This window comes from Quercus lobata, chromosome 12, assembly GCF_001633185.2.
Source record: "Quercus lobata isolate SW786 chromosome 12, ValleyOak3.0 Primary Assembly, whole genome shotgun sequence".
Classification (NCBI taxonomy): domain Eukaryota; kingdom Viridiplantae; phylum Streptophyta; class Magnoliopsida; order Fagales; family Fagaceae; genus Quercus; species Quercus lobata.
This window is the reverse complement of record NC_044915.1, coordinates 39230283-39302371: the sequence shown is the minus strand read 5'-3', so window position 1 is coordinate 39302371 and position 72089 is coordinate 39230283. Positions and strand designations below refer to the sequence as shown.

The window sequence follows — 72089 nt, the reverse complement described above, 5'->3', positions numbered from 1 at the left end:
TGAGCTTAGACTTATCTCTTGTTGTAATGATAATTATACTTCCTGGTTGAAAATTACCACGCCTAATGGCCAGTTTATCCAATTGGTCCCGGTGATCCACATCATCAAGAACAACAAGAACCTTTTTACGCCATGCTTTACTTTTTATAATCGAAGTTCCTTCATCATCAACTTTTATTTTTCTATTGTAATTTACATGGACACTAGAGAGAATCTGCTCTTGTAAGTTAATTAGACCATTTGGTTGCTTAGAATTTTCGCTTACATTTTTGAGAAAGCAACTTGCTTCTAATTTTCTTCGTAGTTGGTTATAGATAGCTTTGGCAATTGTTGTTTTGCCAATGCCACTCATCCCCCAAATCCCAACCATGCAAACATCACTTGAACCACTGCTTAACTTCTTAATGAGTTCCTGCAGCCGAGACTCAATCCCAACTGGATAGGGTGCAACCATAAGGTGTGCCGACTCATTTAGTTTGCAGAAAATGTCTTCAATAATTTTCTCTATAAATTTTGACTCAAAACTGCAAGTTAATCCACAATAAAATTAGAAGTCGGTGATAGTTTAATAAATTGAAACCAACCATGAAAAACAGATTGAAATACCAAATTTCTATTTGAATATGTCATTGGCTCCTTGTATTTTCGGATAATGAATAGACTACTTACTAAAATTCAAAATCAATTGTGTTTACAAGAAGTTTGTGCAAATTAAAGAAGTGTTTGGCGTGCCGGTGTGAAATAACGTTTTCCAAATTGTGGTTCCATTTTTGTTTTTGTAATTGGAAGATCCAGTGCTACAGTCCTACATCTATATACGTTGGAGCAAGAACAGGAATTACCGATGTTCAACATTTTGCAAGTCCACGCCAGACAAGTTGGCAGCCTCAGTCAAAGCAGCCCTCCATCTCGCCACCTTGCCTTTCTCAAAGCGCTCCTCATGACTGGCAAACGTTATCTCCAAACTCCCCTTCTGATTTCGCACGTCCGACGGATCCACATCATAGAAAACAGGCAGCACCATTTGCTGCAAGCTCTGTTTGCATTCCATGATCTTCACTAGCTCTTCGAGACACCATCTCGAAGCAGCGTAGTTTCTCGAGAACACTATAATAGCAATCCTGGAAGACTCGATCGCCTTCTCAAGCTCGGTCCAGATAGCTTCTCCTCTCTCGATATCTCTGTTATCTCTAAAATTGTGAATCCCACTCCGGTCTAGAGCAGCAAAGAGGTGGTCGGTAAAGCTAAGGCGGGTATCTTTGCCATAGAAACTCACAAAGACTTCGTAGCTCCAAGTTTGATTGGATGAGGATGAAGAACAACAGGTTTCTTGGGCCATGATGAATGAAAGCAGAGCAAATTGACAAAAATCAGTGCACCATGTTTGGTGGGATATATAATACTTGTATAGCCTATAGACTTGGAGGATGATATATATAATACTTGTATAGCCTATTGGTGTATGATATGTAATATTGAGGGGTGTTTCTGGTGCGGTTTAGGTAAAACTATAATAGCATTATACTTCAATTTTGTGGTAACATATGCACAGCGGTATATAAGACTGGTTTGCACGGTATGAAACCAATATATTTTTTAAATTTTGGGTTTTTTCTACCCAGTTCAAAATTGATTTTTTCATTTATTTTGGGCCAAATTTTAAACTATTGAGTTAATTTTTCTTTATTTTGGGTTGCTTTCCTAATCAACACTTGTTAGGGTTATTAATTTTTTTTTTTTGAAAACTAGAGTTACTAAACTATTAATAATATATTTAATATTAAAATAAATAAATATATTAATATATAGAGAGGATGCAGTGCAGAGCAGTTTGTGTAGTTTTTTTGTTATAAAATCGCAAACTACACTACACTATGCAGAGCGATGTATTGTTACTTGTGGTGTGGTGTGGTGCAGTTATGCTATTTTGCAGGTGATTTTGGTGAGATTTTTGCAATTTTGTACGATTTGGTGAACACCCCTACATATGTGTGTGTGTGTGTGTGTGATTGCAGGAAAAATTATATAATATTTCAATGTATGCAGTGCATTGTTACTTCGGTGCAGTGTAGTGCAATTATGCCATTTTGCAGGTGATTTTGGTGAGATTTTTGCAGTTTTGTACGATTTGGTGAACACCCCTATATATGTTTTTGTGTGTGCGCGCGCGCACGTGGGTTCCACAAGTATATAGGAATATATATGTGTGTGTGCGTGTGATTTTGTGTATTTTAAACAACAATTTTAGGTGTTTAAACAACATTACATATTTTTTTACACATTTTTTTATCTACACATATTTTTAAAAAATACAAACAATATTACAACAATAATATTTTCAAAGAGACCCATATATTTCAGTGTATATCTTTTTGAGAGCATGTGGGTTCCACGAGTATATAGGAACCACCTGCTATGAAAGAAGATGACATATTGATTAAGATGGGGCATTTGTAATAAGGGTTCAAATTGAAAGTTGAAAAAGTAATTTTCAATTCCAACTATTAAATAAAAAAAAGTTTAAAAATTAAAGTTTAAAAATAAAAAATAAAATAAAATTTGTGAAAAAAAGTGGGTGAATTGTATTAAGGGCACCTACTCTCAATCCGATGAGATATACACCTCAAAGACAGAATACCATCTCGGAAAGTGGAGAGGAGAGAGGTAATGAAGTGAATAGCTGTCAACGCGTCTGCTTTCCTTTCTTTTGTCGGGTCTCAAAGTTTTTTTATCCGTTTCATATTCTGACCGTTGAATCAGAACAAGTGACAGTAGCCTGTACCGAATCCACCTAATTATACTTTGAACTAGCTTAGTTAGAGTAGTTCGTTCCCTCTTTTGTCCTTTTGTTCCTTTTCTTTTGCAAATAAAATTACATTAATGAAATATTTTTAAAAATAAATTGAATCAATAATTACCTTTTGCCTAAGTTTTGGTTTTTTTTTTTTTTTTTTAGCTCAACAAAGTATGTCCTAAGTTTTGGTTTTTGATATCCTCTGCTACTCCATATTCCATTTTATATTTCAAATAAGATATATTATAAATTTGAATGTTAATCCAATGAAACATTACTTAAATCTAGTGTGTAATTTTGTGTATATATATGAATACAATTAAAAATAATTATAATTATACGGTTTAAATTATACATTTTTTTTTAGAAGAGATTCAAATTATACATGGTATTAACCTTCACTTTTTTTAATTCATATATTTATAAAATATGTATTGGTTTCTCATCATATATACATATATATATATATGATTTAAAATTTAATTGGTTTTAGATTCTTCAGTTTTTAAACCCAATAATTCACTTGTCATAAAAATTAAAAACTAAAATGGATACGTGGCAGAAAATTGGACTCTAATTGAAATCCAATTTTGAATCTAATTGGATTTGAACTCTTCGATTTTTATACACTTAATAAACTACTTGGCATAAAATTATTAATTAAATGGGATACATGGCGCAAAATTGAAAATCCAATTAAATTCTAATTGAATTTTTTCTAAGTTTTGGCTATTGATAGATATATAGATTATGTGGAACTATATACATGATCAAATCCAAAAAATAAAATCTTAATATTGAAATGGCAGGGAATTTCATTTTAAGAGCATTTTTCTTTCCATTTACATTTTCTATTTTCTTAAGATTTTAGTTAGTTCAAAACTCCTTATGATCTGTCATTCATGCCTCAAAAGGTTGTACTATAATAGTCTGCCTAAAATAATAGCATACATCTTGATATTGTATAAACTTTGGTGTTAAGAAAGCAAAAAGATAAAGCTAACCCACTTCAGGTTCAGGCTCGTACTCTAGATCAGATTCAGACCATCCAAATTGTAATGAAGCACTAATTTAAGATTATAATTCATTTACCTGAGCTCAATTGAGCTATACGATAGATGGCACATGCTACCTTGATTGCACAATAGACTCCGCATTTAAGTAGAGCCTGCAAAATTTCAGGCATTGTGCTGCCCTTCTGATTCACCTCTTCAGCAAAGGCTAATTCTATTATCATAATCTATACAGTCAGCTCAATACAGTTACTAGTTCAAATGCTATAATACAGTAATATGAAATCTTTCAGTACTTATCCTGACATCTTACATGAAGAGAAAGTAGACAGGACATCTACATGCTCTTCTGCAGCAGCTCAATCAGCTAAAGACATTTGGCGGAACTTAGGGGGGTTCCTTTGAGATATTTGACAAATTTCTAAGTGCTTGTAAAATTCAAAGACAAAACCTCAAACCAAATCAACCAAATTCAGTTCAATGATTTCGATAAGCAGTGTGCTTAAACTAAAGTCGCCTTAGTAACAAAAAAGGCCACAAACTACATGGGCTTCACCGAATGAATCCTCTTTGCACACATTTCATGTGCAAGAACTGACTGAATTATCAGATACATCCCAGTATTCAACATCATAATTTTTTCAAATTCGTCTGACAGAACAGCCAACAATGCCCTTTCAATGCACTCAGCTATGCAAAGTTCTTAAGAGACCTTATTTTTCAGGAGAATCAACAATCAAGAAACAAGAGTATACCTTGGGAATAAAACAAAAAACCTCACAAGCAACACGATATCTTTAAATTTCAAAGCAAAATCTCAATTCATTACATAGCAATGGTGAACTTAAAAGTAAATCTCCATTAAACCAAATTGAAGATTCAAGGGCCACATCCATATGATTCTCTCTTAAACAGATCCTGATTGGGAGCGAGAGGCCCAAGAGGCCAAGACTCCAGAGTTCAAATCTATTACAATGATAGGCCCAAGAGGCAAAGATTATGGCTACACTTTTTTTTCGTTTCTCTTTTGGTGAATGTGGGCTGCACAATTAGCAATCCCTTTTCCCATAAAAAAAAAAAAAAAAAAAATAGCAATCCCTTAAAACAATAGAAATACAGAAACCAACCAACACAACAAATCTCCGAAAAGAACATTTACACAATAATATGGGCTATAGTCCAGTTAGGTAAGTTTGTCGGAAGGAGAAGAAATTGGCTTTATCTCGTTGGAGAGAAAACTTAAGAATGGAGAAGAAACTCAAGGATGACATTAACTTGATTTTTAAAGTTGATTGATTAAATAAACACAGTTAATAGTTGATAGACTCATCCATGTTTTGGCCTAATTGTAAAGAGAAATTATTATAGAACAAAGGTTATAAGTTTCAAATTCTATTGAAACTATAAAATAGAAAATAGTAGAAAGACCCAATTAAACTTTGTTCAATACTTAGAGTGACCAAATTAGTGTTGGATATATTTCGACAATTTACTTTTGTGATAAAGCAAAAAGAACAATATACAAATTTAAATATAAGCAATAATACAAATAGATGTGATAGGCAAAATCAATAAATAGATACTGTATATATAAAAAGAATTTGCAATTAATTAAAAACTCATAGACCAAATACGTGAAGGATGAATGATTCAAATGAAGTTTTGTGTTTAACACAATCTCCTCAAAACAGATTTCGCCCATCACACAATCTGTGGTGCTTTGAGACTCACGAACGTCTGCCTTCCAAGGTAAAATGATCTACAACATGGAGAAGAAGCACACAAGGTCCATGCTCTGCAAACTACTCTATGTCTCTTTCTCTCTCTTTGACTCAAATGAATGCACACAAATATTTTCTCTCTGGGAGAGTTTTTCTATAAAAAAAAAATTCTTTTTCATGAATGATGGACTATGAAAATATACGTTACTGAACAGACACATTGTTTCAGAAATAACTACTGTATACAGATTTATTGACTCAAAAAATAAAAATAAAATAAAATATTATTATTAATTGGATAAATGGGCTCAGTTCACAAATGCCTAAAGCCCAACCCAATATCCAACCCAAAACTCATATTCTCTATCATTTCCTATGTGAGACTCAAGGATTCTCACCACTTCAATATCATGTTTAAGTGAACACATTAGGAGTCAATTTCTTATTCACTCCATAATATTTATCCAACAATTATTAATTTAATTTTTTTTTCATTTATGCCAAGTTTCTCATTACATTGCTATTACGTATATAATTTTGAAAATTACTATTGGATACTACATATACAATATCAATTCATAGTTATTGTTGGTGCAATTCTACTAAATATAACACAAAATAAAATAATAAATTACTCAAATAGTATCTCCTAAATTGAATAGGAATAGGTGCATGGAATTGTTCAGCTCAATTACAGTTTGTTACGTACAATATTTTTGCATACAAAATATTTTAATAAAAACAGTATAAAAAATATGCTCATTAGTTTAGAGAAAAAATTACAGCAAAAATCTATACAATTTTATTTGTATGAAAAGCTAACAAAAACAAAATCTAATTTTGATTCTAATTGAATTTTATCTAAACTTTGGTTTAAAAAAGCAATAAATATATATATTACCTAGTTAGTAATGGACTGTACATAGTCATGGTATATTAAATAAATGACTTATAAACTTGAATTATTTTTAGTTATACAAAAAAAAAAAAAAAGGCTCATAAATATAAAATCATTAAAAAGTTATTTTTTTATGGTTTATTTATGTTGAACTTCTCGCTTTTTATACTAAATTAACTCATTTGGCACAAAAATTTAAAAACTTAGATTAGATGGGACACGTGGCGCAAAATTAAACTTTAATTGAAATCAAATTTTTACATTGAGTTAATCCACTTGACACAAAAATTTAAAAACTTAGATTAGATGGGACACGTGGTGCAAAATTAGACTCTAATTGAATTCCAATTTGAAATTTAATTGGATTTTTTCTCAGATTTACCTATTAATATATATAGACTAGCATGTAGCCTATGCTTACGCACGAAAACATTAACAATTGTGATAATAAGATGTTCATCTTGGTAGATTCGGTTTCCACATTGAGCATTATGAATGGAGGTAACTTGACACCAACATTTAAAAATCAAATTGGACACATAGCACAAAATTAAACTACAGTTAGAAATTAATTTGATTCGATTTGAATTTTAAAATTGTACTTCAACTTAATATAATATATATGATTATATTTTTGTCCACTTATAACAAATTAACAAAATCTTAATCCAAACACACTAAAAACTATTAAAAAAAATAAGACTCAAAGAAATCTTGGTTTATTTTTTATTTCTTATTTTGCAGATTTGTTTTTTTGTTTTTGTTTTTTGTTTTTGTTTTGTTTTGTTTTTTTTTTTTTTTTTGGGTTTTTTTTTTTTTTTTTTTTTTTTTGGGTTTTATTTTTTATTTTTTTTTTTTTTTTTTTTTTTTTTTTTTTTTTTTTTTTTTTTTTTTTTTTTTTTTTTTTTTTGGGTTTTATTTTTTATTTTTTTTTTAATTTTGGTAATTTGAGATATTACAATAAGCTACAGTTTATAGAATGCTTCATCAACATATGAGATTATTGTTGTTGTGGTTATTTCAATTTGGATAGTTAAAAACCCAATTTCAATAATTGGGATGGCAAGCTACAGGCTCACAGTTGTTGGAGTTGTAATGTACAGTGAAGCCAAGAACAAATTCAAATGAAACTTGTGTGTGTTATCATCAAGCTAGCACATTCAATCATCCTTTTACTTGGCATAGGGGCCACTATCAAGATTTCGATACCATGGTTCAACCTCTTGCTAAGCTAATGCTTGTAACTTGCCTGCTAAAAGATAGTTTTCATTATTACACACCATCAAAATTTAATAGGAAGCAATTTCTATACAAAACCATTGATCTCCACTCATTAGTTTGCATTATCGGCTTTTGTTTTAGGGTATTGCTGGACCTAATGGATTCAATCATTACTTTTTAACCTTAAGACTCCTTAATGTCATGGGTTTCAGTTAGTTTAATTGGTAAAATCTGTGATGGTTGAGTAAGAGATCTGGGGTTCATTCTTCGCCTAATCGAAAAATTGATCAGTGTCTAGGTCTAATAATACTAAGCACAATCATCAGAAGTTGATGTTATAGGTTGAAACTCTATAAAAAAAGAAACTCATCGGTGTCATACCTTGATTAATTACTAAAATATTTTTCAATATTTTCTTTAACAAGTTCATCATTAGAATCTAAGTTATAGTGTTGTATGGGAGCTGTACAATGTTTATTAATCTATCGAACATGTTTAATAATTATTTGTGCCTTTCACAAAAATTAGGACTTAACATGTTTGATAATTATTATTATTTCTTTCATGTTGATAATTTTTAAAAATAAAATTTTAACAAAAAGAATACAATTTACATCCAAAATACAAATAGAAAAAAGAAAAAAGCAACATGAATCAAACATCTCTAACAACAAAATTTAATGTAAATAGCCAAAAATTGTTCTTTCTCTATCCAACATGAACCTTGTGTGGTTGTGATAATAATGATAGAAATAAATTACAGTAAATTATTCCACAGGGTTTAATCCATTTGAACTTTTCATCTATTTAAATGATATCCACATGAAAAACCATGGTTACAGTAGATAAATACAAAATAGCCCCTGTTAAGACACATTTTAATGATTCTCAAAGCATCAAAATACAGCGATGCCACAAGAAAATGTCTTTAAAAGAATCGCAAATTGTGCATGGATTCTGACATTTCTGCTTTATTTTCAAACCAAATGTTATTACCATAACTAATTCATATTTTTGCAAAATACACCAATACATATTGGATCCCCATCCAAAAAGCTAAAGAGTTACGTACAAAGATAAGTGCACATTTTTAAATAAAAAAGTCTTACTTCTAATGGACTCTAGTTTGCGTGCCTATGAGTGTTTGTAGAAGTTGGATCTATGATACATAACTTAAACCATTTTGTCTCGCTTGGAGTAACCTGAAAAGTCTCATTCACAGCATGTTAAAATTTTATCTCTTTTTGGCGATTCATGTAGCACAGGAAGTCCAAGACAAAGGCAACATCATTGGGTTAACGACAAGAAATGATCATTGAGATTGGAATCTTCTTGGAGATGCCAAGGAAGTGGTAATGTATGAGAATGTGAAGCAAGGAAGAGTGAGATTGAACATTGTGTTTGAACCCGGGCTTGCTCTGAGAAATCTAAAAGGAGGAGGAGAGGGAGGTGTGTGGATCTAGTTGGTAGAGGTTGAGAGAGAAGGAGGAGACATGGGATGACGATATGGAATTGGGAGGAGGAGATGAGGTTTTACTTTTAAAGTCTTCCTCATTGGACTCCTCAGTTTTGGTAGTGGTACTAGAAGAGCTCCAAACTCTATTAAATTCACCAATAAAAGTGTGCAGGTGAGATGTTCTTGCTTAGGCCAATGAGCATCATCATTGTGGCTTTGTTGGCTTCCGTGTTAAATGTTAATGCATAATTTATTTTGGCATAAAAATTAGAAAATTTAGATAAGATACATGACACAAAATTGGACACCAATTTATAATCTAATTAGATTTTTTTTTTTTTTTTTTTTTGAGTTTTGGCTAGGACAAGTGGCGCAAAATTGAGAATCTAATTGGATTTTCTCTCAGTTTTACCTAATAATATATATATATATATATATATATATATATAGACTAGCCTGTAATCCCATGCATATGCATGAATACACTTGAAAATATATAATAAGATGCATATTATTATTCCTATATATATAATTTAAATACTATTAAGTCATTCTTATATTTTGTTAACTCTTTAAAAAGTCTTGTAAGAATATTATTAAGTATAAAATGTAAACTATCCATGTCTATTTTTATTACTTCTTAATTTTTGTTATTGTGAAGCACTTTTTTTTTTTAATGCTTCATCTATTCTAGACTCTTTGGTTTTTGTACTCAATAACTCACTTAAATGAATATTTATGATGTAGTCCCACATTTGATTCTAAAATTAGGAAATAAAACTCTCTCTAAAGATAAATAATTTGCATTAACTCACCTAGAAATTAAAAAAATATATAGATAGGACATGTGGCACAAAATTGATAACAATTAGAATCCAATTTAAAATCTAATTGGATTTTCTTTCAGCTTTACCTATTAATATATAGATAGACTAGTTGATATCCTACATGATGCACAGTGCATTTTGATAAATTTTGTAAGAAATTATTTATAATCCATTTATTTCATGAATACTATTATTGTTAGTCACACTTAATCTATGAAGTTTTTTACTAAAACTAAATTCAAACTAAATACATTGGGGGAAAATTTTTCTAATTCATGCAACCAAGAAATGTCATTTGATCACAGTTCACATTGTCACCTACAAACCTATTGGCTCCTAGGTGTCTTTCTTGTATGATTTATGCTTTGTATATCAATTAGCTATAAAAACTTATAGAATTTCATGATACAAAAAAAAAAAAAAAAAAAAATTAATGTCATAGTGATACAATAATATCACAATTTAACCTCCAAATTTTAATTAAACTAAAAGTAGCCAAAAACAGATCCTTACCAAGTATATGCATCATACAGAAAACCAAAAATATAAATTGGCACATAATATGAAAAAATAAGCCTAAATACATTACAATGCTACATAAGTAAAAACGTATACATAAAATCTAAACAAAATATTTAAGACGAACATAATATTTTGAAAATTAACATAGCTCTTAGAAAGAAAAATAAAGATATTGTGAGAAAAATTATGGAAGTTTAATTTTTTTGTCCAATGGAAATGGGGATTTATATTGGATAAATGTGGAGACAAATAATATTTACCCAATTCATTGAATCCGACTCTTACAATTTTATATTGAAGTTAGTCTTATGCAGGAAATTGAAAAGTTTTCTTAATTCCTACATTCCCCATGACTTTTAGGATCCATCTGTATTTATTCAAAGCATGTAAAGTTATAAATGTTTACAAATTCTTTGAATTTTATTAATACATTGAAATAAATGCATTTGTCATTACTTAATAGTTTGACATAAATGCTAAATTTAGATGAGGTAGAAGCCTAAATGAAAAGAATGTCATACAATGTGTCACTTGGCAGAACCTCATGCTTTCCCAAATGAGGTCTCTACTTTCATATATACTAGTTATAGGCCCATGTGTTGCACAATTTTATGAAAAAGCTTATAAAATATATGTATAAATAATTATATATTTTAATAATTATTATAACAAAATAAGTACTAATTTGTTAGTGACTTGAAGTATTGTTAAAAATAATATCAATGATTAAAAAATGTTAGAAGTATTTTTTTCCTTTGGAAAATCTTTGAATACTTATTTGTACACTATGTTTTTAGACTATCCTTGTTCTTCTTCGTCATTGTTCTTTATTAAAATCTTTAGACATAATATTATAAAAATTGGCCACTTTTAAGAGATAGAACTATTCGAAGAATAATAACCTTTAATTTGTTCTAATTATAGAACCTATCATAATTTTTGCTTCTTGTACGTTGCACGATTTTATACATAAATTCATATAATACAAAATTTATTAGAGAAACAAAAAGAAAATGAATAGTTTGAATTGTAAGAGAGACGCTATGTGTAAATGAAAAGAAAAAAAATTGCAAAGCTCTTCATATAGATTACACACTTTTCTTAGGATGCTTGGAATCTTTTATGAAAAACCTGGAAAAAAAATCAAGAAAAAAATTAAATCGAGTTTAAAAAAAAATTGAACCATATAGATTGTAAAATTGCATATGAGTCTATGACCATTTAATACCAAGCTTTAAAATAAATTTTTTTCTATAAAGAGCTATTGTGGGGTAACTTCCTGCACAAGCTATTTGTCCGCTTTGGGGAGCCAAGCCTGCACGGTTTTGTTCTGCATGTGACATGAGAAGACTTTGAGTGCAGTCCCACATCGACAAGAGAAGCGCCCCACTCATGCCTTATAAGCGCTTGGCGCAAGCATGAGTGTACCTATCATTTCCACTTTGATTTTACTACTTTAGTCAAATAAGTTCCATAATCGCAAGGAAAAAAAAAACCTATTTTATAATGATGGTCCAAAATGTTGCAATTTAAAACCAAAAATATAAAAAGATTAATGAAGAATTTGTTGGGAATAGAAAATTATACTAATAATTAGCAAAAAAGTATTAATTAATGTTGCAAACGGATGCATAATTTTATGCACACTTTACATAAATAAATGCTGATATTCAAAATAAAAATAAAAATAAAAAGTAAAAAGGGAACAACATGAATAAATCATACTTGACAAAATTTATTTCATTTTGTTTGATAAATTATATAAAATAAATCCTATTAACTTAGTTTTAGTGTGTTTAAATGATCTAGAAAAATAATGAAGCATATACTTTTGAGCCTAATCACATCTAGCAAAATAGTAAAGCATTCAAAATATTGAAAGGCAATTTAAGTTCAAATATGCTTGCATGAGATACCTACTTGACCATAGTAGCAATGGAAATCTCATCTTTCAGATGAAGAATCAATGTAATGCTAATAAATAAATAAATAAAGAAAAAAAGAAAAAAAAAAAAGAAGAAGAGAAAGAGAACGTGGTTGATATATATATATATTTTACATAAATGATGCAAAAATTCATATCTAGTTAAACATCTAGATGATGAAAGACAACCTGCAAAAATGACAAATTTAACAAAAAGAAAAACACTGCTAGGTTCTTAGTTGCGCTGAAAAAAAAAAAAAAACAAAATGTATCATAGATAATTAACAAATATTAAGCATTGAATCCAACACTACTTTCACTCATCATCCTCATCATCATCGGCTACGGAGTTAAAAGTATTTAATCTCTCAATCAATTTTGCCTTCCTTTCCTTGTATGAAAGCTTCTTCAAGTCGCTCTTGTGTTCCTTTGGAGGTTGTTTCTCAGACTTCTTATTCTGATATATATTTTTTTTAAATGTCATCAACATAGAAATTATCAAATTAATGGAGATATATACTGTTTTTTGGCATAGATAAAGATTATCAAATAAATGGAGGTATATACTATTTCTTGGGATAGATTTATATTAATCACCTCTTGAAGAATTTGGATTTTGCTTATCCTTTAATAATCAAGTTTTGTAACTTGATATTTTGATAAAATAATATTAATTTAATAATAATAATAATAATTAATAAAATTTAAGTTGCAACTTGAGGAAAATAGAAACAACAAAAATGTGGGATGAGATTTAAATTTAGAAAAATTTTAAAATAGACTTTTAATTAGAGCAGAATTAAAATTTTGAAAATTTAGATGATAAATATTATCTAAATTAAATTTTTGTATGTTAAATATTATCCCTTAATTTAAGAAATATATCCTAACAAATAAAAAAATAATGTTAATCTAATTTTATTTAATGATAAGAATGAATTAGAGTCCTAGTAGTATACTATTCCTTTTTAGTTCTTTAAAAATCTAAAATTTTAATAAAATTTCTGCAATTTGGTTAAACCACGTGGTGCAACCACGATGTTTAACCCCAACTTTTATTACATATAATAATATGATATTAATTGATTGATATATAGATATATAGATTACCCATTACCAACCAAACCCATTTAATTAATAACCCACCATTTAACCCAATATGACCCATGTGGGGCTAGAGAATTCGTGGCCCAGGCCCATTCTACATTAGGGCCCAAGGCCTAAGCCGAGGAGAGCTATTACCAAGGACACATAATGAAAGCCCAAGAAGGGCACGAAGACATGGCCGAGGACGATCTTATGCTCAGCACCTCACAAAACGCCTGAAGAAAAGGACAAACTCAGTACAGGGGCAGGACAAGGGAGAAAGCTGCCAACATCGTAATACAGAATCCTACATCTGACAAGCCCATGCTCCAAACCATGCCATTTAACTTTCCCAACGACCCCCAACCACTCTAGGTATGGATTGACAGGACAGGTCTGCATCCCAGAAAGTAAAATTTACACGTGGACACTAAAAAGGGAAATGAACACTAGTATAAAGGGGAAAGAAAGCGAAGGAGAAAGGGATCCCCCAGGAGGAGGGAAAATCCTGCAAAAAGGGAGAATAGGAAGGATACAATGCTCCTCGGACGCTGTTCGAGGACTTAAATCCTACAACCTGCATTAATGGAAGGTTTAGCTAGTCAAGCCAAGTCCATCCATATATAAACTTCCATAGAAACCCCGATTAAACCGCTGACCTGTGACTAAGGTCCTGCCTTTCAAGCCCACTCTCTACAAATCATATTGTTAGGGCCCTTTACTTACGAGCCCAATGTCATTCTTGGGCCGCTAAACAATCGTGTCCCTACAACTCACATATCTCTAAAACTACTTGGATACTCTCTTAACCTCCAAAATTATCAAAATACCCTTAAATACCTAAAGTGACCAAAATAACCCTGCATTTCCAAAATTACCAATATACCCTTGAACATCCAAAATTGTCCCCAAAATCTCTAAAATGAGCAAAAATGCCCATAAAACCTCTAAAATGACCAAAATACCCCCAATATCTCTAAAATCACCAAATATGCTGAAAAACCACTAAAATGACCAAAATACCCATGAAACTTCTAAAATGACCAAAATACCCCTGATATCTCTAAAATCACCAAATATGCTCAAAAACCACTAAAATGACAACCCCCCCCCCCCCCCTACAAAAAAAAATCTCTAAAATGAGTAAAATACCCACCCCCCCTGGAAACCTCTAAAATGACCAACATACCCCCAAAACCTAAAAATAACCAAAATACCCCCTAAACCTAAAAAATGACCGAAATACCTCCGAAACATAAAAATGACCGAAATACAGCTGAAACTTAAAAGATGACCAAAATACCCTCTGAAACCTAAAAATGACCAAAATACACCTAAAACCTAAAAAATTATGATAATACCCCCTACACCTAAAAAATGACTGAAATACTTCTAAAACCTAAAAAATGATTGAATACCTCTGAAACCTAAAAAATGACTGAATACTCCTAAAACCTAAAAAATGATCGAAATACTCTTGAAACCTTGTGAGAGACCGCGCCCTTGGCCCGTTTTTATATGATGTTGGGCCAAACCCACGTGAATAGGTGGAGTCGTGTTATTGTCTCTCAAAATGGAGATTTGACTAATTATATTTTTCCCTTTAGATTAAGGGTTTTACAATGGAGTCGTCACTTATTTAATTATTGAAAAAATAAGAAAATCATGAATGAAAAATTCCTCATTTTATTAATTTGAAATTGAATTTACACTGATCATAGGAAAATTACATGGCTTTGGTCCTAGATACAATCTAAGATAAAGTACATGGCCTTATTTCCTAGTTACAGTATAAAAATCAAAAATTACATGGATAAGTATTTGATCTACTAACTCTTGATCTAAGCTCGGAGGCTATATTACAAGATGGGAAAGTGTTAGGCACTCACCTTACCTGGTGAAACCGGTCTTCTAGACTATGGTGGCCAACATTCATATCACATCATCCAATATGTCAATCAATTTATATGTTGAATTTAATGTGTGTGCATGTGATAAACCCTAATTCAATTTATTAAGCATGACATTTGGATTGAAAAATAAACTCAAGTGAATGTGTGTGGATAGTGATAACCTAGGTTCAAGGATTTGAAAGAATTACTAAACAAACATGTTTTTCATATTTTTTATGTGAATTTAAGATTAAATCTAGTGATATGCATGAACATGTGATGAACAACTAAGAACATGTGAAGAACACATAAGAACATTCAAATATATTCAAGGGAATTATCATGCTTTAATCTTAAATTCTCATCATGGCAATATAAACAAACAGTTAGGGAAGGGGATTATACCTTCATGCAAGATCCATATAATGGAGGAGGGGATTCTTGATGGAGGTCCTAAGGGTGGAGGAAAAGAAGAGCTAGGAGGGGGAGAGTGAGTCTCACTCAATTCCTTGAGTCTCAGGAAGAACAAGATATGACAAGACTACTCAACTTCACTAGAACTCAAGAGAAGAGAAGAGAGGGGGATTTTTCTTTCTTGGAATGAAGGAGAGGGGGGTTTATATAGTAGTGGTGGAGGAAATATGAATGGAAGACCATTTAATGAGAGTTGACAAGGAATCATGAACCTAGACCTCATTTTAGCCTTTGGGAAAATCTGGTGCATTAAATGGAAAGATTGGTGGGAGTGAGGAGCAAGCCAAAATTCGGTTTTCCCGTAGCTGCTGTCACAACCTATAGAGCCAACTTTGAAAAATCATATCTGCCTCAATTCTGATCAGAATTGTCTCATTCTTGTGCTCAAATTGAAGCCCCAGATGTCTAGTTTCTGGGAAAAATAATCTCATTCACAGATTCAAAATATTCTGAGAGATATTAATGAAATGGTAAGCAGAGGTCATTTGTTAGGAAATGGTTTCAGCACAATTAACATTAATAGGTCCCCAAATTAGCTCCCAATTAACATTAAATGACTCCAATCACTCCCATTTCAGACTTAATTGGCTCTAAATTTACTCTAATTAAAAGATAATTGCACAAATTACTCATTGAATAATTAATATTTAACTATCTAGTTAATTAGGTGTATGCAACTCTACCATAAAATGTAGTCCTAACCAATCAAATTATGACACATCATCGATCTCAAATTGATTATATTTATAACCAATTGAAATCAATTGTTCATAATCACATATAGTCAGACTCAATTTGTAATAGTGCATCTCAGCCATTAAAACTTGATTTGGTGATAACTTTCAATCTAATAGTCCGATTAGGGCTCATGACCAGTCGATTTGATCATTACAACATCAAGATCATTTTGGTAAAATGAGATTAAGGATCTAATGACCAGAATCAAGATGCATATTTCCAATGTGAAATTACCCTTTTACCCTTCATGTGAGGTTAAATACGGGTTGCAAAATAGGGTGTCAACAAACCTAAAAAATGACCAAAATACCCCCCAAAACCTAAAAATTTACCGAAATATCCCTGAAACCTAAAAAATGACCAAAATATACCTGAAACATCTACAATTACCACAAGAGAGGTTTGGGGTATTTTGGATGTTTTAAGGGTATTTTCAACAAATTAAAGGTTCTAAAAGTATTTTGGTCATTGTTTAGATTCTAAGATTATTTTAGTCATTTTTTTAGGTTACGAGGGCATTTTTGTCATCTTTTAAGTTTTAGGGGTATTTCGGTAATTTTTAAATTTTGGGGTTATTTCGGTAAATTTCTAGGTTTTAGAGGTATTTTGGTAATTATTAGGTATTAGGGGTATTTTGGTAATTTTCTTGGTTTAAGGTATTTTGGTCTTTTTTTTTTTTTTAGGTTTTTGGGGTATTTCAAACATTTTTAGGTTTAGGGTGTATTTTGGTCATTTTTAAGTTTCGGGGGTATTTCGATCATTTTTTAGGTTTTGGGGGTATTTTGGTTATTTTTTGGTTTCAGGGGCATTTCAGTCTTTTTTACATTTTGCAGATATATTGGTAATTTTTTTGGTTTCGGAGGTATTTTGGTCATTTTATAGGTTTTAAAGTATTTCAGTAATTTTTTTAGGTTTATGGGGTATTTTGGTAATTTTTAGGTTTTGGAGGTATTTTGGTCATTTTATATTCTTCAGAGGTATTTTGGTAACTTTTAGATTTTGAGGGTATTTTTGTCATTTTATAGGTATCGGAGTATTTCAGTGATTTTTAGGTTTAAGGGTATTTTGGTAATTTTTAGGTTTCAGTGGTATTTTGGTTATTTTATAGGTTTTGGAGGTATTTCGGTCATCTTTTAGGTTTAAGGGGGTATTTTGGTAGATAATTAGGTATCATCATCATTACTTACCTCATTGATTTCACAAAGCCAAACACGCATGGTCCCCATATGCTTGTTAAGGCCTTTCAGCCACTGATTTCACAGTTGGCCTCTAAGAGCATCCACTGCAGTGAATCTATAATTTTAGCTATTTAGCATCACCAAAACTTACTTTATCTATTTTACCTACATACATGCTGCAGTGGTGGATCTATTTTAGTTTTCAACACAATAAAATAATATAAACATCACAATAAAATAATATAATCACTACAATAAAATAATATATCCCACTACCCAAAAAAACCAACCACAAACACCTCTACCATCAGCCATAACCACCACCATCACCAGTCCACAGCAGGAATAAATAATTAAAAAAAAAAAAAAAACCAAATCTCCAATCTTTTTCCACAGCCACAACCACCATCAGCAGTCCACAGCAGGGAAAAAAAAAAAAAAAACCCCAAATCTCCAATCTTTTTCCTCAATCACAGCTACAACCACAACCACCACCACCAGTCCACAGCAAGGAAAAAAAAAAAACTCAAATCTCCAATCTTTTTCCTCAGCCATGGCCACAACCACCACCACCACAATAGTCCGCAACAGAAAAAAAAAAAAAAAAAAAAAAAAAAAAAAAAAAAAAAAAAAAAAAAAAAAAAAAAAAAAAAAAAACCACGACAAGCAAGCACCGATCACGTTGGCGAGCTGGGTCGGTAGAAGGGGTGGATCAGCGGCTTGGATGATTAGAGTTGAGAGAGTGAGAGGCCGGCCGGAGTGAGGGTGTGAGAGGCCGGAGTGCGAGAGTGAGAGACCGGAGTGAGAGAATGAGAGACCGGATTGAGAGAGAGAGTGATGTTTAGAGATGAGAGAGAGAGAGAGAGAGAGAGAGAGTGGCATTATTTTAATCCACCGGATGATTAAATTTTTTTTTTTTTTTTGCTCCTCATGAACATTGCACGTCTATTTTTAAATGTGTACTGTAGCAGTAGAGCTAAAATTTTTAGATTTAACTCCACTGTTGGAACATCATTTTAGCAGCAGTATAACTAAAATATAGCAATATAACAATATAACTACACTGCTGTAAATGCTCTAAGAAAAAAAAAATAGTGATTATTCTCTAACGTTTAAATGGAGGTAAAAGGGATGTACTAGAGTTTTTTTTTTTTTTTTTTTTTTTTAATCCTTTGAAATGTATTAAAATAGGTTAAGTTTTATCATTGTGGGATTCGCTAAAATAAGCCGAAAAGTTGGTTTTTTTGAGCTTGCCAAACCCGCGTATAAGTTTGTTGTTGGACAAATTACAACCTCATCGGCCATCACAAAAATTGTTATTAGCCCAAAACAGTACATTCCTGCTGCTATGACTATGAGTTAGCTTGTCAAACACACAACCAATGGCCAGCCCATAATTCATACTTTGAAGTTAATATTTTAATTCTACGAGAATAACTATACTTCGTTGGAGTTCCTTTCTTCCTGTCACCACTCTCCTTCACTATGCAGCCGATTTTCTGCGAAATAGTTTTCATTGATCTTCTAGCTGATGAGTGATGAGGAAGCTAAACATGGGCCTTTCTTGTTATAACTTATAATTGTAAGTCTAAATGATAATTCATGCGAGTTATATAAAATGTCTTACTTATGGAATGAAGGAAGGTTTAAATATGTAGAATTTCTAAGTAGTGTGTTGAAGTTTGAGAATGAATTGTGTGTCAATTAAACAGGTCCGGGTGGAATCAATGAGACCAGTATATAAGCAACTATTAAGAAGTAAGAACCTTAGTAGTCAGTACTAATTAAGAGAGAACATAAAGTACAATACATAAATTCTACTTCTTTTGTCCCCTCTCAGAGTAACAATGAAAACCCAAAAACTACTGAGGTGAAGGGCCCCGCTAGCTTCCTCAAAAGAGCTCTATGGGTCATTCAACATTATGAGCATATTGTCTTTACTTGCTTTATGAAAGGGCGAACGAACGTGTAAATCATTCTCACGATTGGTTGTTGACAACAATAAGTTATTCTTTGAAGCCGAATTTAAAAAAAGAAAAAAGAAAAAAAAAAGCGGTGTTTAAAACAAGACACTTTAATCATATCATTGGATGCTAATTGGTAAAGTAAAAAGCTTTATTGATCGTTGGATGCCAGAGGAGAATATTATGAACCCACTATGATTAAGCCAAGTGAGTAGTGATCAATTGCTAATCAATTCAAAAGCTAGGAAAGAAAAGTGATGAAACGTGTTTTATTATCACCCTACACAATTTTCTTAATATACGCACTCATTATTCCAAAGCCAGATAGGTGGACTTGGAATATTTCTCGGTCACGGACTCATTGGATTTATTTGATTGAAAACCATGACAATTGACTTTGGTTAAAATGAAATCAAAACTGAGCCGTGGGCAAGTTAGAAAAACTTTGTGAAAGGGGATGTGTTTGGCTTTCCTTTTCACTATGACTTTTGGTTCACACTATATGAATAAGGAGGGTACAATAGATAGTGAAGGCTCCATTATGGAAGGGTTGAAGCAAAGACTTGGGTTGTTTAAATGTTTCACAATGGCACTCATTATCCATCATATCTTGCCTCATTGATTTCACAAAACAAAATACCCATGGTCCCCATATGCCCGTTAAGGCCTTTTAGCCACTGATTTCACAGTTGGCGACCGTCTAAGAAAAAAAAAATAGTGATAATTCTCTAACGTTTAAATGGAGGTTAAAAACTAAAAAGGGATGTACTAGGGTTTTTTTTAAAGCCTTTGAAATGTATTAACATAGGTTAAGTTTTAATCATTGTGTAATGAATGAGTACCAACTTCTCAGTAGGTTATTGTTAGTGATGAATCAGTTAATTCTATGGGTGACGTCGTTGGCAACAAATACATTCGAAAATGTAATCAAAATAACATTAATACGGTGTCAGTGTTATAGTCTTCGATATTAAAATTAGTGAATATTCTCTACTTTTTAACGGGAGATAAGTTGTTTTTTTTTTTAATTAATTAACTAGTGTGTAATTTGATAATAACGTATAATTTTCTTTATAATTAAGTGTGCATGGGGTATTGACTTAAAAAGTTAACTTTTTTTTACTATTTAGTTTATTTTTGTCATTCTTATTATTTATGAGTCTCATTACACTTTTTAATATTATTTATAGGTTTCAGCAATTTTTTTTTTTTAAATTTTAGCTAAATAAACTGTTTCTAAACAAATCTTAAATTTGATGACACATTATAAGTGATTATTATAATTTATACTTATAATTATGTGGCACAATTGTAACTTCATATGAGATTATGTGTAGTATAATTATTACTGAAATTTCACATTTAATATAAAGATTTTACTAATATATGCCTTTGGGCACATATTAATGGGAACTTTAATATAATGGGATTGTCAAAATGTAGATGTAATTAATGTGGAGGAGACAACGGCATCCTAGGGATGCCTATGTGATCCAAGTAGGGTGTGGGACAAAATATTTTTAAAGCATCTTCTCAGGTGTGGATTGACTTGCTCCTAAGACATGACTTTGAGGTGCGCATAGTGGACCGTCGCTTTGAGTCGTGGCGATCCCTTGATGGAACATTTTGGATGTGTTTGAGACTGGCTTATAATCTAGTTTTTTTGCTTTTTATGTACAATTTTTGTAAAACCTTATTTTTTAAAAGTATAATTATAATTTAGTATACTTTTAGTAAAAAATTAAATAAATTGTTTACAAATATATACAATTTTTTTTGCTTATTGGGAAGCCTTGATAGACTGAGGAGTGGTCCACTTGGGTGGCCTTCTTTAGGGCCACGGAAGGATTGGGAGGACTCCTTGTATATATAAATAGGGAAATACTAATGAATGTCCTTAAAGCATTGATTAATAATCTATTTAAAGAAAATTTTTATAGAAAAAAACAATTAATGTTTTGACAACTTTTTTCACTATACGGCCATGCTAACATGTGCTTTTAGGGTAATGGTTAACAATCCATTTTATGAATGTTTTGACACAATTTTTATGGAAAATAGAAAAAATTGTTAAAATATTAATTGTTTTTTTTTTCCCCATAAAAACTAGAAACTATACCTAAAATTTGTCTAAATTTTAAGGGTCATGTCAACGAGTGCCATACGACATTGGTTAAGAATTATGTAGGGTTTTTTCCCCGCGTCCCACATCGGTTAGAGAAGCGCCCCACGCATGCCTTATAAGCCCTTGGAGCAAGGCATGGTGTACCACTCATCACACATGTGTGGTTGAGTGGTACACCATGCCATGCTCCAAGGGCTTATAAGGCATGCGTGGGGCGCTTCTCTAACCGATGTGGGACTAAGGGTGTCAAGCCTCAAAGAGGTGAAAATCCCAAAGACCACACTCGGGGACGAGGACAAATCCTTACGGGCTTGGCTCCCCAAAGAGGACAATGAGCCAAGTGTGCGGGGAAAAAACCCCCCACAAATTCATTTTAGGAAAGTTTTGACATTACTTTTATGGGAAATAAAAAAAACTGTCAAAACATTAATTACTTTTTTTTTTTTTTTTCCATAAAAACTTTCTTTAATTAGATTCTTAACCAATACTGTACTGCACTCGTTAACATTTTCCAAACCAATGTAGTCCTGGTTTAAAGTTTTTTTTTTTGTTTGGGGGGGGGGGGGGTGGGAGGGGAACCAAATCGGTTTGGAATTTTATATTCCTATCTAACCCAACAAATATGAGTTTTCGTGCGTACCATTGAAAGCATATATTAATGTAGAACAGAATAGCATATTGTTTACCTTAATAAGTGGTCAAAATGAATTAATTTCATAATAATAAACGTTGAATCCTAGATCTTGCATTAACTGGTAACCATGAATAAGCTTATAAAACACATGTCAAAGCAAATATGTAAGCCAATTGTGGTGCCGCGCGTTCCTATCAAATAAACTATCAACATCAGATAACAAGGTTTATAATTTTTAAAAGCATTAGTTAGAAGTTCCTATCAAGAGTCCTAGTTTAATATTCTAATGGAACCATCATGGGTCCAATAACCAGATCTGGCATTGTGCATGGAAGACAATTGCCCTAAGATGCATCAAGAACAAGAAAACCACTATCAAACAAACACGGTTATAAGAGCCATTGGAGAAATTCCGGAAATTTTGTGAACTGCATGTGTTTAATTTTTGAAGGTGGTGCTCATAATTAGAAGTCACCCTTCTAGATCTCAAATTTATTGCAACATTAAACAACTTGTAGGTATCATTTTCTCATAAACCATCACCGGCAATCCCATAAATGGTAAGAGTCCAACTTTAAAAGCACATAGATATAAAGGTATGGACAATGCTAGGATCATAACTTTTGCTACAATTTGCTCATGTACTAAGGGTACGTTTGATATGCCATAATAGCTCTTATAAAATAATAGTTATTTATGTGTAATAGTAATTTGATCATTTGGTTGCATCTTTATTACATGAATTAGTTATTACATTGGAATGACTATTTTTTAAATTGAGAAATAGCTATTCTTTTTTAAAATGGATGAAATAGCTATTCTTTAGTATATATAATAGGTTTTAAAATTAATAGATTTCTAAAAATATAAAGTTTCCTTATACATCATCTTTTACAAACTTTCCATATGTAACAACCAAACTTATGAATAGTAATAGTTATTCCATTACAATGTCTTCTATTCCTAGTAATAAAGATTACTATTCCTAATGTAATATATATTCAGTGTACCAAATGTACTCTAAGTCGTGAATGGTGGAGTAAAAGTGATGAGTCCATAACTCCTCAATTCACGACTTGCTACGTGGCAAAAGTTATGGTCCTAGCATTACTTTAAGGAAAATGCTAACGAGTGCCCTTAGGGCACTCGTTAAAAATTAAGTTAAAAAAATTTTTTATGGGAAAAGAAAAAAAACAATTAATATTTTGACAACTTTTTTCATTTCCCATAAAAGTGATCTCAAAACTTTTCTAAAATGGATTGTTAATGAGTGTTCTAAGGGCACTCGTTAGCATGTCCTTTACTTTAAATATACTAAATCATTTACGAAATCCCATGATTGTTGTGAATTATGATTATAGAAGCAAGGAATCAAAAGCCTGATTTTTTTTTTAAAAAAAAGGGAAAATTTGTTATTGATTCTAATTTGAATTCATTACTAAAATTAATTTTTTTGCTCACCAATAACAGTAAATAGCAACCTGTCATTTAGGATTTGTCGCAAAAGTATTGTAAAAATATTTTAAACAAATCATTTTCTTTTTTACAGTTTTTTATATTTTTCATAAAGTGGTATCGAATTTTTTCTAAAATGGTTTAGTAACAAATACTCTAATAACACCCGTTACTTGGACCCAAAACAAATTCTTTTAATGAATAATTCTTATCCAAGAAGCAAAAACTGCATAACATTAACACATATAACCAGCAACAAACAACCTTAAACTGCAATCTATTACAAAGTAGAGCAGAAACCTCCAATTCCCTCCTTTAACCAAACCAAAAACAGAGAGTTACAAGAGACTGATTCTCTACATTATGTTCAACCTTCTAATATTGGGATTCACTTCCTCAACCATTGTTAATTCAACGCGTCTCATAGTCATTGTCATATACCAATATCTAAAGAATTATTGGCACAAACCCCAAACTTTCACAATAGAATTAGTTTGTGTTTGGCAAAAATAATTTTTGCCAATTTATTTTATTATTCAGCTTATTTTTGTTATTATTAATGAGTTTTACTGTACTTTTTGGTATTATTTATAAGTCTTACTGTACTATTTCAATTAATTTTTACTTTTATCTATAATACTTTCAGCAAAAAATTTTCAGTTTCAGCAAAATAAGCAGATCTCAAACAAACTTTCAGAAACCATTTTGTCGGTAATTAAATTAAAACCCATATGCTATTCTTATATATTGGTGCTCCTCTTGGAGACTTTGGACTGTGATAGATTATAGATATGGCCCCCAAAATTCTCAAGAAAAATACTAATATTACTAAGAAGTTTACGATTTTTGTCGTAATCCACCGCGTGATAATTTGTGGTTAAAAGAAATGATAAGTTTATTTTGATTTATATATTTATTACTCACAATTTGTTCACATTTGCGCGATAAATTATGACAAAAGTTATATAAATAATTACTGTTTCAATTATCAGCGGTTCGTACGCTAGCTACCTTCCTCTATCAATACAGCTGCGCCCGTCAGCTACAGCCTACAGCCATCTAATTTGACAGCATTTTATTAAGGAAGCATGACGTTCATTGAAAAGTAAACGATGTCGTTTTAGTTTATTTTCATGGGCCATTACTAGTTTACGATAAAAAAGAAAGGAACAGGTGTCAAGGTTTTTCACTTTTGGCCCACATCTTAGTGCCCACGTGGTAGGAGTTTGCGTCATTGGACAGCTTTTTCTATGGTGGACCCTTCTACTGTGAGGCCCTTTTTTTAGCGGTGATAATCAAGATACCAGCAAATGATCAGCTGCGAACACACGCGTTCACCACTCATTGCTGGCTTCTAGAATCATGTAGCACTGCTGCTTTGTTAACCACACTGAAAACAAAAACTTCCTGCAACTACTAATTGTAATTTGTAACTCTAGAATTATTTTCACAATAATCAACACAACTACTCTTATTTTGAAAATTAAGGTAGCTAATTAAGTAATTACATTACAATTTATGTCTAACTTATTATATAAGACCATTCATATTATGTTATGCAAAAAAAAAAAAAAAAAAAAATCTCTCTATTTTATGATAAGAACATACTTTTCTTTTTTAATTTATTTATTTTAACTAACAATTTCTCAAAACACTCAATATCTAATAATTATGTACCTTATTTCATCTGAATATTATGTCTTCATCTAATTTTTTTTTTTTTTTTAATTTGAAATAATCTCTTTCTCTTGGCTAAGTTAACAAATGTCTATACTCTATAGTCATGACATCGTTACCAATATTGTAAACCACAACTCAGAGACTCTCTCCCCCTCAATTAGAGTTCTCTAAAAACTAGTTTTGAAATTAGATTTCTCTGCAAACTAGTTTTGAGAAAAGCCTTTCAAACTTCCACTAAAAAATTAACATTACTATATATTTTGAAATTTTAATTATTGAATTGCATATTATTTAATATTTTGAAACTTCCACACATTTTTATGTATAATTTAATATTACAAAATATTGAAATTTAAATATTTGATTGATGATCTATCAATTGATTTTTTTGAAAATTTGCAAATATAGAGAATATACTAAAAAAAATACAATTTAAACAGTGGATTTGTCGAAAATCACATCCAATAAAAAACAATAAGTTACCTTTTTTCATTAGAGATCTTATATTTAAGTGGCTCTTATTTGTTTTTAAACCTTATTTATTCTTAAGAATTTCGCTTACATATATGTCACATTGATTGAAATATCTGCAGAAAATATTTTAATAATTATGAAAAATTAAAGTCTCATTAAAAAAAGAAGAAGCAATAATACAATCCAAATCCTTGTGATTATGTTTTTATTTATGTAATAAGTTATCAGATTTTTATAACGTTTATGACTCTTCTCCATAAGTTAGAAACCATAAAGATTTAAATATTCCATTTTTTTTTTAATCCATATTAGCTCCATATTTCATATTTGTTACCACCCCAAGACAGACCTATAATAATTAATTATTATTTTTCAATTAAAAAAAACCCTATAAATCGATCAAAATCACACAACACGGAGAAAAATTAAAAAAAGTGAAAAACACAGGAACCAAAGTACCCCTGAGACCATGACCTGCATGAAAACGAAAAGCCACGTGTCAGTTTAAAAGCAGTCTATTTTCTGTCGGTCACCCAAATCGTTCGGTAATGTCACGGTACACGTGTCCTTCCCTCTCACGATCTTCTCTAAAAGCCAGTTCTAAATTTAGCATAAAACAAACCCACCAATTTCTCAAACCCAACTCTCTCTCAAAAATTATCACTAACGCACAATACAAAACGCATCACAGCCACCGTTTTTTTCTTCCTCTTTTTTTAGCGGAAAAAGCTGCCGCTAATGCTTCCCATTTCGAACAACGCGTTATCGGAAGCATTACCTCACAAAAAACCCAAAATCCCGTCCGAGTTAGTGGACCGCAAGAACACGTTCAACTCAGCGATTCTGCAACCTATTCTCCACCACCACCCTCGCATATGGCTCCTCCTCTCAATCCTCTCCGTTCAGGTCCTCCTCCTCCTCACTCTCCGCTCTGTCCCTCTCTCGCTCTCTCTCCCCCACCCCCACACCCACACCGACACCACCCACACTCACGACGGCGACCTCCACTTCCAACCGCCGCAACCTTCCAATTCCACCTCACCCGACCCGCAAGACCAATGCGGGTTGGGCCGGGTCTACGTGTACGACCTCCCCGCAGCGTTTAACGCAAAGATCCTCGCAAATTGCGACCGGTTAAACCCGTGGACCTCACGCTGCGACGCTCTGGAAAACGGCGGGTTAGGTCCGCTGGCAACCGGGCTGGCCGGGATCGTGCCGGAGAATCTAGCTCCGGCTTGGTACTGGACGGACCAGTTCGTTTCGGAAATCGTTTTCCACAACCGGCTCTTGAAGCACAAATGCCGGGTCATGGATCCGGAATCGGCTACGGCGTTTTACATTCCGTTCTACGCTGGGCTCGCGGTGGGGAAGTATCTGTGGTCGAATTCGAGCGAGGAGGAGCGCGATCGTCACTGCGGGATGATGCTGAAGTGGGTCCAGGACCAGCCGTATTTCAAAAGATCCAACGGCTGGGATCACTTCATCACGATGGGTCGCATCACGTGGGACTTCCGGCGGTCCAAAGACAAAGACTGGGGCTCCAGCTGCATCTACATGCCCGGGATGCGCAACATCACGCGCCTCCTGATCGAGCGGAACCCGTGGGACTACTTCGACATCGGCGTGCCCTACCCCACTGGATTCCACCCCAGGTCCGACTCCGACGTCGCCGAATGGCAAAGCTTCGTCCGAAACCGCCGCCGCACCAGCCTCTTCTGCTTCGCCGGCGCCACGCGCGGCGCAATCAGGAACGACTTCAGAGGCCTGTTGCTGACCCAATGCCGAAACGCCAACGACACGTGTACGGTCGTCGATTGCGGCGGCTCCAAATGCTCCAACGGCACCTCCGCCATCCTCGAAACGTTTTTGAGGTCCGATTTTTGCCTGCAGCCCAGAGGCGATAGCTTCACCCGCAGGTCGATTTTTGATTGCATGGTGGCCGGTTCGATCCCGGTTTTTTTCTGGAAGCGATCCGCTTATTACCAGTACGAGTGGTTCTTGCCGGGCGAACCGGAGAGTTACTCGGTTTTTATAGATCGTAACGCGGTTAAAAACGGTACGCTAGTGGAGCACGTGCTGAAGCGGTATAGTAGAGAGGAGGTGAGGAAGATGAGAGAGAAAGTGATCGATTATATACCGAAGTTAGTGTATGCGAAACCCCTAGAAGGGTTGGAGAGTGTAAAGGACGCGTTTGATGTGGCCATTGATGGTGTGCTACAACGGTTCAAGGAGCAAGCGGAGTGGGGATTCAAGTGGTAATAGAATAGAGAGAGAGAATCTGGGAAATTAGTAATAGTAATAGTAATTAGTGACCAGTTATTACAGTTTTTCGAATTTTGTTTTTGTTTTTGGGGGATTTGGTATATGTATTCTTCTACTAAATCCCATGATGTTGTATACGGTTATAGATATTCTTAGTTATTTATATTGCTTATTACAATTTGTATTCTTTGGGATTCAGTTTTCTTGAGTCTCATATAATTTCTGGGTTTTGTCATTTGGGGTTATTGTTTCTGGAAGTGCAAGTGAGAGTGCCAATTCATAGAATGGAAGTGGATGGAGGAGTGAGGACCATCACATGACAAGTTGGTGGCCCATGCTAGTGTTGGATGGGCAATGATGTTGATGTATAGAAGAGAATAATGATTAATGAATAGTTGATCAATAAATCATGTGCATTAATAAATATCTTTTTTGAGCTAGTTTAAATCCTTCCAATTTTTTGTATGTATGTCATTTTGTAATTTGCTTAAGATTTTGTTATTGCAGAATTTGTCATTTACAATACAATAAGGTTTCAATTTCAAAGAAAATTTTTCCACCTTGTGGGAAATAATTATTAACTAGTGCTGCAGCCTGAAGCCATTTTTTTTTTCTTTTTAAAGTTGTTTTCTCAATTATTTTCATCCTATTCCAAAATTTGGGTTTTATTTTTTATTTTTTGGTTGTTACATATGAATACCAATTATACTTCATGTTGGTGGTTTCAATGAAGATTAGGACTTAGGAGATCAATTAGCCAATAGAGAGAAAGAGAAGAGGAGTCAACCACTAATCAGGGAGCTAACACCGGGTAAATTGGCAGCATTACTATGTTCCTTATTAATGGAGCAAGGTACAACACTTTAATTGAGAGCCAACTGCTGTACAAATAGGGATTTGAAGTTGAGTTAAGGAGGATGGCTTTGTTGCTGGTTGCTAGTAGCTCCGGCCTCTAGTTCTATTACTTAATCGTCAAGGTATTTTTTTTTTTTTTAAATTAATTAATTTATTATTTATTTGGGTGTTTGATGTGTGCATTTACAGCTTGGTAAAGACAATTTTTTCTTAAAAGGCTAGATTGTTTGTTTTGAGTAAAATTGATTAATTTTTACGTGCAGTAGCTCCGAACTCCAGTGAGTTTAATTGTTTTTAGCTTTACTATTGGTAATTTTTGTTATTGGACTAATTTTTTTGGGCTTGTATTTTTGTTTTAGATTTTAGGTCTTTAATTTTTTTTTTATGGCCTTTAAAATAAGGAAAATGTTAGAGTTACAAACTTTTTAACAAATTGTTAATGTGGTAAATGGTTATAGTAAGTAAAAAAAAAAAAATTGTAAATAGTGGGTCCTAATGCAAACCAAAAAAAAAAAAAAAAAAAAATTACTACCTTAATAGTTTGTAAAAATGTTATAGAAAAGTTTGTGACTATAGCATTACTCTTAAAATAATCAATAATATTATTAAGGGGACAAATAATAATTTTATAGATCAAAATTACTAAAATTGATACCTATATATATACTATTTAAAAAGAAAAAAAATTAGGAGTGCCATTGCCCCCAAGGTCCAAGTCTCCCTTTGTCCCCAGTGCAAATACACTTACTAATATGTGTTGCACACAACATACACAGCTTATGGCCTTTGATTCTCCCCTAAACTATGTAAGTTCCATTTTTTTCCTCGTTCGGACAGTTCTAGCAAAGTTGTATTGGATCTGTTTATTTGATGTGTTTAATGCCTTTTCTTTTCACTACAATAATGTGCTATTAAAATTAATGTAAACCATAAGGAATTATTTAGTTTACTCGGACCATGTTGGTGGTGTCTAAGGGTCCTCCCAAATAAGGTTTAATAAATTGAGGATTTATGAGAGGAAGTGAATGCGGATAGAGACGAGGGTATAGTCGTTTGTTACCGGATATTGCTATGCAGAGAGGTTGAAAGCCGTCGTCGCTCTGTTGTTTTCTTGTGGAGGTGGTTCTTGATTGGTTCAAAGCTTAGATTGGCGGGGTATTTTGATCTTTATGATATTTGGAAGTTGTGTGGTTATGCTCATTTATAACATATGAAATTTTTGAGGCCACAGTTTGGCTCCAACCACCCAATGGAATATGATATTTGTACTGGTCATGTGTAATACACATGACTTAGAGCATCCACATTAGTGGATGCAAAATCATGTAAAACATAACTTTTACACATTTTGCCCCCAAAAATACTCCACATCAGTGTTTCTAAAATTGTGTAAAAATGTGTATATCTCTATAGGAGCTACAATAACCGTGTAAATATACACGGTTACTGTAGCTCATCAATTTATTATTTTACTAATTTCCCGTTCGCTCCTTTTTTTCTCTCTCTTCTCCAGGCTCAACAAACTCAGTAACTTCTCATCTTTTTCTTTTTCCTCAGATGCACACAAACACACCCACACACAAACACATCCACACAAACAAATCAACAAAAAGATACACTTGCTCAAAATAAAAATAAAAAACAGAGAGATACACAAACACATCCACACACAAACAAACCCAAATGGACAAACAACAAAGAGACAGATCGGTGCTTGACTGGAACGATCGGAACTCGTGGGTCTCGCCTGATCGAAGCTCATGGGTCTCGCTTGATCGGAGCTCGTGGGTATGGGTCTTGCCTGATCAGAGTTAGGGAGATACACTAATTGATCGGTGCTTGTGGATCGGAGCTAGGGAGATCTCGATCAAATCTGATCTGGTCGGATCTGATCGGTGCTTGTGGATTGGAGCTAGGGAGATCGGTGCTTGCCTGATCGGAGCTGTGGATCAGAGCTTGTGATTGAGATGGTGTGGATTTAGACCGAGAGAGAGAGTTGATTCAGAAATGGGTATAGAGGTAGAGAGATGGGTATAGAGAGAGAGCAACAAATCAGAAAAAATGGGTAGAGAGAGAGAGAGTGCGTATGTAAGGGGTTAGTTGAGGGAAATAATAAAAAAAATTGAGAAAATTGATTATTTAAATAAAAGAGGTGAGAGAATAGATGAACTGATGTGGGTGTTTTGTAAAAATGGATGCGTAAAATAGAAAAAGTAGGTTTTTAGTGTAAAAATGGATGTGTAAAATACACTAATTGATGTGGTTGTTCTTACTTAACCTAACTAATCAAGTGAGTTATGTACATTGCACATAACAGGCACGTCTCATCTTCTTTTTGGTGGTTGAATCCCAGTTATGTTTTTTTTTCTTTTTTTTAATTACTATTTATTTATTAGATGGGTGGAACACTAGTTACTCCTTACTACTAATATAGTTCTTTCAGGTAGATTGATTAATTTCTCGTAAATTACTGACCTCCTCAACCTTTAAGAAAATGTAAGAAATCTTTATATTTTGATGAGCAAAACTCTATACTTAAGATGTGTTTGGATACCGCTTATTTTGCTGAAAATTAAAAACTGAAAACTGAAAACACTGTAATAAAATAATTTTTTAAATGTGTGAATAGTATCGTGGGACCCATTTGTAATGAAAGTTTTATTGAAAAAAGAAGTTTGTAGATTTCATGAACAGTGCACGGAACTCACTAGGAGAGCATTGGCTTTACTGAAACAGACTTTAAAGAAAACGCAGGTGCAGGATAGTGCTTTTCAGCATTATCCAAATGCACAATTAAGGTTTTGATACATCATACATGTAACAAATGCTCTCCTTATCCTACGACTAATTACGTTCAATTATAAAATAAGTTAAATTATAGATAATTTTAAATTAAAAGTTAATCTAAAATACTTCAAATAGTGCCATGTTTACTTAAAAACCATAAAAGTGGATGGAATCTTTTTTATCCGTTTGTATACTTTTTCTCTTATGAATACTATATTATAAATAAAAGGCTACTCTACTCATATTCATATAGTTAGCCAAACCCTCAAAGTAAGGAAAAACTACCTAGATCAAACTTTTATCTTCCATCGAGGAGTCAGTCATTGCCGTTGTTGGCAGCAATAATTTAGATGCAACTGCAAGTTTAGGCTATAAAAAAAGAAAAAGAAAAAAAGAAAAACATAAATAGCAGTTAAAAATTACGAGAGACTCAATAAAATGACATTATCTAGGGGGTAAAAAAAGAGAGGAGATAGTTGGGCATTCAAAAAAGAATTTTCCTGCACTATTTTTTCATTCCTTGCACTATTTTTAGTTTCAACTTAGATGATATGTCTTTTGAGACTTGATGTCCTTATTGACAGCGATCATATGCAATATTGAGGAAGCACTTAACAATCACATATATTGAATTTGTCAATTTCTAAACATTTGTCATTTAACTTTAAAGTTATTAGCACAGAAGGCATTTTCAAAATAAAGACAATTTTGACGCGATTTCTCTCTTCACTAGGAGCAAATATGGCATGCTAGATTGCCCTATATTTTAGGCTAATAAGGTAGTTTGCTTGAAATCAACTTCTTTTTTTCTTTTTCCAAAATTAATACTGTAACAATTGGGTACAATGTTATAGAGCCAGAAAGCTAAAAGAGCTTGAATTCACAATTTGCTAGTAAGAAATGATTATATTTGTTGTCAACGGCTCTTGGCCCTTGGGTAAAGGTCTATTCTTGGCTTGGTATTAAAATTGACTAACCAGAACTTAGTCCTAATTTTGTCGCTCAGTTATGCCTTTTCAAATTGAAATAATTTAAGTACATGAAATGTCGGCGACAATCAAGGTTGGTCTAACTGTGATTACATAATGTAATTTACATGTGAAATTGTCTCTCATTGAAGTTGACATCTTAGTCTTTAGGTGCCGCACACCGACACACAAACACATACTATTAAGTATTAACATTAATGATAACGGGCAGTGGCTCTTCAACATGTGAATAAACTCGAAGCATTCTGAAGAAGGCAACCCTCACCTCATGTATGCAAAAGAGATTTACTCAACTTCTTTCTATCAAGAAGAGATAGCGATGAGTACATAAGCCTATGTCTATATAATAAAGGTCATCATCATCTTAATATCTATATGATAATTATGAAAATAAAACTTAGTCTTACATTTAACTCTGCCATGAAGAAGACATGTAATCTATTTTAAGGATTCAGTGAAGGATTTGTATGTCGATGTAGAGACTTGATCACCGGCATGCTTTCTATCTACAATTGTTTGATTACACACTTTATCAAAACTTGATGATATGTGTGATTATGATTGTGATTGGTGAACCATCACCTTTCACATAGAACCATTACTTTTTCTCCATTATTCATAATCGCACATTTCAGGATTGTGGCAAAAGTTTTGGCCATAAACTTTCTCTTCTGTCTATGGCAGCGAGTATAGACTATAGAGAACTTGAAGAACATGTAGTTTAGCTGAGCCAAGATTGTTGTAATGTTGTAAAGGATGCAAGTGCAACAAGTTTTTCAGGTGGCAATCTGCCTTGTAAAGAATAGTCCATCCAATTTAGAGTGATGTAGCTAGGCCAGCTTTACCACATATCTCACATGTTGGATGATGTTGATATGTTGGATGATGTTGATATTGATTACTATCATGAAAATTGTTGTTGGAATTGTTATTAAAACCATGACCTCAACCTTTGTAGCCTGGGATGGAGGTATTCATTGACATTTGGGGGCAATGGCCCCACCCACAATTATTATTATAATTTTTTGTAGCAATTTAGTCCAATAAATTTTAGTAATTTGGTTTAATAAAACAAGTTGCAAACTCACACAATGCTTGAAAATAAATAATTATTTTGTATTGTAATATAATATATAATTTCTGTTCTAAAATTTGTTAAAGATAATTTGTTTTCCTTAAAAATTAAACAATTTCTTTTCGGTTCAATTAAGTTTACTTCAGTCCACTTAGTCAATTTAGGTAAAAGTCAAATTAGGTCTACTTCAGTCCACTCAATCAACTTTGGTCTCTTTTAGTCCATTTTAGACTAATTGAGCCTTAAGTTGATTCTTTTTGTAGGTTTTCTTTTCAAGTGTACCTCAAAATTTATTTTTCTTTTTTATTTATTTTTTTGGGTTGAAAAGTATGAAATTTTATTATATTTGGGATAAACTCTTTAGTTTTGAGTTAAAAAATACAAATAAAATAGACATTAGAAATTAGAAATATGAGCCATAAAAATGTAATAAAAATAATAAATATTAAAAAGTTTTTTTTCGGTCCATTCTGTCATCCTTGGTCTAATTTGGTCCTATTCGGTCCATATGGTTGTAATCAGTCCATTTGGTTATATTAGGCTGTGTTTGGTTCCCGTAAAATATTTTCCGGAAAATAAATATTTTTCGGAAATACTATTTTCGGGAAAGGAAAATATTTTCAAGTGTTTGGTTGCATTCCAAAAAATATTTTAGAAAATATTTTCTGGTGTTTAGTTGTATTCTTAAAAATGCTCTAGAAAACCCATTTTTATCATGTTTCTCACATTTTCTTAGCTTCCAAACAAATATATCATCAAATCCAACAAAACCCAAATTCTCAATACCCAACAAAAAAAAAATCATCAAATCAGAGATCAACCCAAAATCAGAGAACAACAAAACAAGAACCACCCACGCCACCACAACAACAACAACAAAATCAGAGATCAAAGAGAGCAAGCGGATCGGCGACGAGATCGACCCAGAGGAGGATTGACCCAGAGCAAGCAGATTGGCGATTCGGCGGGACGATCTCGGGTTTGAAGAATGGTGCAACGACTTCTGGGTTTGCGACGATTGGTGGCGAATGGGTTTGACGATTTCTGGGTTCACGACGATCGGTGACGAATGGGTTTAACGATTTCTGGGTTTGCGATATGAGGAATAGGTTCGACAGCGCGATCTCTCTCTCTCTCTCTCTCTTTGTTTGCGCATCTGAGTCCTTCCTTCTCTCTCTCTCTCTCTTTGGGCATTGCTTGACGAACGAGCTTGGTCTTGGGTTTTCTGGGTTCATCGGAGCTCTTGGATGTGGATCGGTCTCACCTTCGCCGGTGCTGGGTGCTGGTGCGATCTCTCTTCCTTGCTGTCTCTCTCTCTGTCTTCTATTTTCCTGGGGCAGAAGTGATTTGAAGTGAAAATGAGAACGGAAATTATTTTCCGCCCTCTCAGCCATATTTTACGGTCAAACTAAAAACATTTTTAGTTTGACCAAATTTTCAGTAACAGCAAAACATCCATTTTTCCGGAAAAGCATTTCCGGAATCAGTTTGAAGCCAAAACAAACATAACCTAAGTTCATTCTATCCACTAAAGTTCTATTCGGTCCATTTGGTCATATTTAGTTCATTCTATTCACTAAAGTTCTATTCGGTCCAGTTCGGTCTATTTGCTCTTATTTGTTTCACATTGGTTCTATTCAGTCACTTCGGTCTTATTTGGTCAATTCTGTCTACTTTGGTCCTATTCGGTCCATTCTGTTTACTTTGGTTCAATTTGGTCTTAATCGGTCCATTTGTACACTCTGGCATTTCCGGAATCAGTTTGAAGCCAAAACAAACATAACCTAAGTTCATTCTATCCACTAAAGTTCTATTCGGTCCATTTGGTCATATTTAGTTCATTCTATTCACTAAAGTTCTATTCGGTCCAGTTCGGTCTATTTGCTCTTATTTGTTTCACATTGGTTCTATTCAGTCACTTCGGTCTTATTTGGTCAATTCTGTCTACTTTGGTCCTATTCGGTCCATTCTGTTTACTTTGGTTCAATTTGGTCTTAATCGGTCCATTTGTACACTCTGGCTCCATTCGGTCCACATTGGTTCTATTTGGTCCATTTAGTCCATTTTGATCCTATTTTAATTCACATTGGTCCTATTTGGTCCCATTGATTCATTCCGTCTACTTTGGTACTAATATGTCAATTCTTATTTGGTTCCCCTTATTCCTATTCTGTCAATTCGGTCCACTTTGTTCCATTTGGTACAATTTGGTCCACTTTGATATATTTTTGTGCACTTAGATAAAGTCCATTTTGGTCTACTTCTAGACAATATTGTTACAGAGATTGTTCCTCTAATGGTAAAAAAGCATAAAGGTAAGCAACTGGGTCATTTCTGGTTCGAATAACAGAACAGAATGAGTGATATTCACAAGGCAGCCCCTTCAACATGATAGATAGCAATTCCTCGTTGTCTATGTTGACTGACACAGCTGCCAATTTATCTCAGATTTCCCTAATCCTTTGAAAGTAGGCACTAATTGATTCATTGATCTCTTTCTTCATATATTGTATAGCACTCGCTTCTTGATAACATATCTTGTTGTGAGCTTCAGCGCTTTGTTAATGCGCATTACTGGTTTACACACAAAATTAGTATTAAGCTATGTTACTTAACTTACTTCTTGTTGAGAAAGAGTTTGGACCGTGAAGTGGGCTTAATTATATATGCACAATATTAAACCGCACAATAGGCTATCCTGGGCTGTTTGTGGGCTCAGTCCTTCTAATTTTTATACATGGGAAGGGTCGTGCTTGAGATGCACTGTAGGCTGTACCATCCATGCATGCCTCATTTAAAAAAAAAAAAAATTTGATGGACATACATGCCTCATTTAAACAAGGCCCAACAGATTTTTTTTTTTTTAATTTTTAATTTTATTTATGGACATCCGTACATGCCTCATGCCGTGTCGTGGATTGTAGTGGGACCATGGTGTTACAATATAATGGTGCCTCAGCAATTTTGGACACGTTTTTGGGTTCAGATTTTTGCTTGCAACCTAGAGGGGATACATACACGAGGAGGTCTGTGTTTGATTGCATTGTGGCCAGTTCAATTCCGGTTTTCTGTTAGGAGCGAACTGCTTATGATCAGTTCTTATTGGGTGAACCCGCAAGTTACTCGGTTTTGATTTGATTGACAACAAGGCGGTTAAGAATGGTAGTATGTCTATAAGGAACGTGCTTGAGAAGTATAGTAGAGAATAGGTAAGTAAAATGAGGGAGAGAGTGATTAATATCATACCTCAAATTTTATATGCGACACCTCAAGAAGGTTTGGACTTTGGAGACCATAAAAAATGCTTTTGATGTTGCTATTGAAGGGGTATTGAGAAGGATAAAGAAGCACTGACAAACGGTAAGTATCAATGTATTATTCATTCTCTTTTCTGATATACTAACGGTGAGTTATTCCAAATTACTATCAAGTACACACTACACAGTCATACGACTAAAGCAAATCGGTTCTCTCATTCTTGGAGTTTTCTCTCTCCAAGAATGGAGGCTTCAGAGTCCACCTCGGATTCTCAGCCGCTAGATATAATCAGAAACATTCTCTTTAAACTGTCCATCAAATCTCTAGTGCGGTTTCTCTCAGATTCGAAAGAATGGAATAGTCTAATCAGAGAGCCATATTTTATCACCTCCGACTATCCATGGAAAGCAATAAAGACTGCAGCCTTCTACTTTACGAGGAAGACTTAAATATTTTCCTCAAGTTACATACTGCTAGTTTCAACGATGAGATTCTTGGAAATGCTATGAATGTCGACTTTCTTCTGCCGTCAACCAACCTGTTCTACTGCGAAGGTCTAGTTTGTCTTCATAGTAATAATACTGAAGAGTTTGTAATTTGAAACCTGATACTACGAAAATTTAAGAAATTCCCTGAAGAAGCCGTGGAATACCTTTCTGGTTCCCCTATATGAAGAAGTTATGTTTTTGACGTTACCTGTCCTGGATGGTTATAAGATTTTTAGCGTTACCGAACTTGTGAATTCTCAATCATGGAGTGCGGTTGTACAAGTGTAAAAGAATGAAGTTTCTGGAAGAGAGAAAATTCTCATTGATTCACAAAATGAAGAATGAAAAGGTGTACAAATAATTAAGCTCTGGTTCTATATATACACAAACAAAGGCAAGAAAATGCTTAAATAGTCCTGACTAGCTTCCTGATCTAATTGACTTTCAACTGCACCGTTGGATGCATGACACCTGGACTCTTTGTAACTGAATCTAACTTGCATCCACTCACATGATCTGCACGTGCCTTCCTTAAACAATACGCTGCCGTTTATTGCTTAATTTTATTCTTTTCCTTCACTCCACCTGCTGTCGTTTTCCCTTTTATTTGTTACTTTTCTATGTCGTTTTCCTTAAGTTCTTGTGTAATTGCATCGGTTTCAATACTCCCCTTCAAGTCTTGAACTTTAAGTTCTGAGACTTGAACTGAAGTTTGTGTCTTTAATTCCCTTGGAGTAAAAATATCTTTCAAACCCAATTTTCCATAGTCTTGCAAAAGCCGAAAGCCTTAGTAAATATGTCTGCTACTTGAGAATTAGTAGCTACATAGAATGTTTTAATCATACCTTCCATGATCTTGTCTCTCACCAAGTGACAATCTACCTCGATATGCTTTGTTTTTTCATGAAAAATTGGATTTGTAGCTATATGCAGGATTGCCTAATTGTCAAAAAACAACATAGCTGGCCTTGCATGATCTATCTTTATATCCTTAAGTAAATGTAACACCCAAGTAATCTCACAAGCCACACTTGCCATTGCTCTGTACTCAGCTTCAGCTGAGGACCTTGAAAAAACTCCATGTTTCTTAGATCTCCAAGAAATCAATGATTCCCCCAAGAAAACAGCATAACCAGTTAATGACCTCCTAGTGTCAGGGCATCCAGCCCAATCTGCATCACAAAAAGACTTGATATGCAGATCAGAATTACTTGGAAAGAAAACGCCTCTTCTTGGTGAACCTTTGATGTACTGAAGCACCTTGTTGGTAGCAAGCAAATGAGGCTCTCTAGGTTGTGACACAAATTGACTTAACAATGTGGCATATGAGTCAAACTCCTGCACTTATCAATGTTAATGCCTAAGATTGAATAATTTAATAATATTAGTCAAGTTCCCGCACAATGCGGGAAACTTGTTATTAGTTTTCTTCAATATTTCAATAATTTTTCTGGCAAAAATTTGTACTCTATAGTATTTTATTGTATAGACAAAATTGAAAGACAACAAGAGTGTTATTTAAACATACTATGATATAGTGATTTATAGTGAGTTATATATAGGCGTGTTTCACATCTATATAGTGATTTATATAGAGGTGTGTTTCATGTCCACTCAATAATGCAAATATCATTTTGATAAAATAAAAATGCAAATATTCTTTTATCATTTTTTTTAACATTTGATTGTGTGTCATTTTTTCTTTCCTTTCATACGACTTTTTTTCCTCCAATAATTTTTTTTTCCTTTTGTTCGACTTTGTTTCTCGTATAAATCTTAGAAAAAATAATATCTAAATTTCATTATACTTAAATAATCAATACAAAAAAATATGTATTTATCCTATTAGTAATATTTTTAATTGCATAAAGTAAATACTGCAATGTTAATTCATATATTTTACCTATCACTAAAAGAAGTTAGAAAATCTAAATGGTTAAGATTAATTTTAGTGAATTTACAAATATTTAATTTTTTTTAATGATTTTTGTGGGAAAAATGTTCATACACCCTCTGAACTTTGAAGTAGGGGCCAAGACACCTCCCGAACTTTCATTTTGGCCAATTTACTCCTTACACTTCACATTACGGCCAAATCAATACTTCTGTTGGTCTCAGTTAAAACATTAACAGAAAGCTCACATGGTATCTCACGTGAACTTAACAAAATACTAAATACAAAGTCTGAACTGGCTGAGAAACTTAGAAAACTTTGGCTCAGTTGAGAGGGAGGGAGGGAGTGGCCATATCTCTTTCAGAAATTTCATCAAATAGTTGTATGACACATTTAAAAGTAATGAATTTTTGCATACATGCTCACTAGAGCACTGGCCACAACAATGAGATAAATTGTAAACCCATGACATTCCAACAGAGACTCGCACATGGAGGATTTGAAAAAAAAAAAAAAAAAAAAAACCAGCAGCAAGACAAGGGCAGTAACAAGGGTGGGTCTCAATTGCTCCGCGGGACCATAGGGCACTGTAGGGACATAAAGGCCGAGACTAAGACAAGGATAAGAACTTTGGCAACGGTAGTTCTGGTCTGATTGTCTCACTCACTCCCTCTCTCTCAACTAAGCCAAAGTTTTCTAGGTTTTTCAACTGGTTCAACCTTTGTATTTGGTATTTTTTAAGTTCACGTGAGATACCATGTGAGCTTTCTGTTAGTGTTTTAACTGAGACCAATGAAAGTATTGATTTGGTAGTTATGTGAAGTTTAACGAGTAAATTGGCTAAAATGAAAGTTCAAGGAGTATCTTGGCCACTACTTCAAAGTTCAGGGGGTGTATGAACATTTTTCCCGATTTTTGTTCAATGTAATGGTACCCACATTTGCAGCTTTCAATGTCTCACAATAGTCCCAAATGCATCATCACCATCAATTATTTTCTCAGCCTTTTTCCTTGCCCTATACACTTGCATCCTACCCACATCAACATGCCACTTATCCTTAATCTCTTGCTGCAATCCAGTGGTAGGGCAATGTATATCATATCTAAACTTCTCCATATACTTATAAATTCAGCTTGATGTACATGCTGAATTTCTGTATGCCCTAGTACAAGTGTGTGTGGGATTAAATGACTTAATTTGAAAGGTCATTTCACCTGTTTCTTGAGAACCATAACCCTATAATTGCACCTTTCATCTTTACATTCTCACAATCTCCTTCGTTGTTGAGAAAGAGTTTGGACCGTGAAGTGGGCTTAATTATATATGCACAATATTGAACCGCACAATAGGCTATCTTGGGCTGTTTGTGGGCTCAGTCCTTTTAATTTTTATACATGAGAAGGGTCTTGCTTGAGATGCACTGTAGGCAGTACCATCCATACATGCCTCATTTATTTATTATTTATTTTTTATGGACATACATGCCTCATTTAAACAAGCCCAACAGATATTATAGGCTTAAGATAAGATTTATAAACCAAATTTACTGCACTTTTTTTCAATCTCCGCCTTAAAAAAAAAAAAAAAAAATCGATTGTTATTTTGATTTGATGATAAAAGCTATTATTAGAAGCAAACGTCATAAGTTGAAATTCTTTCTAAAAAAGAAAAGATTATACAACTTTATAAATGTCTATCCCAAAAATTATGATGAAAATAACCAAATTGCACAAAATTACTCACAAAGCATAATTCAGGTGTCCAGTTTCTTCATTTATATAGTAATAAGTAAAACTTTTTTTTTTTAAGAAAGTAATAAGTAAAACTTAAGAATTCTAATTTTAGGAGTAGTACATTGATTCTCGAATTAAATTTAAACACTTGATTGTATTTATCAATAAAATACGATAATTCCCATAAAAAAATAAAACCAAATGCAATTACCGTTATCTTTTTGAATAAAACTTACAGCTAAGTGTTTAAATTCAATTGGAGAATAACAGGGCATAGCTTGAATTACACGCTTCCATTAAATGCAATACACTAATTGGTTGCATTGAATGGAGGTGTGAAACAAAAAGGCCAAGGCTGATTGGATGCATTAGTAAAAGTTTGAAAATTGAAGCCAAGATATGACAATTTTCTATCTTTAACTTGAATTCAATCAAGCCTCAGGAATATCAAAGGCCCTAGGGGTTGTCTCAGTCAAATAAGAATCTTACAAAAAAAAATCTAACACCAATTTCATTCAAAATGTCATTCTAAATATAAATTATGTCTCAATTATATTTACATATAAATTCATGTATTTAAATTTAAAAAAAAATTAAATGAGTTTTTATTTTGGAGGAAGTAATTTAAATGAGTTAATTTGAAAAATTATTATACTTCTGTGTAATATTACAATTGTGTACTATCTCTATGTATTGCATCCTTGTATATGAAGGGTTATAAATATAAATTAAATTTAGTAAAATGTGAAGTTATAGACGTCACCCAAATATATAAGATTAATCAATCGTTTTTACACCCACCGGCAACGAAAATGTTGTAAAAAATAAAACAAGTGGTGACGGACTTTGCCAATTTTATAATAAACACATTCTTTTCATGAATTAGCTAGTGGATCTCTTGTTCAATAATTTATTGAAGAAAACTTGGTTGAACACGTAAAAGTTTGGACTTTGACAATTAGTTTCTTTTTATCTTCTAATTAAAATTTTCTGTTATTATCTTTGGAAATTAATGGGAAGTTAAGAAAAAAGTTTCCTTGTTTTTATTTAGATGATGATTAGCAACAGAATGTGTAGTAATAATAGAGAAAAAGTGTAATGCAAATAAATAATAATAATAATATGACAAAACTTAAGTATAATATTTAGGTGATTAAAATTCAGCCATTTGACTATACTTAATTAAAAATACACTTTCATCTTATGAAAAAAAAAAAAAGACACAACTGAAATAGCACTTAAGTTTTGTCTATAATAATAACAGAGGCATGGGGAGCCATGCCCCTACAAACTTTCCAAGAATTAAATATATGAATGGTCCTTGAAACTTTTTTGTATATTTTTGTATGTAGCCTTCAATTGGTTAAAATTTTATATTTGTTATTGTTTAGGTTCCTTTAATTTTGAAATTCTATATTGATGAAAAGCATCATTAGTTGGGAGGTTGAGTGTTATATTATTAAACACTAGCTTGTAACTCGTGCTTATCCATAGGAACATTAAACAACGGTGATAAAGATGAATAAAAATTAACAAAAATTAAACTATTGAAGTTGCAAAAGTAAATTATTCCAAATAAGAGAATCTAAACTAAATGGAAAATTTGCAGAGAAAGAGAGATATGAACCTTAGTAAGAATGATAAAAAGAATGAAAGAAACAAACAAACAAATTTTGAGACAATAATTGAACATAAATAACTAATTACTTAAAGAGAGAGGGAAGTGACCTAAGGTAGAGAATGATGGCATAGTGAATACTACTTGCTTCTCTAAAACCTTCAAGTGATAATAAAGTTACTTGCTTTGATTTTTTGCTCTAAAACTTCATAAACAATTTCATGGTTTCCATTAAATAGAGGGAATTCAATGAGTTTAGCTTTTGTGACAATCTAAATTCTCTATTGCAGCATTTATATAATTTATATATATATATATATATATATATAAATTCTTTGGGTTTTACACTAATATATAGCTTATTTGGCACAGAAATTTAAAAATTTAAAATAGGACATGCAGCGTAAAATTAAGAATCCAATTGAAATATAGTTGGAATTTCTATAAGTTTAAGAGAGAGAGAGAGAGAGCATTAAGTTTATTTCTTCTAATACAAATTATTTTTCTTGAAAGATTTGTGCTAAATATAACAACGAGTTAAAAAATGAGCATTAAGTTTCTTTCTTCTAATACAAATTATTTTTTTTGAGAGATTTGTGCTAAATATAACAACGGGGATTCAATCTAGCTTTTCTGTTTTTGACCCATTCTAAGAATACCAAACATTGATGATTGAACCCAATTGTTAAAGAAGCTATACTTCAATTTTGAAATTCTCTATTGATGAAAGCATCATTAGTTGGGAGGTTGAGTGTTACATACAGTATATATTAAACATATATTAAAAAATGAGCATTAAGTTTATTTCTTCTGATGCAAATTAATTTTCTTTTTTGAGAGATTTGTGCTAAATATAACAACGGGGATTCAATCTTGCTTTTGACTCGTTATAAAAATATCAAAAATTGAACCTAACAGTTAAAGAAGCTATATATATATATATATATATACATATATACACACAACTGCATTAGACAACGTAATAGCAAATTCCATATGCAGATTCAGAATTACTAGCTCTGCTTTGGTTTCTGAGGTCTGTATTAATATCTTTATATTTATTACTTTGTTTGTCTTTCCTGCACATTACTCAACAATTCAGGAATTTAAATTTTGAATAATAGTTTTTTTTTTTTTTCAAGACTTTGATTATATTTCGCATCCTATAGCAGTTTTTACATCTTTTTTCACTTGTGATTTCATATACATTTTTTTTTTTTTTTTTTTGAGAAAGGATTTCATATACAATTGAATGAAGGAAAATTCCAATAGAGGAGAGTTGAGATGTCACTATTATAAAATGGGAATAATATTTGTTATTTGTCAATGGTCATATCCTTCACTAAAGTGCCATATTCACCAAGATGCTTCTATATCTAATCAGACAACATATTATAACGATTAAGAAGTAGGCTTTGTCATGTCACATGTGTCTTGCTGGCACAACTAATTTATTCGAGATTATAACTAAGTTTATTTTAGATTGGACCCTTCTCTTGACTCTTTATGTGCTTAATTTTGCATCTTCTTAATAAATTTTTTTTAAAAAAAAAAGTATACAAGCTGGATTAAATTCTGGCAAAGCTGGGAGTCAAGATATAAACCTATTTTAATTTAAAAATATCTATCAACATGTTGTTTCAAAAAGAAACAAAGTCTATCACCCTATCGAAGAGCTAGCTAGAAAGGTATATTAGTATATTCCAAATTCTAATTTCTAATTGGGATCCAAGTTTCTCTATGATTATTAATGACCACTTAATCAGTGATCATTAAATTTCCTCCTTAGGAAGAGATGAGGAATCCAACCATTGATTCATGGGATCAAGGGTTTTTTTTTTTTTTTTTTTTTTTTTTTTTTTTTTTGTCGTTGTAAGGTCAGGGATGGGATAATAATTAATCTGCTATCAACTTTAAACACAAATAGTTGTCTGAGGGCACTTATTAATAATCCACTTTAGGAAAGTTTTAATACCACTTTTATGGGAAATAAAAAAAGTTGTCAAAATATTAATTACTTTTTTTTTTCATTTCCCATAAAAACTTTCTTTATATGGATTATTAACCAGTGCCCTAAGGGCACTCATTAGCATTTACCAATGTTTATAAGTAGTAAACTTAACAAAGTAAGTAATAGATATGTGCAGATATAATAAAGATATGTACATAAAAAAATTGGGTTTGGCTTACTTTAATACTTTTTTAACTGGATGTCTCATTTTATTTTAAATATATAATGACAAATGGTAGTGAGTTTTAATCTCCACATTTTATTTAGTTAGTGAGTGATATGATAGTTTCTCATTAAAATAAAAGGAGATTCTAGTTAAAAAAGTATTAGAAGTAAGCCAAACTCAAAAAAATTCACAACTACTTATGTAAACAAGTTGTAATTAAGGTATAATAAAAGTTGTGTTAATGATGAAAAGTGATGTTATTCCAATTAATGAAGATTTATTCTTTTTTTAAAAGATTTTAAAAAGTAATATTATTTATCAAAAGAACACAATTAGAAACACAAAACCACAGCAGAGAAACAGCTTCACATACCCAAAAAAAAAAAAAAAAAATGAAGGAACAAACATCCCTAACTACTGATCATTCTATCACAAATTGAATTAAAAAATCCTTACAAAACCTCGCACACCCTTTGATATCATCTTTATTAGTCACAACTTATCATTTTCATAAATTGTAAAAAAATTTAATGATAAAAGTCTGTCTCTAACATTGCTTGTGCTGATATATAACATTATTATTGAAGAAATTGAATCACTAAAACATACTCTCTCATCAGAAATTTTATAAGGTTGCCATACATTTAGAGCATAAAGATATTTCTCACTGATTTAAATTTTATTACCATGACAATTTCAAAGAACGGAACCTTGGAAAATTATCAAAATAAAGAGAAAGAGAGCAAAAAAATTATATATATTAGCCTATTAGGAAATGTGCACATGCATAGAGCTATGGAGCATGCACAATCCTCTATAGTAACAAAATTAACCCAAGTTGATTTTATATATGAACACCTATCCAAATTCCAATGATGTGTGGTGGATTAATTTGTCAACCGTTGAAATTGTATGCGATCCAGCAATTGTGCTCTCGCATGCAATTGGCCTAGTCGCCATGTGTTTTTAATTTGCTACCAACCACTAGAAACACACGAGTTTACTCGTTTGTCATATTATATATCAGTTTTACTTGTTGTTTGGAATAGAAAAATTGAAATCCACATATATCATTATCATTTTTGAACTTTGTAATTATATTTTTATAGCCAGATTGGATTTGGTCACATGGATACATCATTCTTTATCATTTTTTCAAGTAAAGGAAAATATTGTAGGAAAATTAAGGCTATATAGAATGCATCTTCTTGGGGGAGACTTTTCGTTTCCCATATATTCATGAATCGAAACCAATTCATCTTAAATCACAAGTCAACAATTAGACCCCCCCTCTCTCTCTCTCTCTCTCTCACACACACACACAGTAGCATACACAAACCTCACCACAACCAAAACTAAACCAACTCTAAGATGCTTCCCAGTTGGGAAAACTCATTTCTGAAGAAACCCAAGAACATAGACCTCAAAGTAGTCAAAAAGAACTCCATCTCCTCACATAACTCTTACACATGGCCCCTCCTAATCATGATTCTTTTGCTTCAGATTTACTATTGCATCAATTATTTCTTCATCTCAAATTTGCCTTTATCCCTCATTTCCATCTCCCCTCAACAATTCCCATCTCCAAAAACCTCAACCCACAGCGTGTCCAATCACAACAACAACAACAACAATAGCAGCAATTTATGTCTATCGGGTAAGGTTTATGTGTATGACCTACCACCCATGTTTAACAAAGAATTGTTAGACAACTGTTCTAGTTTGGACCCGTGGAGCCCACGCTACTGCGACGCCGTATTGAACGGCGGGTTTGGGCAGAAAGCCGCCACCCAGCTGGCTGAGGTGGTCCCAGAAAGCCTAGCTCCGGCTTGGTACTGGACTGACCAGTTCATGTTGGAAGTTATTTTTCATAATAGGGTTTTGAAGCATGCATGTAGGACTTTGGAGCCAGAATCTGCTACAGCGTACTACATACCCTTTTATGCTGGACTCGCGGTTGGAAGGTATCTTTTTACAAACTATGATAACAAAGCGCGTGATAGTGATTGTGAAATGCTGTTAAGGTGGGTCCAAGAGCAGCCATATTGGAAAAGATCGAACGGCTCAGATCACTTCATCACTCTGGGTCGAATGGTTTGGGATTTTCGACGGTGGGGAGAGAATGATTGGGGTTCCAGCTTTGTTTACATGGAAGGAATGAGAAACATCCAACGTCTCGTGATTGAAAGGAACCCATGGGACCCACTTGATGCCGGTGTGCCTTACCCCACTGGATTCCACCCCAGATCATATGCTGACGTGTTAGAGTGGCAAGATTACGTAAGTACACACAAACGTACGAGCCTGTTCTGCTTTGCCGGTGGAACACGTGGCGCATTTAAGAACGATTTTAGGGGTTACTTACTGAGTTATTGTAAAAACGAGTCCGACTCGTGCCATGTCGTGGATTGCAGTGGGACGCGGTGTTACAATGGCGCCTCAGCGATTTTGGACACGTTTTTGGGTTCGGACTTTTGCTTACAACCTAGAGGAGATACATACACAAGGCGGTCTGTGTTTGATTGCATTGTGGCAGGTTCAATCCCGGTTTTTTTCTGGGAGCGAACTGCTTATGATCAATACGAGTGGTTCTTGCCTGGTGAACCCACGAGTTACTCGGTTTTTATTGACAACAAGGCGGTTAAAAATGGTAGTGTGTCTATTAGAAATGTACTTGAAAAGTATAGTAGGGAAGAGGTAAGTAAAATGAGGGAGAGAGTGATTAATATCATACCTCAAATTTTATATGCGACACCTCAAGAAGGTTTGGAGACCATAAAAGATGCTTTTGATGTTGCTATTGAAGGGGTGTTGACAAGGATAAAGAAGCAATGATAGGGGGTAAGTATCAAGATGTATTATTCATTCTCTTGTCTGGTTTTGTTTGGTTCTAACATGAGTTTCGTAGTCACTTCGGGATTCTATATATATAATAATAGGTGAAATAAAAAGAAACTTAAATTAAAATTTTAAATTAGAGTTCCAATTTTGTGCCATGTATCCTAAATTCTTTATTCATAAAGAGTTTTATTTCTTAATTTTAGAATCAAATGTGCGACCATATCATAAATATTCATTCAAGTAAGTTATAAGTACAAAAATCAAAAAGTTTAGAATAAATGAATTGTAGAAAAAAAAAATTGCAATAATTAAAAAAAAAAAACATGGACAATTTATATTTTATACCTAACAATATCCTTACATAATTTTTTAAAGAGTTAACAAAATATAAAAATGATTATCAATATTATTTAAATTATATATATAGAAATTATATTATGCATCTTATTGTATATTTTTAAGTGTATCAATGCATATGTATGAGGTCACAAACTAGCTATATATAATACAGAAAAGCTACTAGGTGATTAATGATATTGAGTACCTGCCATGTTAGCCTATAAAATTAATTATTATTATATAAAATATGTGTGATTGATTTTTGTTTTTTTTTTTTTTTGGGTGTGTGTAGTTCTTCTTCCTACACACACAAGTAATTACAAGGAATAATCGCTTTGAAATGGTCCCAATATACCAATTAAGAGATTTAATTTTTAAACCCAATACCTCATAGATCTCACAAGACCTTAGAAACACTAGATAAATCCTTTTGGGTTTGATTGAATCTTATTTAGTATACAAAAGACATGAAGATTGAATCTCATTTAATTTATAACAGAAATGGATAACTTCCAATTAGTTTCTAAAAGAGCCAAAAATATATATTTTTTATTTCTGGAGGCCCCTCAATTGAAAAAGGCCCCAAATTTTGGGAATAAATTTTTTTTGCATAAACATGAAAAGTATAGGTGAATTGTACTCTCTAGTCTCTCCACTACTCTAAGGAAGACCCACAAAATTATGAGTCAATATATATTTATATATATAAATTAGCATATAAATTGATAATTTCCATACCCCACATTTGTTTATAAACCAACTTCTATTGCAATAATTAGTACTTAATTCTATTGCAACTGCATACTCTTGGTGTGATGGTTATTCTACAAGTATAAGTGCTTGTGAGGTGTGGGTGGCAAGGGTCGGGGTTCAAGTCTCCAGGAGAGAGTTTCACACATATATATATTTAGATTAGGTTAGAGTAGAAATTCAATCTTGTATAAAAAAAATAAAAAATAAAAAAATGTTAAAAAATTTTGCTATGAAATAAGAGACTCGAAATTTAGAATGGTTGAGCCGTATGTGCTCTATTCATGCAGCCTTGGGATGGGATATTGAATGTTCTACAAGTTCTCAACTATTACGGAAGTGATTTTTTATTTTATTTTGCTTTTTATAATTTGATAATTGGGGTACAAAAATTTATATCCTAAATGTCTGGCTTAGATATCAGTTGACTTATAAGATTTTTAACATATTTTTTTTGTTATTCTTTCTATGATGGAGATAGCCGCACATAATAACAAATCAAGCCATATTATTATAATTTTGAGATAAGAACAGGTTTCATTCTATTGTTGTAAGATGATAAATCAAAACTTTTGTATGGTCTCTGTTTCTTGTATGGATAAGGCTTGTGGTTTACAATATTGACTTCCACTCTCTTTATTTATAAAATCTTGCTTTGATTTTTGAAGAAATTGTCTTCATGCTATTCCATTGTTCTTGTTGATCGCCACTCACCACCTGTTATTGTCAAGCTACATGAAAGAAACGTGAACGGTTTTAGTAAAGTCAGGACTAGATAAATGTGGGGACTCGAATCTCTGTAAAAGAGGTAGTGACAAATCAGTAGCTAATGAAGTAAGAGCAATGCTACAGACATAAACTATTTTACAACATTTTTACAAACTGATAATATGGCTTTAGTAATTTTCAAATAATTATTGGTAAACATAAATGTGATGTTAGTAGTAGACCCATATTAGAACTAATAAGAACTTGTCACATCAATAGTTTGTAAAAATATTGTAAAATAATTTGTGGCTGTAGCATTAATACTCATGAAGCTATATGTAGAATCTTCAACAGGAAAGCACCCTAAAGTATTTCTAGTTTTATCTAATTCTAAATGCAATTAATTTTGGAACTGCCTAGCTCAATTTATATTTGGGAATACTTAATGTAAAAGACAGTGAGATGAGTGAATGGAATTTTTTTTTATAACAAAAGGTTAAATTAATTTCTCTCTTTCTGGGAAAAAAATCATATTGAATGAATTATGCAAACCGATGTCATTTCCGCTGTATGGAATTGGAAGATTTGCAAGTTTGCATGCATGAATAAAGTCCTACATGATTTTCCATTTCAGTTTCCTTATATTGAATGCTTGGGCCCAAATTATTGTTCTTCAACACTGGCCTGATCACATTTTCTAACTTTTATAATTAAAACAGAAAACACTGGATCACATCCTCTTCAGACCAAACAATGAAGGGGAAAATTTTTCATAATTCGTACGTACATTCTTGCATTTTCTGTAGTTTTGCTTGTCTAGTAGGGATGCATTTGTCATAAATTTGGTAGCAGAAAACTTTCAAAATGCCTGTTGATTAAAAGACACAGAGAAGTAATTGGGTTTTAGTCTAAGCTAACAATTTATCAAACTTCTCTCTCTGAATAAGAAGTTAAGAACGTATGATAAAAGTGAAAAAAAGAACCCTCTCAATTTCTTCACATCTCACATAAAATCATGGAGGAAGAGAAGAGATGGAAATTTTTCCTTCAACGGTACCGTATTGCCAAATTACGAGGAGCTAAATTAGAAGATCTTGGAATACCGGAAACCATCCATTGGAGTCAAAAGAGAATTAGCTTTTATCACACCCTTTTGGCCTTTTCTATTTACCACCCAATTCCTAATTACGAAAATAAAATATTCTTAAAATTATATATATATATATATATATAATATAAACACGTGATATTCTCTCCATATTAATTTTATCATTTTCCTCAAAGTAAGGAAGGTCATCTCTCTCATCGTGAATCTTACTTAATGCTATACAATACAATCTTCTCCTTGACTGATCCACATCTCCAAAATGATAACAAGCAACATATATATTTTCCATTTTATAAAATTTATTGGAACTTCCACCTATTAGGATTATCATTAGAGAAAATTGAGTTTATCTAGATTCAGGTGATTGTGCTTGAAGGAATTATTATTTGGTTTTTGAATAGTTTGGTCTTTGAGATTGGGAGTCCTAGTTCGTTAAGATTGTACCAATATTCAATTTCATCACAATCTTTACTACCTGCAAGCAAGTTGATTAAGACCAATTTGGCCATTGAAATATCTTGATTTGTTTCGGCTGTGTGAATTTGAAACTCAATCACAATCTACTTTACCCGTAAGTTGATTAAGGCAAGTGTTCAATGCAAAGATCATATAATTGATATATAAGATACCGTCTCTTTTATATATATATATATATGAGTCGGCAAAACCTTAGATTAATTTTTTACGCGAAATTGATTAATTGATAACATATTGAAATTGAACAGCTTCACTAATTTGAAATTTCTCCAACAATTACATCTCGTCTTCTTACTAGAATAATCAATAATGGCATTATTCATAGGGTTTATTCCCTGATACTCTTTGCCCAGTGACTTTTTTTATTTATTTAAACTTGTCATTTTCAAGTTTTTTTTTTTTTTTTGGTTGAGAAACATGAGACTCGTACCACTGCTGCATGTAGGTTATCAAAAATAAATTAAATAATGGTGCTGTCTTGCTCACGATATGTCATTAGGTAAAATATGACGAAGGTGACAGTCTTTTAGAAGCTTAAACTAATGCCTATTTGGCTTCTTGTACATGGGGTCGCAAAATTTATCCTTAGCTGAGACTTGACATCGATCGGAGTAGACTTCTTGGAATTGGGTTTAACTTTTAGATGCCATTTCATTCTAAATTGGGGTTTTCTTCTTACAGAACATGAAATTTCTTTTAAAATGCGAGTAATCAAGTGCAAAACCAGTGATTCATGGCATATTTGATGTCATTTACGAATACATTAATTGCCAACATAATATAAATTGACTTGAGGTTACAAATGCTACTCAAGTCCTCCTATATTATAAATCTGTACTCTAAGACATTGGACATGTGGTTTTACTTGTTAATTGGGCCATATGTAATTCTTTTTTCCTTTTTTTTTTTATGGTTGGCCATGTGTATTTCTCACACAAAAATAGATTGACTTGACTTGACGTCAGAGCAAAATTCATATTAGATCAAAGCACCATCATCTCTCTTTGATTGCTTCCCCAAAGAAACTGGTAATATGATTTTATTGAGCCATGTTGGGTAGAGAGTTCCAAGCACCCAAAATAAGAAAACCATGGATTGACTAAGAGCTTCACATAGTGAGGGTGGGGACCAAAATGAACCAATTTTTTTATAAAAATTTTTATATTCTTAAACAACAATCAACAAGTCTGGTCATTCTTTACCTCTTATACAATATTGACAGCAGTGTCTTAAGTAGTAACATGTTGCTGAAGGTCACTGAAATGTTAAGTACTTAAAAAAAAAAAAACTGGAAGCATATCTATGATAGAATATTGAGCAAATTGAAAGAAAGTTTATAATAAAAAGATTACACACAATCATTGAGGCGTGGAATTGCGTCTAATAAAGAAAAACCCAATGGTGTGGTAGTTGTGAGGTCTTCCTCGAAGGCTCTCTGGCTATCTTTCATAAAATAATGATTTCATTTAAAATTAAGTCTTATTATTTCCCAAGTTATTGGTTCACTATATATAAGAACAACTCATGAATATGAAACTCACACTAGGAGATGCAAATTTAGTTTGTTAATATATTTTTTTTAAATGAATGAATAAATTTATTTATGTAAATTCAAAAGAGAACAAAGTAGTTAACAAAAACAGCATTGAAGCTGCAAACAACAATAGAGCTCACACAACAGCAACTAAAATGCTGCAACACACAGGCACAGACACAGGCACAGGCATAGTAGAGAAGCTAAATCCCCTCATTACTCACAACCTTAAAAACAAAAAAATTTATGACCCATTTACAACATTATATCACCCTATTAACTAATGAGTTTCTCACTTTTATTCAATACTCAACTCTGATCTTGATGTCTATCCTAATCAACGAAAGAATAGCCTCCTCAATAAAATTCCTTTATTGAAGACAAGAGCATTCTTTTTGTTGGACTATAAATTGACCCCGGTTAATTAATTAAATATAGAGAGAGATGAGTTCAAAAAAAGTTACACATTTTATTCACCATAAATCTCCAAGCAATCTAATCGTTCAAAAAACACTATCTTACTTAATTAATATAGCATGTTTTAGTGTTCTTTCTTATTTTTTACAATAAATTATGAAAATCTATTCTATTTTAATATTTTCGCCCTCTTGCTGAACCACTACAAAAATAAAAATAAAAAATCTCTCTCATGTTTTCTCAATCCGTGGCTTCCTCTTGCCATATTTAAAAGAAGAGTAACTCTAGAGATACAAATAATTTTACAAATTTTTTACAAAAAGTTGATGTGGCGATTTCTACATTACCTTTTAAAAACAATTATTGAAGGATATTTTTATTTTTATTTATCAAAATGATATTTTCATTTTTTTAAGTAGGCATGAAACATTGTTATTGTGGGTACCTAAGGCATGCTTAGGCATGCTTGCAACGTCCTCGGCATGCTTTGCAACGTCCTTAGCCGACCTCGGCATGCTTACAATCTAGGCGTCCCACATCGAAGGAAAACCCCCCCACTTTCTGCCTTATAAGCTGTGAAGTAAAGGGAGTAGTGTACTACCAAGCATCTGATCAAAGGCTTGGGTGGTACACTACTCCCTTTGCTTCACAGCTTATAAGGCAGAAAGTGGGGGAGTTTTCCTTCAATGTGGGACGCCTAGGTTGTAAGCATGCTGAGGTCGGCCAAGGACATTGCCAAGCATGCCAAGGACGTTGCAAAGCATGCCAAGGATGGCCGAGGACGTTGCAAGCATGCCTAGGATGTTGCCAAGCATGCCTAGGATGTTGCCAAGCATGCCTTAGGTACCCACAGTTATCTATATTAATCACAATCTCATGCAATTTTCAAATTTGTAAATATATATAGTATAATTGAAATATTACACTACTTTTATTGTCTTTATGATTTGTTTATAATACTAAACACTAAATGTGGGGCTAGAGAATTTGTGACCCCGGCCCACTATATATTAAGGCCTAAGGCCCGCGCCGAGGAGAGACGTTGCCGAGGACATGAAGCGAAAGTCCAAATGGTTTAGAAATGTAGCCGAGGACGATCCTGTCCTCGGTATCCCAAAACCTAGAAGGAAAGAACGACATGCCATCAAAGGCAGCCCCCAAAGCGCTCTCAGAAGAAAAGACGAGTACAATAGAACTCGCACGGGAGTGCAGTGTGGGAACAGTCAAGGAAAAGCTGTCACCTTCGCATTGAATGCGCCCATAAACGTCCTGGCCGCATTGATGAGAAAAGACCCCTAAGCAGTGTGGTTTCGGTTATTGCAACTAACAGAAAGTGGGGGAAGGTGGCTGATGGGACAAGCACTAGAGTAGTTACCTGCCTGATCAACAGATGGAAGGTCAGGATCAATTGAGAGGGGCTATATAATGTAAGAATTCATCCCCGAGAGAAAGGGGGACAAGAGCATTATGTATCGACTCTTGGACCATTGTAACCTAAGGAGAAAGGTATAATAAGAACATTAAGTTTCTCGGACGAGGTCCAATGACCGGAGCCACTCAAGCCATGCTAAAGAGAAAGTCTTCTTGGGTAACCACGGTTCACCTCTGTGCGATTATCATGAACACCATGACTGACTACTGTCCAATAACCAAGGCCTAGCATTTTATCCCACTTTCTACAAATTTTATTGTTTGGGCCTTTAACGTTCGAACCCAATACACCAATTTGGGGTCGTTACAAATTGAGTCTTTACAATTGGTGCCGTCTGTGGGAAGGCTTGTGCGTTGGCACAGGCGGTGGTTAGTTATGGTAGGATCAAGCTCCTATCAAATAAGGGTCTGTGGAAGCCCCTCCGTCATTTCCAGCAGCACGCAGTTGTCGTCCTAACTCAGCTCCCACTCAAGGCTGCACTTCGAAGTGCCAATGGCGCGGGCAGTTCTAGGGGCTTCCAACATCAAGTTTATACCCCACACACCTTTGTCAAGGGGCTAATCCTTGCGGGTCCAGTAGCCCGATTCACCGAATTCCTATAAGTTTTGGACAGAACTAAGGTCTTGTATGGTCCTCGGACTCAAACCTATGGGGAAACTAATTACTTCAAAAAATACAAGTTTTGGACAGAATCAAGGTCTTGCATGGTCCTCAAACTCAAACTTATGGGGAAACCAACTACTTCAAAAAATACAAGTTTTGGACAGAACTAAGGTCTTGCATGGTCCTCGGACTCAAACTTATGGGGAAACTAGATACTCCAAGAAAATTTAAATACCAGACACGGCCCTACAACACGTTGGGCACCTCGGATGATGCCTTTAGTTCCCCAGAAGTATGTCTAGATACAAATTCAATGCCCCATGGACGCGAGTAAGTTAGAATTCTGGGATATGATCCCAAATATATCATATGCACAACCATTCATACATGTTAAGATAACTAGTTCAAAATCCATGAGATTCACAACAATATTAAATATCGGCAAGGACAACGAACTTGTAATTTAAAGGAAAAAGGAAGAAAAGAATTTCATACATGTGGTCAAAGAGTTTAATTACAAGCAAACTCTAAGGTCCTCAAAACAAAAGGGAAACTAATTAACAGTTAAACTAGAAATAAATACAAAAGTTGGTCAGGGCTTCTACTTCTTCAATTTCGTTTTGGTCACTTCCTGGGAAGGCTGAGCAGGATTAGCCTCGGGACCCTGAGAGACATCCCCTTCATGGGAAGGCCGAGCAGGATTAGCCTCAATGACCTTGGAGACATTAGCAAAGGGAATGGCCTGAAGGGGCTGAACCAAAAGGGTCGGCTCCTCGGTATCAGAGATCCGAGCACTGACTGTGGACTTGGCAGCTTCCTGAGGCATCTCAAGATTCAGACCTCCAGGTGCTTCTGTCGCCTCATGAAACTCTCCTCCCTTAGTCGACTCGTTAGGAGTGAGAATGAGCTGAGCTGCTTCTGGCTGAGCAGCCTCAGTCTCCTGTGGAGCGCTCACAGCCTCGGAGCTGGTGGATGCGGTCTCACGGATGGCTAGAGGATAGTACACTTTCTCCGCCTTCCACAGGTTGGACGAAGCCTCCACCCCAGCTCGTTTGAGGGCTTCATTCTAGACCTGGGACCAGTATAGCCTGCATACCCCAGGGATTTGAGCTTTAAGGGTGGCCTGGGTATTAGCCACCCCCGCATCGTAAGCCTCATCCTCGACCTTATCCTTGGAAGTCTCGACCTCCGTCTTTGCAAACTCAACCTCTGTTTTGGCCCTCAAGGCTTTGTCCCTGGCCCATTTCGCAACTCCCTTATCCGTCTCTGCCTCGGTCAGTTTCTTCTTTAAATCACCGATCTACTCATTGGCTATCTCCAATTGCTCCTCGGTAGCAAGAGGCGCTTCCTCTGGTCCTCGGCCTGTTTTTGGGCACCGTCCAGGCCTGCCACAATACTATCCCTGGCCTTGGTCATCTCCTTTAAGTCCTCATTGGCCTTCGCGAGGTCTGCCTTGGAATTTTTAAGGGTTCGCACGGCCTCTATACGCTTGTTACGCTCAAGTTCTGTAGATTTACTCTGCCCCTTAGCCTCGTTCTCCAGCCTATAGGTGGCCTGAACGGCCTGCCAATGGAAACAAACACATTATAAATGAAAATCTATGAGCAAAGGTTGACGGAGTCATAAGTATTAGGAGCCTTACCATGCCCAGGTACCTATTCATGCTGAGGAAAACCTCCTGCATCCTCATATTCTTCAACTCGGCCATGTCAGTGGGGAGCAGCAGGGTCCTCTCCAACACGTCGGCCATATAAGCGCCTTCGCCATCTCGGAAGCTCCTCATGGATGCATCTTCCATCAGAGGTTCCCCATGAAGCATTAGGGCGGGAAGCCAAGCATTAGGCGCGGACTGGGCATCAACCTCTTTCCCCTAGCCTTGATGCCCAATCTTTAACTGTTTCGGAGCTCGCAGGGCTTCGTCCTCTTCTTAAGAAGAGTGGGACTTCCCCCCATCCATTTGCTCCTTACCTTTGGAACTCCTCTTCCTCTTTGGGTCGAAGGGCTCAGGTCGAGGAGGCAGAGTGGATAGGGGAGAGGCAGGAAGTTTGGGTCGGGGAGATTGTGACTGTGACCGGGAAGGAGAAGACCAGGTCTGGACAGGCTAGGGTTGTGAAGGGGGGAGTTGGAACATTGGATTGCGACCTTCCTTGTACACCCTTCCCCGGCTAGCCCTCAAGCAGGTCGAACAAGCTGGTCGGGGTTTTCTCTTAACACCCATCTCCTCCCGAAAAGATGTTCCCACTGACAACAGTTCCACCTCGGACAAGTCAGGGTCACCCAGGTCACCGGAAGGATCCTCAGATGGATCAGCCTGGTCAAATACACCGAACCCCTCTTCGGGCAAACCCAAATCATCCTCGTCCTCCGCTACTTGGTGGGACGGAGAAGAGCCCGCCAACGGGATGCCCTCCGAGACAGGAGATCCTTCAGAGATCAAAAACCTGTGCTCGACTACAGTGATTTACTGAAGCCGAGGATCGTTAGTTATAATCACGTGCTTCGGGGCAGCAAATGACTTCTGGATGGGATCGTACCCTAAGATTTTGTGAGCGGCTCTGACTTGACCGTCCTCTTCGTTTACAAAAACTGCCGCCTTGAGAACGGTTTCCAAATCCTCCCGGTTGATCAGATGAAAGTGTTGGTGAAAAGCGTGTGGATCTGTAAAAAGAAAGCATGCTCATAGTTAGTAACCGAATTATACAGATTAAGACGGCGCAAAAGATTGGCCCCATCCTACTCTCTACACCCCACCTGGTTCTCCCTCCACAATTGGGCAAGGAAGGCCATCGTGCCACTCCCCAGATACAATAAGAAAGTCCTTGTTCAATCTTTTGCTGGACTCCGGGAGGCACTGGATTAGCCGAACCCCGTCGTCTCTCATCTTCATATAGTAGGATTTGCCCCTCAAATGTTGGAGGTTATAGCACCAATTTACGTCATGATGGGTTAGTCTTAGCCCCATTTTTTCGTTTTAGGCGTCCACACAATCCAAGATCCTAAACATATTAGCAGCGCACTGGGTGGGAGCTAATCGGAAATGCCTAAGATAACTCCTCACTACCGGCCTTATGGGGATTCTCACACCCCCTTCTATAAAGGCGAGAAGGGGAATCACCACCTCGCCCGTTCTTCTCTTAAAATGCCATTCCCCCTCCTTGCAGTATCTTAAACCCACATTGGGAGGTATCCTATGGTCGGCGATGAACTTTTTCATCGCCTCTTCGGTCTCAACCAACTCTCTTAACTTAACCATCTCTAGAAACTGCTAGATAGACTCAAAGGATGACGAGAGAAGGAGAGGAACAAGAGAAAAATAAACCCAAAAGAGAGAAAGTACGAGTTAGTGAGAGCATAAAACTTACAGAAATGAGGAAAAGTTCCTCGGACAGGCTTTTTATGCTGGAGAGGGACTTGAGTTTGGATGAAAGTTTGATTGAACCCAGGATATATGCGCCAGAACACTTAAGTGCGAAAGTGAAAAGACAAATCAGTTCTAAAAATTATTTATACCTCCCATCAAAAGTAACTGTGCGGATTTTTCTGCTCATAAAGGTAGGGAAATCTCCACCGTTGGATTACCATCACACCGTTGAACGTGGGGAGCACAGAGCCGCCCGCATTTAATGAAGACGCACTTCATATGCCAAGGTGCCAAGAATGTGTCTCGGGTAGGCGAAGAGGCTCTGGTATTGATAGATGACAAGAATTAACAAGCCGTGACAGAGACCTGATGTCATCAAAACCCTCCTCTCCGTCCGAGAGGCCGGACAGCAGGATTTTGAGGGGTTATTGTGGGGCCAAAGAATTTGTGACCCCAGCCCACTATACATTAGGGCCCAAGGCCCGTGCCGAAGAGAGACGTTGCCGAGGACATGAAGCGAAAGTCCAAATGGTTTAGAAATGCAGCCGAGGACGATCCTATCCTCGGCATCCCAAAACCTAGAAAGAATGAACGACACGTCATCAAAGGCAGCCCTCAAAGCGCTCCCAGAAGAAAAGACGAGTACAATAGAACTCGCACGAGGGTGCAGTGTGAGAACGGTTCAAGGAAAAGCTGTCACCTTCGCATTGAATGCGCCCACAAATATCCTGGCTGCATTGATGAGAAAAGACCCCTAAACAGTGTGGTTTCGGTTATTGCAACTAACAGAAAGTGGGGGAAGGCGGCTGATGGGACAAGCACTCGAGTAGTTACTTGCCTGATCAACAGATGGAAGGTTAGGATCAACTAAAAGGGGTTATATAATGTAAGAATTCATCCCCGAGAGAGAGGAGGACAAGAGCATTATGTATCGACTTTTGGACCATTGTAACCTAAGGAGAAAGGTATAATAAGAACATTAAGTTCCTCGGACGAGGTCCAATGACCGGAGCCACTCAGGCCGTGCCAAAGAGAAAGTCTTCTTGGGTAAGCACGATTCACCCTTGTGCAATTATCATGAACACCATGACTGACTACTGTCCAATAACCAAGGCTTAGTCTTTTATCTCACTCTCTACAAATTTTATTGTTTGGGCCTTTGACGTTCAAACCCAATACACCAATTTGGAGTCATTACAAATTGAGTCCTTACACTAAATATTACAATTTTTTAGAAGTAAAAATATTGAAATATTGGAGAAAATTAACAAATGCACCACGGAACTCAACTAGTATTTCATAAAAAATGATTCTCTTCATTTAAAATGAATCCATTTAAAAGTTAAATTTTATTAGTTCCCAAGTTATTGGTTCACTATATATAAGAAGAACTCGTGAATATGAAACTTGCAGTAGGTGATGCAAATTTTCCTTTCAGTTGTTCTTCCAATTGTTCTATAGAGCTACACAAATAATTTAGTCATCAGCTATAGTTGATTACATTATATGTGATTATGAGGAATTCAAAATTTTGAATATGTAAGTACCTTCCATTGTGGGAAAAAAAAAAAACTACTAAAGGAAGATCTTTAATGTCCTTTAAGATGATAGAAGACCCCTACAAACAAAACATTTATTAGGAAACCAAATCTGTTTAATCGATAAAAATGAATGATAGAGTGAGAATATTGGGCAGAAAATCAATAAAAGAAACAAAGAAAGAATAAGTATTTGTTATATTGCTAAATTTTCATTATCTGAATTAAAAAGATTCTAGTGCAATAAAAAATATATATTGCAACACACCAAACTCCTATGGCAACCTATACTTTTAATTCATTATACTCTTTATATTCATGTATGTTCACGTTGCTAATCAAGTATATCTCTGCATTATACTATAGTGAATTGAAAGTATAGGTTGCTATAAGTATAGGTTGCCGTAAGAGTTTATTATATTGCTAAATTTGCATTATTTGATCTAAAAGATTCAAGTGCAGTAAATCCTAATTTTTTTATCATGTTTCAAAAATCAATTTTTTTAAGGGAACATCATTTATTATCTTGTTTACCTTTAAAAAAATGTATAAGTTTCCAAAACTACCCTTAATAGATATTAGTTACAATTATTTTGAACAAATTGAAATAGAAATAAAATCTATAGCTTACCTTGCGATGATCAAAAATTGTCCACCCTTCATATAAAATGGGGTACATTGAACACGTGTATAATCCGTTGACCCCTTTTTCATCACGCAGACCACGTGCTACTTTCATTCATCCTTCATTACCCCACCTCCTCCCCCAAGAGCTCTGAACATCGAAATATTTTTGAACATTTTCTTTACAATATATCCTTATCACTATTGCATGCCAAACATAACAGTCATCTGTTTTTTCAAGTGCATCATCCTCTCCTTCATAGATTCCACATCCTTTCCAGTTTTGAAATATTTGACCAACCTTTATATGTGCTATTATTGGCTGATGAGCCACTGCTATCAACAAATATCCTTCATTAAAGCTAGGGATCCTCACAAAACAATCAATAGTTATGATTTTATTTTTAGGTCTTTTTGAGCATAAGCCATGCGTCATTAGGTATTCTAAGCAAAAGTAACTAAGTCCACCATTTGAGAAATTATGTGGATGATAGTATAAAATTTCCTCCTATTCTATGATAATATCATTTCTGTAAATGATTTTATAACGACTCTCAACTATAAAGATGACGAAAATAGCAAAGCATACTGTTTTTGGACCTTGATCTTTGACTGTAAAAAATGTGTTCCAATCATAACGTGGAGCCAAAACCTATCTGCCCCCATCAACCACTACAAATTAAAATTCGTTGCAATAATAATTTAAAAGTGGTAAATTATTACATTAATAATAATTAGTTAAAATAACTTATAATTTTTAGTTGCAATAGAGGCTTTAATACTAAATTGCATTAAGAAATATTTTTTGTAATAACTTAAATTGAAGAAATCATTATAATAACTTGGTACCAATTATTTTGCAATCAATTACAATAAAAATTTCAAAATGTCAGCTTATTGCAACAAATATATTATTGCAATAACTAAATATCACTTATTTTACAATCTATTGCAATAATAAACATAAAGTTGCAACAAATATATTATTACAATAATCTAATACCAAAATTATATTTGTCAATTATTTGCAATCTATTGCAATAAAATTCGTGAAATTATAACTATTGCTACAAGATATTTGAAGTGGTAAATTGTTTATCGCAACAGCAAATATAGTATTATATCAAAATTGTCATTAAAATATTTAAAATTTATTGCAACGAGATTTTTTTAACACAAACCCATTACCTCAATTCTATTGCAACACTTAGCCAAAACTATTGCAATGACTTTGATATTATTACAACAAATTTTTTGGTTGTAATAAACATTTTTTATTATGGTAAACTTCTGGATTCAAAAGTTAGTGTAAAAAAAATAACAAAAAAACTAGATCAAGTTTCAGTTGTTTGAGAAAAATTGGATGAACTATAAAGAAACAAGAAAATAAAGTACTATACACATAAAATGAAAGGGAAGAAACAACTTACAATCGGATTTTGTAAAATGAATTGAGCGGCATCATGCTTACTACCAAAAAATGCAGCTTCAATATCTCTTTCTCTAGGAGCAACAGTACCCCCATTTTCTATCAATAACTAGAGTAGACTCTTGGATGAACCTAGCAAGGGAGGTATTCCACTGTTTAGTTGCCTTAGGCCAACTAATTTCAGCATTTATCATCTCAATGTCTTGCATTGGTACTAAAACAAAGACATAGTTAGAATATAGAAAAATTCAATTGCAACAACACAATAATTCCACAACCTAAATAAGCACACAATCAAAACAAAACAACAGTAACTGTCAATGAAGACAATGTTATATGCATGCACTATTATATATACACTGTTATATGCATGCATGTGGGTGTGTGTATACTGTTTCTAAATATGAAGACACAATCGAAGCATCTACAAAAATTTGTATCAAAGGTGTTAAGAGTATTGTGGATCAACGGTATTGCTTAATTCTCTTAAAGAGGAGAACCTAGTTTAAAACCCCCTTAGTGAATTGGTGACATTCTTTCTTTGATAACTTCTAAGTAAGAGAAATGCCATTGGATTTCGGGCAACTAAGTTATCTAAACAATTAACAAGAATGCAAAGCAATGAACAAATCAAAACTAAGTAGACATTCTAAACATTGAATTAGGTTGATTCATTTAAAATTCTTACCTCCTATTGCGTTTGCAAGAATGAAGAAAAAATTACGTGAATTCAGATAGGGTCAATTTTTTGGAGACTCACGTTTGAGAGATGAGTTTTGGGGGAAGGAAATTGTCGGTGTATTCGTGGTTTTGATTTGCGTTTGTCAGGTTTTAGCGCTAGCTATATTGGTTTTTGTTTATGGGAGAGAAATAGTTTTTTTTTTTTTTTTTTTTATATGGCTAACGTTGGTTTGAATGAAGCGAGAAAATTTTTTGCATTTTTAAATACTGATGACAGCTACATTTTGAGCCAAGCAGACTTGTCTTTGGTCATGCGCAATTTTTTTTTTTTTTTGTTGGTTAATCTTAAAAAAAGTACTGGCAAATTATCGAGCCGAATTAGGTTGGGCTTAATTGTATTGTAGGTTAAATGGCATTTTAAATGGGTTAACAACGGGTTTGGCTAATTGGGTTATGGGCAGTTCGAACTGACATGTATTTTCATATGAAAAAAAAAAAAAAAAAAAAAAAAAAAAAAAACAAATATATGTCAAATTTTTAGAAATAAATTGTACATAATACTTTTTTTTTTTTTTTTTTTTTTTTTTTTTTTTTCCATTAAGTGACTGTGTAAATTTTATATTTAGTTGTACGTATCTCGAGAATGAAAGAAGAGAGTGAATGGTAGTTTGTTGTGTGTAAAGAAATGAAAACTAAAAAAAAAAAAAAAAAATCAAGAAAAATTAAGATTTTAATGAAATATAGTGTAGACTAGATAATTTGATGTAGGGTGTTTTGAAAAGTGAGTATGTAAAATATAAAAAGTAAATTCTTATGCAAAAATAGATAGAAATTTTTGCACGAACTAATATGAATGTTCTTACAATTATGAGTAAAGGGGTGATGTGAGTTTAGAGTGATGAGATATGAGAAAGCTTGTTTTTCTAAACTTTTTTCCAAGGGGTAGCCAGAATGGGAAGATGAGTCACTCGTAACTCTCCTGCCAAAAGCATGGAATAGCCTTAATGCAAGGCTAACTCAGTTTGAAATTGACTCCGCTCTCTGTCCATCACGGCAACTCGCATCTCCCTATCTCTCTGCTAGATCTCCCTCTCCTGAGCTAACGCCCGAGCAATCTCCTCCTGCATGTGTGCCTCTCTAGCAATAGATAAGGCCTCAAGCTCTGTCACTCTGGCCTCGACAGTCTTTTCACACGCTTTTCACTCTACCCCGGTGGCCACCTGAGCACAAATAACACCTCCCAGCACTCTACCTCCGCTCACGGGGACATCTCCAATGATAGGCCTAGCAGAGAACTCTGTAAACCAGGTGGAGTAGTCTCTGCTCGTATCCACATAAGCATCGAAGGCACCTATCGCATAATTTGGGCCGCCCATGACCATAGCCTCAAATGACAAGCCGTAAGGAGGCGGATCCCTAGGCATTCCATAGATTGTCATAACCTGATGAAAGGTCCTCTTTGCTAGAAAGAACTATCAACTCGCCAAGGCCCAAAACCAACGTCAAACCCTTGATTGGCCCATAGCAATGGTGAGCTCTAAACTCCTCATTAGCCTCCCATCATAAAGGCGGACTACGATCTCATCCCGGGTGATGCAATCTAAAGCTGCAAAAATAGTGACTGACTGCACTACGACAACCCTTATGATCCTACAATAAGCCCATGCATATGCTCGAGGGAATGCTGTCTCAGACAGGCCTGTATAATGTGGCCATAAGGCTAGGATGTACTCATACGCCCACCATGTCAATATTTGCCAACATCCCTCCAAACTCCTGAAGTCTCACTAGGAGGCCCGCCTCAAGAAAGAGATGAAGAAGCCATAGGTCACCAACCCCTAGTCGTATGTCCTGATGCCGGAGACTACTCCTATGGCCCACAATAGCTGACAAGTCAACACTAACCAGTTGTTGCCCAAAAAGCAACTACCAAGGAACCATAGGAAGAACCGACAAAGATGAGTGTCGGTGGAGGCCATGCCCCAGGGAATACTGCTCTGCAGCTACTCAGTACGGATCTATGGCGATGGAGTGGGCCCAAAATATCCCCTCATCTCTGCAGTCAATGGAAGAGGGATGCCTAGGAGATCACAAGCCATGTCAAAACTTATCTCCTCAGTCAGAATCTGGTGGCCACCAAACCTGATGCCCAAAATGGCCGTCCAGTCAAGAGGAAGGACCGCATACTCCCCGTAACTCAAGTGAAAGATGCTTGTCTCAACATGAAACCACCACACCAAAGCCTCCCCGATCCCATGCCTCATGGTGAATGGGGGAATCCGCAAGAAGTCCTCAAATCCCTGCTCTCTCAAAAACACAGCATACCGCGAATGGGTCCTAAGAGCGAACAATATCGGGAGGAAAGTGGACCAGGCAAACTCGTGAATATGAAACTTGTAGTAGGTGATGCAAATTTAGTTTGTTAATATTATTTTTAAATAAATTAATACATTTATTTAGGTAGATTCAATGAGAATAGACCAATTACAATGGCAAAGCTGCAAACAACAACAGAGCTCACACAGCAGCAACTAAAATGCTTCACTCACACAGGCATAGGCATAGCAGACAAGCTGAATCCCCTCGTTACTCACAACTATAAAAACAGAAAATTGTATGGTCCAGTTTCTCACTTTTGTTCCATACTCAACTCTAATCTTGTTGTCTCTCATAATCAACCCAAGAATAGCTTCCTCATAAAATGCCCTTATTGAAAACAAGGGCATTCCTTTGAAGCTAGAGATGATACACATTACACCGTGGTAGTCTAGGCAATCCTGCAAATTAAACTCTTGAAGCTCGACTTTCCAATTAACAATGTCCCACTGAACCAAGCTTGAGCTTTAATTTCGGCTCATATATATTGCTGCACTGTTAAAGATTGGATTCTCTTAGTTTGATTGAGATGGTGTGTTCGGTAGCTTATTAATCAGACTGTCAATTTAACCAATTTAACATAAGTTCTATCATATATTTTGTTCTTTTTATACCTTAGGCATCCAGCAAATAGGTGTCACTCGAACTTAAGCAAATGGACCTGGTTTCAAAAAAAGAAAAGAAGCAAATGGACCTGAGGTTTTTAATTCTAACATGGTCCAGAAAGAAATGGGCTTTATAATTGGGTGACAGGCCTCCATGCTGGGTCTCACTCTTAGGGATCAGGTTTGGTTTTTCCTTAGACCCAGAATACAAAATTCAGTACTAGGCCTTGCCAGTATATTCTTTTGGGCTTTTGAATTTGGTTAATCTCTAATAATTAATTGCCTCTTTCTGCTTCTCCCTTAAAAGACAACTGTTATGCGTTTTGTATTGTACTACGGTGGCCAATGGCCCGTTGCCATTTAGCTCACTGGATGAAATTCAGCATGATACAGACAAAAAAAAACTGAAACAAAAAAAGAAAAAGAAAAAGAAAGAAGGCATTTGCAGAGATGCTTGCCGTGACGTCAATTCTGTTGGAGAATTTCAATGGCCAAAAGGGATTTTATTAGCATAAAATTTACTAACTCCGCCCAATATATTAGGTTCAGGTTTTCAAATTAAATTTAAAGGCAATTTAGTGTAACTAAGTTTTCGTCTAATGGTATAGGTCATCATTTAGCCCAATGGATTGACCTTTATTGGGTTGGGTAAATTTTTATTTTTTTATTGTAACACTTAGAGTTTGTAAATAACTTATTTAGTTGAAATTAATTTTTTTTATTAAAAGTACCATAAATAAAACTAAAAAAATAGCTGAAATAATAAAGTGAGACTTGTGAATAGTACAAAAAAGTGCAAAAAGGTTCAAAAATAGTAGCAAAATAAACAAAATAGTAAAAAAAAAACTGGCTTTTTAAGCCAATGCTAAATGCAACCTCAGTATGTGTTTGATTGTTTCAAATAAAAAATCAATTAATTGTATTTAAGATATTAATAAACTATTTTAGAAAAAATTTAATCCCAGTTTCATTAAAAAAATATATAAAAAAATTATCTACAGAATATTTTTTTTCTTTTTTCATAATAAGATTTCTAAAAACATTTTCTAAACTTAGTCCATTTGTTAAAATGGCACCTCACTTTCCAACCCTAGGGTATTTGCAACGTCCCTCTAAACTATAAATTTGAGCAATCATACCCCTAAATTATGTGATTAGTTGAAACATCCCACATTCTCAATTACCAAATTTTCCATCCTATCAAACCTTAAATTTCACATGCTTATCAAGTAATCTCAATATTGAAGATGCAATTTACCCAAAGCTTCGTCTGTTTCAATAAAAAAACCGTATGTGAAGATTGTTTTCTACATTTTCTTGTATTTGGTAGTATTAGGGGGGAAAAAAGATAGGTCAAAGGAAAATAATCTTTTAACTTTCATAGTTCCCTTATTTAGCTTAGCATAAAATTGAGTTGTTTTCTACTTAAATTTTCTAAAAAACTACTTTATATCACGCAAAACAAAATAAGAAAAGTCAAGAGTTAATTTTCCAACTCATTTTAAGGTCACTACCAAACCTAAAAAAATGAAATAGTTTTCTAGAAAATATTTTTTGAAAAATAATTCATTTTCTAGAAAATGCTAATACTGAAAGTTGAAACAGACAAATTAAAGAATATTATTTACCCTATATCTATGAAGTACAGATATTTCATTTAAGGTGTTGTACCCATGTCAAACACTCGACACGCCTGAGACACTTTTGCATCTGTGTCCCAGTTGTGTCATTTTATAATATAAAAAAAATTTGTGGAACACAGCCGGAACATGAGAATAAGATGAATTGAATACCTTTTCACCAAAAAAAAAAGAAAAAAAAAAAGAGCATTCATGTTTTAATAACAATAGTGCATATACCACTATGCACCATTAGCATAATGGTCAATTTACAAATATAAATATTTGTGGAATGTAAGGGAATAAAAGCCGTAGTTCAAATCTCTAAGAGGAAGTTTCACACACATAAAAAAAATCTAAAATTGGCCGAAAAATCCCACTCTGCCGATATAAAATACTGCACGCAAAGTAATATAAAAGACGATATATATCACTCTTCATGGCAGAATCCTCATGGCTGGAAAAGACAAAGTAAGACTTGAAAAACCCACCTAATATTTGTAGTCAATATAAAAAACTAGCAGACAAAGAAAAAGAAAAAGAAAGACTTGTGAGCAGTAACCGAAAATTGCAAAGAATGGCAGACAAAGAAAAAGAAAGACTGGCAGACAATTGGTGTCTCACCGAAAATTTGATGAATAGCAGCAACTTCGCTTTGCAGAGAATGGCCAATAACAACGTGAGCAGTAGAGTGCAAAAATGATAGCTTTTTTTTTTTTTTTTTTTTTAACGGCTGATATTAAAGGGTTTTTTAGGAGTTTTAACAAAAATTTCATTAAACCTAAATCAATTCCCACCCATTCCTCCCAATTTTGGGAAACAAAAATTTGAGGTTTTAAGGGAAAATGGAGGAATGAATGTTTCTTCCTAACTATTCTATTTTCTTCCACTTAAACTCTCAAATAATTAAAACTCCTAAATAAGGGGAGGAAAGAATATTCTAAAAATATTCATTTCATTCTATTTCATTCCCTCTTTCCAAACGAAGCCTTAAATTAGGTTAAATTAGAATTCTATTTTAGAGCCAAAAAAAAAAAAAAAAAAAAGCAACAGTGCATATGAAAAATAATAAATATTCTTATTTTTGGTTTGTATATGATTTCTAAACATCATTTAATAGTTTGGATACACTTTATTATCCATTATTACTCTTAAATTAATATATACTTAACATTTATAAAAAAAATATAAATGTTTAACAATATATAGAAAATATAACTAAAAATATATTTATGTGTCCTATTTTTTTAGAAAATGTTGTGTTGTACCCATACCCGTAATCGTATCTATATTCATGTTTGTTTCCTAACCCTATATACTTTGAATTTAAAATGGGTTAGCAAGTAATCTCATGCAAGCTCCAGAGGTCACAAAGATGTATTTGAATAAATTCACATTATGAGAGGATCTATTTACAGATACAGAAAATCTTGGGGTAAATTTTCAAATAGCCCAAAATGATATTCTTTTCTTCATATAAAAACCATATAAATGTGGCACCGCTTAATTTGTATCTGATTCTGCCTTTCATATCAATCCAATTTCTTTTTGCCCACTGTTTACAGACACAGCAGCAGTTGCATAGTATTCTGCAGGAAAAATGCTGAACACAACATATCTAATCCAACCTTTATGGCCTTCTACTCAACAAACACTTGCTCTCTATGCCTCTGGCACATCTTCATGTAGCAGCTTTTCAGGCCAACAAAGAGGTCCATGTCCTAAGTTTAAAAACAGCATCTTCTTTCTCACTCGGTGCTCCACAAAACCAGGCATTGACAGCAACAACAATGCAACAAATAAGAATCCTGCCATTGAACGGGATTCAAGTTCAAAATCTCAACATTTGGCTATTACTACTTATTCTGGAGGTCTGGTGCATGACTTGGGTCCCAAAAACTGCTGGGATAGTGCAGAGATTGGCTCACCAGTTGTGAAAATATACCTTGGAGACAATGAGGAAAGGTGGTACATGTGGTACCATGGAAGGTCTGATATTAAGAACACTTCCGAATCCATAGGATTAGCAGTTTCAAGCGACGGAATCCATTGGGATAGAGAAGAAGAGCATGTTAGATCATCCGAGGATGCAGGTTTGGTGATGAATTGCAGCAAGAATTGGTGGGCTTTTGACACAGATAATATCAGGCCTTCCGAGATGGTTATTTTGTGCAGCCAAATGTACAGCGCTGTTTACTGGCTTTATTACACAGGATATAGTTCTGAAGAAGTTGACTTACCAGAAGCTCCAAACATTTTACAGAACCCAGAAAGAGTCCATGGTGGAGACAAGAAAGACAAAAGTCATAAAATTGGCAAAATTTTCAAGTCACTGCCAGGGCTGGCATGTAGTCAAGATGGCAGGCACTGGGCCAGAATTGAAGGGGACCATCACAGTGGAGCTTTGTTAGATGTGGGATCAGACAAGGAGTGGGATTCTTTGTTTATTGCTGCACCTCACGTTGTAGTGCACAGCAACAATGACTTCAGGATGTATTATCATTCATATGATGTGGAAAATGGACAATATGCTCTTGGAATTGCAAGATCCAGAGATGGAATCAGATGGGTGAAACTGGGGAAGATCATTGGAGGGGGAGCAAAAGGTTCTTTTGATGAGCTTGGGGTCAAGAATGCTTGTGTGGTGAGAAACTGCAAAGAAGGAAACTATTTGATGGCATATGAGGGAGTTTCTGCAGATGGAATAAGGGTCCGTTTGGATACAGCTGAAAACTGAAAACTGAAACTGAAAACTGAAAAACACTGTAGCGAAATAATTTTTAAATGTGTGAATAGTATCGTGGGACCCATTTTTAATGAAAAAGTTGCTGAAAAGTGAAATTTGTGGGTCCGTGAACAGTACACGATGTGCTGTGATTGGTCAAAAAAATTTGAAAAGTCTTAGAGTGCGTTTGGATTGGGCGTTTTCGCCCAATCCTGCGTCTGCGTTTTTCATTTTTTTTTTTTTTTTTTTCCACGCGTTTTGGGTTTGCGGCTACTGTTCATGCACTGTTCAATGAACAGTAGCCGCAAACTTTGACTTTTCAAATTTTTTTAACCAATCACAGCACATCGTGTACTGTTCACGGACCCACAAATTTCACTTTTCAGCAACTTTTTCATTAAAAATGGGTCCCACAATACTATTCACACATTTAAAAATTATTTCGCTACAGTGTTTTTCAGTTTTCAGTTTCAGTTTTCAGTTTTCAGCTGTATCCAAACGGACCCTAAGTTGTATTGGGCTTGCAGTATCCCCAGATGGGCTGAAGAATTGGAAGAGGCTTCAAGAAGACCCTGTTCTTAAGCCTTCGGAAGAAGATGGATGGGATAACAAAGGAGTGGGATCCCCATGTCTGATTCAGATGAAGGGTAATGTAGATAAATGGAGATTGTATTATGTAGGCGTTGGGTGTGGAGGAAGGAGTGGGATTGGATTGGCAGTTTCAGAAGGCAGTAACATAAGAAAGTTTAGGAGATGGGCAGATAAATATAAGATAAATGTATAGAGCATTATTACCATGTCAGTGTATAACTATATATCAAAAGATTTTCAATACTTCAATCAAACTATCGTTCACTATAAGATCATAACACAAGAGTTCCGCGTTTGAAATTCCATTACTTACTACACTATCCCATCAGCATCACTCCATTTCCAAGTGTTCTGAAAATTTTAAAAACACCAGTCCATAATTGGAACATAGCACCAGTATACTTTCAACAGACAACCAGAGTGACACCCAAAATTCTTTTGAAGCTTTATTTTTGCTAGAATTAAAGTTCAAGTATCATAAAATGATTCCAGTCATCAGTCGGGAATCATACACAAGGCGGTCTGTGTTTGATTGCATTGTGGCGGGTTCAATCCCGGTTTTTTTCTGGGAGCGAACTGCTTATGATCAATACGAGTGGTTCTTGCCTAGTGAACCCACGAGTTACTCGGTTTTTATTGACAACAAGGCAGTTAAGAATGGTAGTGTGTCTATTAGAAATGTACTTGAAAAGTATAGTAGGGAAGAGGTAAGTAAAATGAGGGAGAGAGTGATTAATATCATACCTCAAATTTTATATGCAACACCTCAAGAAGGTTTGGAGACCATAAAAGATGCTTTTGATGTTGCTATTGAAGGGGTATTGAGAAGGATAAAGAAGCAATGATAGAGGGTAAAAGTATCAAAATGTATTATTCATTCTCTTGTCTGGTTTTGTTTGGTTCTAACATGAGTTTCGTAGTCACTTCGGTATTCTATATATATAATAATAGGTGAAATAAATAAATAAAAACTCAAATTAGAATTTCAAATTAAAATTCCAATTTTGCGTTATATGTCCTAAATTTTTTATTCATAAAGAGTTTTATTTCTTAATTTTAGAATTAAATGTGCGACCACATCATAAATATTCATTTAAATGAGTTATAAGTACAAAAAT

At 34.2% G+C, this 72089-nt stretch overlaps 5 protein-coding genes across 5 annotated transcripts in view; 3 read left to right on the top strand and 2 right to left on the bottom strand.

Annotated features, from left to right (window-relative positions):
- LOC115970641 (TMV resistance protein N-like) overlaps positions 1 to 1339 on the bottom strand; it is an 8308-nt gene extending 6969 nt beyond the window's left edge. Inside the window, exons 1-2 of the mRNA XM_031090237.1 lie at positions 843 to 1339; positions 1 to 524 (exon numbers count right to left, since the gene is read on the bottom strand). The exon at positions 1 to 524 is cut by the window's left edge and continues 557 nt beyond it. Of these exons, the coding sequence (XP_030946097.1) occupies positions 1 to 524; positions 843 to 1339 (1021 nt within the window). The remainder of the gene's footprint in view (positions 525 to 842) is intronic.
- A 25349-nt stretch (positions 1340 to 26688) lies between these two features.
- Positions 26689 to 28536, top strand: LOC115971328 (xyloglucan galactosyltransferase XLT2-like). Its single transcript, XM_031091191.1, has one exon. It carries the CDS (start codon positions 26815 to 26817, stop codon positions 28333 to 28335), a length of 1521 nt encoding a protein of 506 aa, XP_030947051.1. The 5' UTR covers positions 26689 to 26814; the 3' UTR covers positions 28336 to 28536.
- Positions 28537 to 38729: 10193 nt separating this feature from the next.
- LOC115970640 (secreted RxLR effector protein 161-like) lies at positions 38730 to 40801 on the bottom strand. The gene is made up of 3 exons (XM_031090236.1): positions 40646 to 40801; positions 39032 to 39128; positions 38730 to 38962 (listed from the first exon to the last, which is right to left on the bottom strand). Exons 1-3 carry the CDS (start codon positions 40799 to 40801, stop codon positions 38730 to 38732), a joined length of 486 nt encoding a protein of 161 aa, XP_030946096.1.
- A 5622-nt stretch (positions 40802 to 46423) lies between these two features.
- On the top strand, positions 46424 to 48124 carry LOC115971330 (xyloglucan galactosyltransferase XLT2-like). Its single transcript, XM_031091192.1, has one exon. The coding sequence runs from the start codon at positions 46585 to 46587 to the stop codon at positions 48046 to 48048; it is 1464 nt and encodes a 487-aa protein (XP_030947052.1). The 5' UTR covers positions 46424 to 46584; the 3' UTR covers positions 48049 to 48124.
- A 20908-nt stretch (positions 48125 to 69032) lies between these two features.
- Positions 69033 to 71214, top strand: LOC115971331. Its single transcript, XM_031091193.1, has 2 exons — positions 69033 to 70364; positions 70891 to 71214. The coding sequence occupies exons 1-2, from the start codon at positions 69256 to 69258 to the stop codon at positions 71162 to 71164; spliced, it is 1383 nt and encodes a 460-aa protein (XP_030947053.1). The 5' UTR covers positions 69033 to 69255; the 3' UTR covers positions 71165 to 71214.
- Positions 71215 to 72089: the final 875 nt, after the last annotated feature.

What these genes read in the sequence shown, in the direction of transcription:
- LOC115971328 (XM_031091191.1), top strand. Translation starts at nt 26,815, where the DNA reads ATGCTTCCCATTTCGAACAACGCGTTATCGGAAGCATTACCTCACAAA.
- LOC115970640 (XM_031090236.1), bottom strand. Translation starts at nt 40,801, where the DNA reads ATGGAGAAGTTTAGATATGATATACATTGCCCTACCACTGGATTGCAG. An exon ending in ATGATGCATTTGGGACTATT is followed by an intron (nt 39,129 to 40,645) that starts GTGAGACATTGA and finishes TGATAAGTGCAG; the next exon opens with GAGTTTGACTCATATGCCAC. An exon ending in GGTGCTTCAGTACATCAAAG is followed by an intron (nt 38,963 to 39,031) that starts GTTCACCAAGAA and finishes TTTGTGATGCAG; the next exon opens with ATTGGGCTGGATGCCCTGAC.
- LOC115971330 (XM_031091192.1), top strand. Translation starts at nt 46,585, where the DNA reads ATGCTTCCCAGTTGGGAAAACTCATTTCTGAAGAAACCCAAGAACATA.
- LOC115971331 (XM_031091193.1), top strand. Translation starts at nt 69,256, where the DNA reads ATGCTGAACACAACATATCTAATCCAACCTTTATGGCCTTCTACTCAA. An exon ending in GTTTCTGCAGATGGAATAAG is followed by an intron (nt 70,365 to 70,890) that starts GGTCCGTTTGGA and finishes ACGGACCCTAAG; the next exon opens with TTGTATTGGGCTTGCAGTAT.